The 72,089-nt window shown below is 45.5% G+C and overlaps 1 pseudogene; it reads right to left on the bottom strand.

Moving 5' to 3' along the window:
• Positions 1–61,322: 61,322 nt before the first annotated feature.
• On the bottom strand, positions 61,323–61,465 carry LOC144102893 (U2 spliceosomal RNA; annotated as a pseudogene).
• Between the last annotated feature and the right edge of the window lie 10,624 nt (positions 61,466–72,089).

The raw sequence follows: 72,089 nt of genomic DNA, 5'->3' as shown, positions 1-72,089 counted from the left end.
TGGTGTTCAACATCAACAATATTTTTCTCGTGTAAAAGTAAAATACTCCGGTAACAGAATGCGAGCGTAATAACGAGCCCATTAGCTATGAAATTAGCCAGGTTTTGTATTTTTACTTTGCGCACTGCAACACGGAATCATGTGTAGGAATTATGGAATGGCTCTACTCCAGTTCAGACAAATTTACCAAGCAGTTTATGTCCAAAGAAGCCAATGAAACGTTTTTATATTACTCACCAATGTCGCGTAAATTTTCTGAAAACAACACGTACCAGTGATACATTTAGTGCTTCTAAAGAACTAGAAATATATAAAACCTTTTTCTGCGGCCAGTTTATTCCTGGCTAATGCTAAAGCTCAATGCTTTTACTTTGTTGAGGAAAAATTCTGAGCGCCGAAAAAATAACCTTTAGAAAACTTGTTATCAGACCCCGTTTTGCACATGTGTGGGAAATTAAAAGGGCTGTCACGTGTTCAGATAACCTTTTTTACCAAACACTCTTGAGAAATTACTTTCGTTGTGCGACAAATTGGTATAAAATTTCTCGATGAAATCTGGGAGGGTAGAGCACAAACTCTGCTGCTCTCGACATGGAATGACCGCATAGCGTTATTCAGGTGTAGCACGGATTAGCCTGTAAATTTTTTATGCGTCAAGAAGAGAGTGGATGGCTACTTTAGGGGAGAAGAACAGTTTCATATACTAGGAATTCGCAGAATTTATCTTATTACAGTGGCGGTATTTTTTGCTGCATCTCATATTTATAACAGTTTCACCGCTAGTGAGAGAGAGAGAGCTCTTTAATTAAAAACAGAGATTTTAGCCGGCGTGAATATTCGCTGACATGCTACTCTGCGTAGAGGAGAGAATTGGAGAGTAAAGATGGAAGAAGGGTGCTGGAAAAGAGTGCTGTCATTAAAGAGGGTTGTAACACAATGGTTCACTGCAGGGTGGCTTCTTTGCATGAGATGGAGGTCAAGTTCAGTGCATATGCAGCGGGGTGATCAAATGTTCTTAAAACATGGCAATAAATTTCATTCAACGGCCCAAGCATAGCACTAAAACATGGAAACGAGCTTTCGTCGATCGGAAAGTCTATTTCGAGGCTATGACTTTTGTGCGTATTTACAAACTTGTTACTGCAATTTCCTATCGTTTAAGGTGTACTTGTCTAAATGTAAAACTACTCCAGTTACCGTAACAGCGGAAACAACGTTCTTCATGCAATGCTGCCAGTTATGTCATGCTTTGTCGCTTTGCATTTGTGTTCTTTATACTTTTTTTCTCTGGGGTAATTTGTGTTTCAATTTTATGCTGTTCTTCAACCATTGCACCCTTATTGATCTACTGTGTTCGCACTATCTGTCTGCTCATCTAGCGTACTTAGTTTCGGGCAGTTTATATGTCTTATTTTTTTCAATTAAAGCTACAAGCTAGCAATATTTGTTGAGCTTGTTGATATATAAACAGGTAAATAGAAGAAGGCAAACTACGCAAACCACTGTCGCCACTCCAGAGCTGGTGAACCGCCTCTCCACGCATGTTTTTCCTCCAATCTGCAAAGTCTTCACGATAGCTCACCGCTGAGAGCAAGGGTAGGCACCGTAGCGCACAGAACCATGCGGTCGGTGATGGAGAGGCCACGGTACATGACGCTTCGAGAGACGTTGATCCGACGTTCGCGTTCCCCCTTCCAAGCAGACTGGCACGAGATTTGTGAAAGGTGAGATAGAAAGAAGCAAAAGCCAACGGAAGGCTCACTCCTGGACACCCAAGAGCGGCAAGCCGAAACTTGTGTTTCTCAAATATTTTCTCTCTGCGCACCTGGCTTCCCGAAGCTCGGCACACCGTGCGGCTTTTATGTTCGTATTACTTCGTGCCTACGGGGCTTCCGTGCTGCCGCATTGAGCTTGAGGCAGAGCACATCTTCAGGTCGTCCGGAGTTCTCACGGCCTCCTGTCAGATGGAACAACTACAATGACACGCCACACCTACCCACTGCCTGCAGTCGGTTTCAGAAGTTGCTCGCAGCGTTGTAGGAAGGTGATGGCAGGCCTTTTGCACGAAATCTTGCACTTTGTTGCAGTTGGTACAAAAAAAGGGAACATATATATATGTGAACTACAGTTTAGAGCTCTATGTACATCTGTTTTTGTTTGTTTTTTTGAAAGGGGTAGATGCCTACTATAAGAAGGCTGGTGAGCTAGACTTAACCGAATGTCAGCGTGCAACAAATAATTTTTCCAACGATTCTAATTCTACGCAAATATTAAACGATGTCCAAATTACCATTCTGTTGATTCTGAGAAAATAGATGGTGTACTAGTTGCCTCTGTGACAACCTGTAAAGCTTGGTCTCTTCTTTGGAATTCGGGTCAGAGAGCAGAGTTAAACACAGGATTGCCCCTAAAGAACAATGGTTGCTTGGTAGTTCTCTGCCGCCGTGAGACCATATGAATTAGTTGCAATATGGCAGAAAACTGAGCTAGTTTGTATACGTTCATTATGATAAATCCAGGCACTCACAAACAACGACACCGAGGAGGCACAGCGTTGTGTCCCCTCTGTGTCGTTGTTTGTGAGCGCCTGGATTTATCACCATATGAATAGGTTGAACGAACCATGCGGACGTTTTTGTGAGAGTTAGGAACGTTAAAAAATTACGAACGCGATTCGTTCCACTTTTCCATTCTTCTCAGACTTTCACTCTTGAAACTGATAACCATACTAATTACATAAATATTCCTCAGCTTCCGAAAGTCATAGCCAAATTTCCTCTCAGCGCTAGATCAATCACACCTTATGCACTCTTTGCGGTGAGCAAGAAACAAATAAAATGAGTGTCCATCAATCACACCATATGGAGGCAACTTTATTTGTCGGTGTGTTTAATCTGCGCGAAGTGCACCCACCGGTAATACAATGGGTACAAGCTTTCCCCTGCCTGTTACTCGGCTTATTTAGGTGTTACTTTAGGGGGTTACTTTTGACATTAGCACACGTCAGAAAAACAATATTGTAGCAGAATGACTTACCTTACACTACCTTATGACTTACCTTACTAATGTAATGACACATTTCAGGCTATACGTTTTAAGGTCACAACCTGTGTTTTCTGTAAAAAAATTCACACATGATTCGAGAATCTGATGCGAGTCAACAACGCCTCTATGTTGCCGCTTTCGTGTTTTGTCTGCGCTGGTGCGCAGGTTCTTCGATGTCTCGTTGCCGCCGATAGCGAAGTCTGGGTCCGCACTGGCGTACTCACTTATGTCCTGGGTGAAGAAGAGGGCGGGGTGCAAGCGCACCACTACAAACCCGTGCGGCGCTCCTAGTGAGTACTGCGCCGCTTTCCTCCTTTATCGCTTTCGGTGCTGGTTTTTCCTCTCCCATTACCGCTCCCTTGGAGCCGCTGGAGCTGTGGGGGCTTCACGGCGCAAAGACTCTCATGCCGGCGTTTTGACCGACTGGCATTAGAACTGCTTCTAGAGTAAAACGTGATACAAGAAGTTCATTATTCGCTCAAGCGATTAGCCAATTATTGTCTGTATTTGGCTCAACTTTGTCGTATCAGTCAGCCATCTACAGTGAAGCCAGCGTGCTAAGGTTTCAGGCAGTTTTGAATTCCTTGTGAAATGTGCGGCCGGACAACTTGGCTGTAGAGGCACTTAGTGAAACAGGAGTTTCAATTCAATTCACTTCAATTCAATTCCAAACTTTTATTTTTAACGACGTGTTGGGGGTCATCAGGCGGAAAAGCTGCCATTGGCAGCTTGAGGGTGCCTGATGCCCGTAGAAGGCAGCAGCATACATGCAACAGAAATGCCGAACTCATATGCATACAGTTGCACTTTCGCACAAACGTATTGATTGAATGACATTGTCAATACACTTCAGGAAGAAAGCATACAGTACTGAGAACTGAAGGACAATGAAAATACAGTCAATACCATTTGCTGGACAAATATTGACATGACAAAAAAATATCACGCGTCTGTTCTCTATTAAATGTGCTGAAGTCATGATTTTCAGGCATAAGTTTGTTTGCAAACACAGCAAGTTGCGTGCGAGTGATTGCAGCATACAATTTTCTTCGACAGCAAGCGCATATAAAGTCATTTCCTTTAATTTCACCAAACGCATTAAGGTACTCTTTCCCGATTATGCTGCATTCCATACACGGTTGGGAATTGCTGTTTTCACAGAAGGGCACTCAACTTCAGTTTAGCACTTTGTCTGTGACACTTTGTCTGTGACTCATCCTTGCAAATTTCGCCCGCGCACGTTGCTATAACAAATCCCGCATGGAATCTCGCTTGCTTTACTCCCTCCTGAAAAAAAAAACAGTGCTAATCATGGTCGCCATCCTACCACGCCTCATCGCGCTTTGAAAAACAAGCGGACACTCACAACAGGCGTCAAAGACGAATCAGTTCTTTTATTGCTTTTTGTCTGTTATATGTTCCTTTGTTCTCATATCTGGGGCGGCCACAAAGCCGGGCTCAGGGTAGCGTATGGCAGCGTTGTACTCCCATTCAGACGAAATATCCAAAGCGCATGCGCAGTGTTATCTTCTTCTTTGGGCGTCTCCTCCCCATTTGTAGTTTAGCTATCAAACATCGTGGGGGAAAGAAGTTAACGAAAGTTGCGAAACGAATTCTTTCTCTTCTGAAAGCCTGAAGCAACCATTCTGCCATCTCAAAAACGGGTTCCTGCGTCATTTTTGTGACTTTTTTTCTGGGGTTTACATTTTTTTTAACAATATACGTGCAGCTCGAGCTCTCCTTTTCCTCTGCTAGGTGAGGACGCAGCAAAAACTAAAACAGCTTATCCTCCGCAAAATTTCCGGCGATGGATTCGGACGGTCTTTCTAAGCTTTACCTTTCTAAAACATTTCGAACTTCGATGGTAGCGCATTACTTTTGTCGTTCGCCGAAGGATCAGTTCCACATGGCTGTCGCGCACTCTGGATAGTGATAACAGAAGTCGAGAAAGTCAACTACACTCGGTCTGCGTTTCTTTTATACCACCGATTTGGTGGCAGCCGAGAAGTGGAAAGCCGATGATGAAACTTGGTGCTGACTAACGTTTTTGTTCAGACTCTTAAACAACAGGAAAAATTTAATAGCACTAATATCAGATGAAAATATAATTCGAGGTCGTGTCCGAAGTTAAAATGTCTTGCTTCATTTTGACAGAGTCAGGGAGAGTTTAAGCGCTTGAAACTTGTATTTTAAATTTATTTTATAAGAAAAACTTATAAACTTCGATGCAGTGGAGTGGCAAGGTGTGCTAGCTTGTGCTTTTGGGTCTCTGAAACATGTGCACCTAGATGTGGCAATGTTCGCCTGAAAAACGTTTATTCTAATGAAATATTCCCTCTTTGACTAGGTCTCAGTATCCGTAACCAATGAAACCTCGTAACGTCCGTATCGTATCTATTCTTCAGCCCTGTATTTGTGGAAATATTTTCAGGTTAATCTACTATTATGCGCGTATTGTGTTGACCAGAAAGCCTGCACGACACTCGATCTCCGTGAGTGTGTGGAACGGCAGCTCGCCCAAAGCCCGTCACAACATTCTGATGCTCATCAGAGCGCATGTAAGCGTTCATGCACATTAAAACGGTTCAAACCTGCGCATAACACCATACAAATAAAGCAGCATTTCTTCAGGCACGTGCTGAACATCACATTACTTACTGAAAGAAGACGTTCTCATCACTGGGTTTCTATTCCTTTGCGATGTTTAACTTTTGCCTTTATGCGGACACCACTTCACTCGGGATCACTGCAAGGATCGCTGGTTCAACGATCGCTGGCTGATAGACTCTTTTGTGGAAAAATGTAGAACACTTCCAAGACAATAATTACGGTACTCAGCACCGAACTTTACAGCTTCCGTTTCTACGTTTCAGTACTGAACTACCAACTTAATGAACGAACGAATTAATGAAGAAAGGAAAAAAAAAAAGCCGTCATGTCAAAGCGTGGAAGGAGCGCATGGGAAGCATGCGTGCATGGCTTGTCTGCAGCCTTTGGCATATCGCATATGTTTCGGTCCGCTACGCGCACCGCTCTAATGCGAAATTTGAAAAGCGTCTAGGAACTCTCTTTCCTAATCCCTTCAAAGTTCTTCGGTTAAGAATATTTTGTGCAATAATGAGTAAGAAAAACCTTCCTTAGGATTAACACAAACCGCACACACGCCCGTCATATGCCTAATAGGCATATCTCAGGCGTATTGCCGTTGTATGCTTCCTGCCCCCCTTGTTATCCTCGTAATTACTTATCAGACACAATAGAATAAAAAATCCCCGTTATCATGTGGCATATTTGGGCACAACTTTAACAGCGCCAACTTGGGCTTCAGCTTTTAATGTATTTCCGTGCAAGGGTGTAGCTTTTCCTACCTTGTTATTCGTAGTATGCGACTTTCTTTACTGTTACGCACTATTAACCCGTTCAAGTGGAACATTTCTCGCGACATGCAGCTGTGTGTGAGGCTTTCGGTGCCGTCGCCTCCGAGATCACAGCCTTGCGGAGAAGATTCCGCTTTGACGAGTGACGAAGTAAGAACGAGATGCCAATGTAAAAAAAAAATACGATGGGGGCACTTAAGCCCCGCCTTAAGGGTATGATGCGAGAGAGTTAATGAATGCTCATGTAAGCGGAAATATTCATTTTCAACTTTACCTTTATATGTCTCTAGGAGTCCTCATGCCATTCCTCGCGCAATGCTGATGCGGTTAAGGAATGCGCCACTGCCCTGCAAGGCAGGTGCTGGCACCGGGGTGTCTTGTACGACCCAAGTTGCTCTTCGGAGCAACGTCTAGCGGTCAACCATTAATTTGCCCACAATCCGGCGGGTAGGTTGTTACGACCCCGCAAGGCAAGGTAACCCTAGGTTGCCCCGCGAAGTTGCTTCTCCGGGGGTGGCTGCCTGAGCCGCCCTACGACACCCTATTTATCACTCACAACGCCGACAATGCCAACGCCGGATTTTTTTTACATAATGGGGCCTTTAGCGCTATCGTGTTAAAAAAGTGGCCCTACTCCCCTCCCTATACCAGATAGGGAGGGGAGTAGGGCCAGTTCGACACATCTGGCTTGCTACTCCACATCAAGTGGAAAGGAATGAAAACAAGGAGCAGAAACATTAGTTGGAAAGTAAAGATGTCATAACATAGAAAGCGACATGCAGTTTCCAGGACTTCCAGATGGGCGGGGCCGTATGACCCTTGGAGTGGTGATGTCATTGGGTGAATAAGAAATGGGAGAGGCACTGTAGAGGAACTACTGACATCTTTTAGCCTTCGGAAAAAGGAAAAGTCTTCAAGTTTTGTCCTCTATAAACTGCCCGGTCTTCTCTTGATAAGACGATGTGCAGAATACGCAAAATTGGCTTCTGGAAATCTCTGCAAATCGCTGGAAATTCTGGAAAACAGAGCTCTGCACAATGTCAAATCTCCAGATATACATTCTGTATATGCACAGCAGAGCGCTTAACAGCCGCGCACAGTAAGAAAATAGTCTGTCTCGTTGTCGGGAGGAGATGAACGGGGTGTAAAGCCTCGCGTTCGGGGCTGTAAATGAGAAAAGTGGTTTTTCTGTTGACTGTAATTGTGATGAAAATATTCGAAATATTTGCGATAAATTTGGCATCAGGTTCTTCATATGCTGAAGATGTTCGTCTGTTTGCCTAGAAGGAGAACTAGAAGCATTTCACGCCTAAAAAAAACATATAATGAGGACGCAGATAAAAAAAAAAGTGCTAGTTTCACTTGATGTTGCTGTATAACGCTTAGCTTGAGCTCGCAGTTCGGCAAGCTGGCACGGGAGATTCGTTGAGTCATCGTCTTAAACTAACCTGAACTCATATCCGTTTTCAAGTTCTATTGAGCATGTAAAATTAAACTAATTAGCTGGCGCCGCCCGTGCATACCCAGAGTCCTTCTGTACTTCCACTCCATCTGTGCGTTTATCTCTTTGGGGGCAATCAGCGAAGCGAGACCATCCGAGAATTGACACAAGGACAGCGCTGTATTCGTTGCGTCTTTTCTTTGACGCTCGTTTTTTGGGCTTGCTTTCTTGCCAAACAAGAAGCACAAAACAACTTACACTGACCTAGATTTGTATACGCGCTTTATTTTTGCTGAGTCTGCCACACCCGACTCCTTAATGAGTTCGCTGACACGTGATGGGCACACGGTCCCACTTCCGTCCCTCGCTGACGCGTCGCTCTTCTTGCGCGGCAGTGCGAGAGGTGAAAAAAATCTTGAGCGACACTCAAGGCGCCCGCTACGCAGGACATCCGCGTCTTCGCCTAATCGGTCTAAGGCGTGTACTCCCTTCTTCTTAGTACTTAGGCCAAAACCCTTCTCTCTCCTACTGACAGCGAGCACAGGACACCTAAGAAAAGCATCATAGATCGGCATTGATACCCGGATGCTTGCTACAGAAATTGGAAGGACGAACAAAAGCATGAAAACAAACTATTCTCGAAAACAGGGCAGAAAAAATTCTGAGGGCACAAGTCTGCTGACGTGCAGAAATGCGAAAAGATAGAACTTTCTAGAACCCGCGTTTTTTTCCACGCCGCCTGTAGGCATGGCATATCTTAAAAAAAAAATTTAGTGCAGGAATGCGAAAACATGAGACTTTCTAGAACGCGCGTTTTTTCCACGACGCCTGTAGGCGTGTTATTTTTTCTGTTGATTTTTAGTTTTGTTTAATATTTATTTTTATTTTTGCTTTTGCTTTTTTGTTTTATTTTGTGCTCTTTATTTTTCTTATTTTTATGTTGATGGTTTTTCCCGAATTTCCAAACAATGACTAATTAACTATTTACTAATCACTCATTACTTATGAATTGCTAAGAGTATATGCGTTATAGCAATTATACCATTGATGACGTCATAGTGTGACAGATTTCGCTGACGGACGGACGGACGGACAACGATGAGCCACTAAAGGCCTTCGCCTTAAGACTTGCCTCGACAAACTCAAATCACTTAGGGCGGCTCTCGTCTTCATCGTATGGTGAAACCAACACGTCGAAAGCGGCTATCAGTTTTAAGCGAGTACTAGGTACGGCCTTTATTCCTTGAGCGTACGTTTATAGAGACAACGGGCAGCTTGATACAGCAACGAAATTATATTCAATGTTTCTTTTCTTAATGGACAGGGCAAAGGTCGGGCGCCGCTGTCGCTTAAATTGATTTTTGTTTGCCAGCACAAGAAGTCAATGATTTGTTTTGTTTTACAAGGGTTTAACGCCCCAAAGTGAGTCAGGCTATGAGAGACGCCGTAGTGAAGGGCTCCGGAAATTTCGACCACTTGGCGTTCTTTAACGTGCACTGACATTGCACAGTACACGGGCCTCTAGAATTTTGCATCCATCGAAATTCGACTGCCGCGGCCGGGATCGAGCCCGCGTCTTTCGGGCCAGCAGCCGAGCGCCATAACCACTCAGCCACCACGGCGTCTCGGAAGTCAATGATTTAGAGAAACCAGGAGCGCGCTTGTGTACACAATAAGGCAAACAAAAGCTAGAAGCGTGAGGACTGCGCAAAACAACAAAGTGCACAAATATCAACCCGGACCTTCTTTCTTTCTGTGTCCTCGTTTTTGCAGCGCTGAAAAAAACTTCAAGAAAACCGATAAATTGCGCCTAAACCTGGCAAAAAATCATGATAGTCAAACAAAGAAAATTCTGGTGTGTATAGCGCTGTATTATGTTTTTTTTTTTTTTTTCACCGACGCACCGGGCCACGGCACCGCAGTTACGATGTCACGCTCACCGCTGATGTTCTTCCAGGTGCTGCTGCTATCATTCTTGGGCCAGCTGTCTCCTGTAACGCCGGCACCGCTATGGCTGGATATACCACAATTCCCTTGGTGTCCTGATGCCGCAAAGAATTGTGCGACCGGATCCTCAGCCGAGTACACCGCATCACCGTATCCACCACTGCCAGTTCTGGACGCTGCGGTGTACGCAGTCCGGCAACACGGAACAGCGTCAGCTGACCCAGCCGCACAAAAGCGCCCACCTTTCACCGACGCACCGGGCCACGGCACCGCAGTTACGATGTCACGCTCACCGCTGATGTTCTTCCAGGTTTGTCCGTACGAAACTTCCTGTTACCGAAATGATGATGTTTGCCTTTTCGCGGTGTCGTGGCCACCCAATTCTTTCAAAAGTGTTCGTGCTGCTTTGATGTACCTTTGGCGCGTCCTACTGCTCGGTGGCGATGTTAAGTCCAACCCTGGGCCCATGACTAAGGCACAAGAGGAAAAGCTAGACAATGTTGCTCTTGCGGTCCAGCGGCTGGAAACTAGCCATTCAACAGTTCTGGAATCATTGAATAAGATCCTTAACATTCATATCAGCCTAAAGAATGACTTGGGATGCACTAACAAAGCGTGTCGTTGAACTGGAATCTAAAATAGAATTGGCGCCAGCTGCTCAGTCCCAGTTCAGCCCGAATTTAGAATTCTCTAAAATGCAAGACAAAATTGACGATTTAGAAAACCGGTCTAGACGGTCGAATGTTCTTTTTTATGGCATCCAAGATACAGACGATGAAACCTGGGATACTTCGGAGCAGCTCGTGAATGAATTTTGCTCCACCAAACTTGATGTCTTATCAACCTCGATTGTGAGAGCGCATCGTCTGGGCCGTTTTTCGCCAAGTAAGAAGAGACCAATCATTGCAAAATTCTACAATGATAAAGATGTTGAATCTTTACTAAGCAACGGTTCAAAGCTCAAGGGTACAGATTTCAGCATCTCTCGCGATTATTCTGAGGCCGTCCGACAAAAGCGCCGTCATCTCTGGCAGTACGCCAAATCCGTGAAAAAGGAAGGCGACCGCATTCGTCTCGCATTTAATAGGCTTCACATTAATAACGATGCCTATGTATGGGACACTAAGGCTGATCGCGTGGTATGTGTTTCTCAGCACCCCTCGCAAGAAGACTGACGTTCTTCTGTCACTTACTCAAATCAGATCCCAGCTTTCCTTTTTTCTCAAAGTTCGTCATGTAATACTCCCAAAACCATTTCTTTCCTTTACACTAACATCAGAAGTGTTTTATCGAAAGATGTCGCAATATCTTCGCTAATCGACTCGTGCTCCGCATCATTAGTTGCGCTAACCGAAACATGGCTCAGTGATGTTATTCCTGATGATTCAATTTTTGTAAGCCAGACACATTTTAACATCTTTCGCTGCGACAGACCGTACCGGAGAGGAGGTGGTGTACTCTTGGCGATAAGGGATGATTTGGCAACTGTGCCTCTCATGATTAGTTCTTTTCTTGAGTGTACATGGGTTTCTTTTAAGTGTTGTTCTAAAGTTATAATTATTGGTGTTTTTTACCGTCCTCCTAACATGAATAATGGCTTTTCTTCTGAATTTAATCGAATTCTGTGTGAAATATGTACGCGTTTTCATAACTGTACTTTACTCATATTTGGAGACTTTAACTTTCCTAGTATCAACTGGTTCACACAATCCGTCACAGCGAGTGAAACTGAAGCTAACATGTTTCTTCAATCATGTCTTGACTTTTCACTATCGCAACTCATTACCAATCCCACGCGTCGCACATCGAGTACTGCCAACATTATAGACTTAATATTAACAAATAATCCCGATATTTGTTCAGACATTATTCATTTAGATGGCATTTCGGATCATGACGTAATAACAGGACGCATAACTGGTTCTTTTAACGAAAAGAAAACAACTGTTAAACAAATCAGATGTTACAACAGAGCTAACTATGAAAAAATAAATTCCGAATTCGAAATTTTTTCCACCCAGTTCATTATTCAATATTTATTGCGCACTGTTCAGCAAAACTGGGATTTATTCAAGAGTACTTTTAATAAACTTATCGATGATTTCGTTCCTCTAATGACCATTAGATGTAGCAGCAGTGCACCATGGTTTACCCAGAAGTTGCGACGTGCCAATAACAAGAAAAAGCGATTTTACCGACAGGCAGTGAAAAATGGTGTTCTAAGCGCGTAGGAAAAGTACAAGAAATGCGACAAGGACTACCAGTCACTACTGAAATCCACTCGACGTCACTTTTTCAATCACGACCTGTCATCTCTGCTAACCAACAACCCTCGTAAATTCTGGCGCATCATAAATCCTGGCTTTCAACCCGACATTTTGCTTTCCCACAGCGACGGCGTCATAATTAAAGAGTATGAATGTGCTCAGGTTTTCAACGACGCCTTCTCATCAGTATTCACCAAAGAAGACATTAGCGCATTCCCTGACTTAGATATAATCCAAGATATTTGCATGCCTGAAATAGTTATTAATGAAACTGGTATTTTAGCTTTATTAAACAATCTTAAAATAACTAATAGTTCGGATCACCTCGGTTTCAACAATAAGTTGCTGAAGAACACATCCCAAAGCATTAGCGCTGTGTTGTCCTGTTTGTTTTCGCAATCATTATCGCACGGATTAATTCCTAATGACTGGCGGATAGCCAACGTAATACCTATATTTAAATCAGGTGAGCGTTCCTCTCCATTAAACTATCGACCCATCTCGTTAACCAGCACTGTTTGCAAACTACTCGAACATATCATTCACAGCCAAGTCATCAGCTATCTCGAAGATCATAACATTATTTTCGATTATCAGCACGGTTTTCGCAAGGAATTTTCTTGTGATACTCAGTTAGCTGGCTTTATTAATGACTTACAATTATCACTTGACGCGGGCTTTCAGGTCGACGCAGTGTTCCTGGATTACTCAAAAGCTTTCGATCGGGTTCCTCATCAAAGACTTCTACTGAAACTAGCACAGCTTAATATACACCCTAACGTGCTCGCTTGGATTAAGGACTTTCTGTCATCTAGAACTCAGTTTACCTCCGTTAATAATTCTAACTCTTCCTCTGCTAATGTGACATCTGGGGTACCACAAGGAAGCGTGCTAGGGCCTTTGCTTTTTCTAATCTATATTAATGATTTACCTGCCTGTGTAACATCTAGACTTCGCCTTTTCGCTGATGACTGCGTAATTTACCGTAACATTACTACAGACAGTGACCGCCAATCTCTACAATCTGACCTGAACGCAGTAAGCTCTTCGTGCTCATCATGGTTAATGGCAATAAACGTTTCTAAAACTAAACTAATATCTTTCACTCGCCGTACAGCTCGCATTCCAACCACTTATATTCTAAATGACAATACTGTGGAACTAACATCAACATACAAGTACCTTGGGGTGCACCTTCAGTTTGACCTAACATGGCATCACCATATCGACCTCACCCTAGCATCTGCTAACCGCTCACTTGGTTTTCTTAAACGTAACCTCAGATACGCCCCTATACACGTTAAAAAGCTTGCTTATATAACTCTAATACGCCCTAAAATCGAATATGCTGCGGCCATTTGGGACCCTATTCAAGCCTACGTTATCACTAACATTGAATCCTTGCAAAACCGTGCTGTTCGTTTCATATTTTCAGACTACTCACCCTTCACAAGCCTTTCAGCATTAAAAAAACGTGCCGAACTGGAAGATTTGTCATATCGCCGTAAACTTGCTCGCTTAACCCTTTTCCATAAGCTTTATCACCACCCATCCCTTCGCCGTGATTTGTTTCAGTCACCTGATGCTCTCTTTCCACGCCGTAATCATTCTTTCAAAGTTAAACGCGTAAACTGTCATTCATCGTCTTATGCCAATTCATTTATTCCCCGTACTATCACTGAATGGAATAGTTTGCCATCAGTCATCGCCACAGAAACTGACAATAAAAAATTCCAAGAGCTTCTTCGCTGTGACGGAAATGTGTAAATGTTTGCTGTTTTTGTTAGTGTTCAATTTTTCTTTGTGTGATGCCTTATGTTTTAATTAGCGTTTTTTTTTGTTACACTTACTTGTTGAAATGTATCGCGATTACTTATGATTGTACCCCCCCCCCCCCCCCCCCCTATGTAATACCCTCTTCTGGAGGGCCTTTAGGGGTAACTTGAATAAATAAATAAATAAAATGCGAACTGGCACGAATGAACTGGGAATAAACATGACGGGACTAGCACCACATGGCGCTAGTCCTGTCGTGTTTTGCCGTAGTTTACTCGTGCCAGTTCTCATTTATGCAGGTAATTTTCAAGAGGACAAACTAGCTGCAATAAAATTCTTGCTGAATGAAGCCTTAAGACCATAAACTCTCAGCTAATGAGTTTTTTCCTGAGAAGCGGTCGTATTAAAATAATGCAGAATACGAATATAGTAAAAACGAGCTAGCTTAATTCTCAAAAATTTCAAGACAAATTCAGAAAATGGAGCGGGTTCCGCACAAGAGGGAAAAATAACAATAGCGACAAGCAGGTTTTACGTTTTGCTGCGCAAGGGGCGATTTGAAGATAAAAATTTGGGATTTGGAGCTTAAAATTTGATTGAATCCCGTTTTAGTTTTTTCTCAGAAATGATTTTTTCACCGGTGAGCATCCTCGCATAAATTTTCTGTCCATGTCCGAGTTCATTTTTTATTTGCTCTTTCTTCTCTTCGTTGCGAAATTATTTACGCCATGTACAATACAATAAAACAGCAAGCATGCACATCATTGAATATAGTGAACTGCGTTAGCATGCGCAGTCCATATGATGAGAAAATAAGTAGCACCCACAAACATTTTTCTCCGAATGTTATCGTAATAGGGAGAATTGTTTTAGCTGATGTGGAAAGGGATACACTCCCCCGCCAGCAAGGTCGCTGCTCTCTCCAGGAGGGTGAAAAGTAAGAGCGCTGCGCTCTCATAACTCCCGAGCAGATTTTATAATTACTTTCCTAAAGAAACTGAACGCTGTTCTTTGATTCGGATATAAGGGGTATGATCATGTTTAAGCATATTGCGTGCCGCTTTGCCATTTACCATTACCCACTGTACAAGAACAAAGCCAGGTAATTGGGAAAGCTCAGAGTGCGATTATCAGAACTCATGAAATCCAAAGAAGTCCCGTCCAAAATTAATAGTTTAATAAGGTTGCCCATCTACTCGATATATGCGCATGACGGCTGAGCAAATAAAAAAAGAACATCAGTTTTTTTTTTTTTCATTCCGTAGGAAGCTGCTTCCAGTGCGTCTTTGTACATGCATAATAAGCATAATCTATCTTCAGTGACTATTTACGGGATCCAGATTTGACACTTCTGTAAACAACAGCGCACTCGCAGGCATGCATACACAAGCAGATGATTCCGGCTTGCTAAGCCGTTCGCTTCAAAATGCTTCGTGTTTAGCGGAAAAAACACCGCACGTCAGGACAAATTGCCTCTCTTGAATAGCCCTTTAACATATATCGCGGAAACACAAAGAACTTTTTGCTTTATTTTAGTGCGTTTAATTGAAAAATTGCGAAAAGGGAACTCAGCTCGAGTGGAAAGCCACCCTTACCCTGTTTCTGTATTTTTGGGCCATCTATTTTGCGGTTGCGTCATATTTTCTAGCTAGCAAAAGTGTGTTATCCTTCGCTCGCCCTAAGTTTTTGTATGCGTTTCTCCGAGAGCCCACGGGAATCACCTGGATTCCCAGGCGCTTCCCTATGTTCTTTGCGTTTTCTTTTACGGTTAACTCATGTTCATAAGATCCGCTATTTTACCGCGCTATCCCCATCGTATAGACTCGAACCAGAACGCTCTCATATGCGAAGATCGCGTCTGCCACACATATTTCTTTCACACGTTGCTCGATTAAATGGTGCTGAAACAAGCCCAACTATTTAATTTTTTTGTCATTCCTGCCCTCCTAGTCCATTATAGCAATGCAAATAGCTCTTGTCGTTCGTTGTTCCTGAATGTCGTCATCTCCGTAGTCGTCCAAATAAATCCTTCCTCGAAGCCAGGCGCCCCTTTGCTTCAACTTGGCATGACCGGGGTAAAGATGGACCCTGTTCAATCAATCAATCAATCAATCAATCAATCAATCAATCAATCAATATTTTATTTCTTCCTCAGAAAAAGATTAACGGAGGACGACGAGGGCTCGAAGAAAAAGTGGGTTTCCACTTGACGATCTTCAAGCTGTTGTACAAGGCCTACAACCAGTTATTCTCGCCCCAGGTGATTAACCATCAGCATGCAGTACCAGAGGCCGGTGGGTCCGCTACAAAGACGAAAAAAACAAGGGAGCTCCCTCGAGAAGTGTATGCCAGAGAAAATGGCGTCATCTTGCAGTCGTACTTGCCACTGTCCTCCGCATCGCTCCAAACAGCGAAGGGAGAGGACTATGGGGAAGCACTCTGTGCTCGGGGTAATCGCCAGAGGTATGGGCAGCAACAACTAGGTGTCACTGGGGGAGGCGTTTGTCCTGTGGGAAACCCAGTTCCCCTGATGATTATCGTGGTGCCGTGCAGTTGTCCAAGGGACATGATAGCCGCCGTGGTGGCTCAGTGGTTGTGGCATTGGGCTGCTGACCCGAAAGACGTGGTTTCGATCCCGGCCGTGGCGGTCGAATTTCGATGGAGGCGAAATTATAGAGGACCACGTACTGTGTGATGTCAGTGCACAGGAAACGTAGCAGAACAACGCACGATCGACTAGCTTTTTACTTCTTAAGGTTCTCTCTGAACGCAAAATACAATACGCGCTTTCAAAACAATTCCGGATTCTGGATGGCCTGTTTGCTGGCACAGTGATCTGGACTTTGCGATGAGACTGCGTCACGCAGAAAAATCAACGAAACCCGACTCGGTTCGAATTGCTCTGGCTTCCGTTCGGTCCTAAACGCGGCGCACTTTCTTTCAGAGCCGTTGTGCAAGCCTTGTGGTACTTGGCACCGGCTCTTACTGTGCACCTGCGCATGCTTTCAGCGTGAAGCAAATACGCCACAGTTGCACAAGTGGCTCACAGTCAAGAGATCTTGGCTTGACCGGACCCACTTTCCACCACTTCTCGCGTTGCTATGCGTACTCACGCAAGTCGCACTAAACTCTAGAACCCGATTACGCGAAACATGTGAGCCCGTCATTCAGGGTTTTGGGAAACAGGGTGACTGGTGCATGTTTGGCTGCCAGGATGTTTCTTCATCAGCAATGCAACCATTGCGACGTTCACTAGCGGTAGCCTCACTGAAACCTTATGCAGTTTCAAGGTACCCCTTATTCAGCGCGGCGAAAATCTTATTGAGCTCGTTTTATTGACTCCCGACGAAGCTAAGAGAGGTTGTCCTCCATGTGGCAGCCTGGTAATTACCCACCTCTATTCTGAAGTGGACGCTGGCGGAAAATATCTTCAAAAAGGGGGTCGCTGTTAGTCCGGCTTCAATCTCAGGTACTTCATGATGACAGAATATATCCGGACACAAGCCAGATGTCAGTCCTCCAGCCTGTAATCCTCTTATCCATATGCCTGGTCTGCGACGAAGCCCACGGTTTGGTTTTGCTCGTAGTGTTCTCCATGACAGTTTTCTTTGCTTCCTGCCCTGCGCCTGCTATGACAACGAATCCTCCTCGGGATGGGGGTCATAGCTCGCTTGCACAGCAGCCCCTCTGCACGTCGCAATCTGCTTAGCCCGGTCACTTCTGCACTGGTGAAGAAACACGTGAGGAGCGCAGGTGCTGTGGAAGCGGAGGACGTGATATTCCTTCCTAATCCTATAAGACCCCGATCAAAGGAAAACCTGCCTGCGTTCAAGGACGGCGACTGGTCTCCAATAAAATTACGTCTCGTATGCCCCTGCTCTTTTAAGCTTTTTTAAGCTTGAAACTTTCATGCCTGCAAAGGCGACCAAAATGCAAAATGCAAAGGCAGCCATACAATTTGATTCAAGAAAGCTCCGTTAGCAGAGTTGGTTGCACATTTTGCTTTCCCAGTAATTGCCTTCCCATCGCGTCTCTGCATTTGATTTTACCGTTGTTTTTTCGTTGAGCTGCTGGGTTGGCTTCCTGGGGTAGCAAAGCTTGATCTTTCTACCCCCACAATCCAAAAAGAAGGAATCACGACGCTTTGCACGACCAAGAGTTGGTGCGCAATGTGTACGTACGTTACATCTCCGCCCTTCTTTCCAATGCGTACACCAAGATAAGCTTCATTGCTGTTTCTTAAGTTTTCGCAAGAAAAAGTAGAATAAATACCGATGAAAACATAGAAAAAAAACGCTCGTGAAAATTAACGCATAAACTGCAACAGCCAACAGAACAATAATGCGGGGAAGATTCTCAGCAGAAATAAAACGCACACAGAAGACCAGGAACAAACAAGACAGGACTGTGTGCGTTTTATTTACGCTGCGAATTTTCTCCACATTATGCATAGCAACCATCTGGCCCAAACCACAGTGCTACTGCAGAAGATCAAGAAGGCCGCACAGGCTCATTGTAGTGCATCTAAAAAAAAACAGTAATAGGAACAAGACGAACGACGAAGGGAAGGACAGACACAGGCGCTAACAACGGGTATTTTATTTCGGAGCAAGGCTTATATACGAATTGAATCAAGAGGTCGAGCCGGGGCGATGCTGCGTGATCATCGAAAAACAGTGTAGTTACGTCAGAAGAATAAAATGAATACAAGAGTTTAAAAAAGAAGGAAGCGCGATAAAACTAAAAGCGATAGAAGCCGACGGTGCAAAGGGCTGCTACTAAAGAAAAAATGTATGCTGTATTAACTTGCCAAATACCTTACTCTAGTGCCATTCTTGTCCATATATATTTATTTGTGTTATACAAATCAAGGATAGATGCATAATAACGTAATAGTAATGGATTACTATGTTTTAGTTCACATACTTTTCATCGGCGTAATTGACGACTGAAAAAGGTATGTTTGAGATTAAATAATTTTAATTGTAATTTGGTGGCTGCTTCTCAGTAAAGAGTATTAGACTGCACGAGAGGGAATACGTTACAACGGGCAACCAATGTTCGTTAACGAGCGTCGCGCCTTGGAGCCTGTCTGTCGCATTGCTAGGCCAGAAGTCAGCCCTCTCCGCTTCTGAAATTGCCCTCCGCACCCATCACTTCAAGATTCTTTGCGGGGAGCGACCGTCTCAGTCCCCGCGACACTTAATTTCCTACGGTGCCTACGTCTCGGCTGGCAAACAGCTACCCCCCACCCCCCACCCCGCTTTCCTGTATCCTGTTTCAGGCTAGTACCATTTTCTCACTGGTGCCCTGCACCATAAGCTTTGACGCGTCGACCAAGTGCTGCACTTTCGATTAAGGGTCTGTGTTTCGTCGCTTTGGATGGCACTGATGAAACTCAGGAAGACCACCAGCCAAGCACCCTGGTGGGACGGGAAAGCTCAACACGCACGCACGTGCACACAACTTCGGCGGGAAAGAAGGGAAGAAGAGAGAAAGGAAGTGCGGAACATCCGAGCCTTTTCGGCGGGCACAGTTGGTCCATGGTAATGAATGCTGCTTACCAGTCGAGAAGAGCTTCACAACGCTCTCATCGACGAGTCCACTGTCCGGTCTGATTTGCAGGGACCGAGAGGAAGTAGGTTGCTCCTGCAACGTTAAAGCCGTGGTCGGGATCTCTCGAGCACGGCTCCGGAGGCACAGTTTATTTAGTTTTTGCTACCTCCGAATGTGTCCGTAACCGAAAAACTACTGTACATCACAGACTGAAGCCCTCGGACCGAAAAGAGTCTTTGATGACTTGTCGTCAGCGTGCTCTTTACAAGCTTTTTTTTTTCTTTTTGATTATGCCTTTTGCATTTCCACTTGGATTTTTCTACATCACGCGGGATGATAAAGTATCGGAGCACCTTCTTGGAATGAAGTATACGAGGTCAGAAAATCATGAAGCGTATGTCATGTTCTAAATATCGTAGTCGAAAAGAACTGCAGAAGTGGCTTCGAAATACGATCAAAATTGAGTTTCTTTAATAACGAGAAAATTTGTCTATTATTGCGAAGTAAATCGCCTATCGTATCGAGGGAACCAGCTCTGTCTAAACTGCAGAGAAGTGCCTAATGCAACTGAAGACGCTATCGTTACAAGATGGTTTATGAGGGTTTAACGTCCCAAAGCGACTCGGGCTATGAGAGACGCCGTAGGGAAGAGCTCCGGAAATCTCTACCACCTGGGGTTATTTAACGTACACTGCCATCGCACAGCACACGGGCCTCTAGCATTTCGCCTACATCGAAATGCGACCGCCACCGGTGGGATCGAACCCGCATCTTTGGGCCATTATCCGAGCGCCGTAACTCGTGTGCTACAGCTGCGGCTCTGTCTTTACAACAGTTCCTGTACCTCTAAAAATGTGACATCCCAAAATACTGCAAGAACATCATTTCTGAAGACAGAAAATACTAATCTGCATGATAAAGGGAGCCAGCTTGAGGTATACAGAATGCGCAAAGGCACCTTATACTACCTTGTCTTGACCAAGTCGTTGCAGTACTTGTATAGAAAGCATTCGATTTATATTGTGGCTTGTGATGTCAACAGTAAGAAGCTGTTGCTCAACGTGTATATGGGCGGCAGGGGGCCAAGCGGAAGGGCCAAAGGTATGAGCTGTCGACAAATATAACGTTTCATCAGCACCAGAGTTTTGCTTAGACAGCCAAACGTGGAAAAGAATCATTTTACTTCTGTGGAAGCCTATTTACACAAAGTATGTCTTAATAATCCTGTTGAGTAAAACGAAGAAACACTTATCTCCGCTGCGCACAGCTCAGTTACGAGTGTTACGAGAGCACTCTCCAGAATCTAGTAATGCATTCCCTAGACTGTCTGATTCCACGGTGTCTTTATCTATTCGTCTTATAATCAAAATTCAATGCAAAACAAACCGCGACTGACGACATAAGCATAGAGAGAGATTGTCGACTGCAAGGTTTCTATTCATGATACCGTCACTGAACTCTATTGGCACCCATTCTAACAAGCGATGTTGTCTCTAGTAAGCCACACCCTCACACGCCTTATAGTGCCGATTTCACGCGCTAATGAGAAGAAAAATAAAATGAACGCGACCAAAAGATAAAAATGCTTTAGCAGATCCCCTTGAACCAGAGGCGCACTTGTGCCCACATGTGACCTTTGAGTGGGGTAAACTTTCTTTAACTTCTCGTTTTATTTTATCTGAAAAATAGACACGTTTTCATGTCGGCCATACGAAAGGCACTTCTGACCAAACGACTTACTTCGCTTCATGGCTCTCCAAGAAGGAGAGCTGTGAAGTTCAAAATGTCCCTAACTGGAACTTCATCCGAGGAACAGAGACACCGAAACGAACAAGCGCAGGTAACGAAGGCTTTTAAAAGCGCTGCGAAGAGCTTGCGCACAAATATTCGATCCGCATTAGGCGCTCAAATCCCCTGCAGCCTCTAAGCACTGAACTCGATATATTCCTACGAAGGCCTGCAGGCGTGCCCCATGGGTTTATAATGTTTCTTTTACAAGCAGGCGGATGCCCTCATCTTACAACGACACTAGGCGTCTCTGCGTGCATCGACAGAAGGAGACCCCTTCAGGGTCCCTGAGAGGGATTTTCATCCGAGCGAAGCCCTAATCTCGGCAAGCGGCGTGGCCTATTTATGCCGTCCTATTTTAAACTTTTCCTCCTTATGCTCTCTTTTTTTCCTCCTTCGCTTCAGCTTCACGTTTTACACATTGTTCTCGGGATTTTTCTCTAAAGTATCCTTCTCGAACTAAACTCTTCAGGTAGCGATGTAAAGCTCTTTCATGACATCGTGATTGCATAGGGTGAAGTACGGCCAGCCTTGTCATTATGGGCTCAGTTCCGCGCCTTTTAAAGCGACAGAAAGGACAACTCCGTGCAATTTTCGATTTCTGCAAAAATCGATCCTTAGCCCTTTGTGACCAGGTTGATTATTCTTCGGTGGCTAAGAACCTGTTCTTCTTTTAAATATTTCGAGTTTAAAAGCATTCTCCTTCCCCCACTCGACTCGAACCCTTGAAAACAGTTTCGAAAACGACATCCTGATTTCTGCGGCAAGCCAGTGACGCTGTAGTTTATGGTCAGAGATCGCATTAAATACGTCCGCACATTTTTTATCCGAGAAGGGCCATGGAGGAGACACTGTGTACTTATTTCATTTTTTGGCATTCCCTAGAGTCTAAAAGCTTCGTATTCACTGGGAGCAGCCTCTTTCTGATTAGAACCTAGTAAATTATTGACATGCACCAGTTTTACGACTTGACATCAGTGTTTCTGTATGTGTGTGGTGTACGATAGAAAATTAAGCGCATATATTGGTTTGCTGGCTGAGATTTGCTTTCGTACCTTTGCAGACGTTTACATGCGTTTAGATCTACTTATAAACGTCAAAGGGGCTACGGAAGGGTGCAGGGCTAAGAAGTGTGAGCACAGACGATGTGCAGAGAAAAACGTTCCTATTTGATAAATAACATAATAAATAAGCCCTTACATTTCATTCAGTCCTGATGCGAAGGTGCGCCCCACAATTTTCCGCACACAAAGCATTTCTACAATTGGACGTTTTTGCTCTAAATGGTTCGAATCTATTTCGCTAGTCCAGCTTGAACGCTCTGGTGTCTTCTGCCTGCTTATCTATGTCGTTCATTTCCCATCGTTTGAGCTGCAAGACACGAAAGTCAAACAGCCAAGAATATTTTTGACGATGGCTTCGTAATATAAAATACTGATATCTTATCATTATTGAGTGTGTGGATACCGTGGTCACATCCTCTAATTCCTTACTCTCTCAAGACCGGAAAATTGCTCCTATGGAGACCTGTAGCCAGAGGGACAGTCGCCTACTTAAGTAGACTGAGACATACAAATGAGGAGAAAGTGGTCTCATTGTTCGATAGCACAAAAGTGTATCTGTCTACTGCTGCAGTACTTGAAGTCAACAATCCGTAGAAGCTGGTTATAAATATTAAGTGCATGAATGTTAACACGCTTTAAGTGTGTTCGTCTCTTCTTTGTACGGAAACGTGTCATCTTTCTGCGATAAAGAGAAATCACTAGGAGAATAATAGTGGAGTGGGGTGCATCTGGAAAGTTTTTCTGAAATCATGAATGACAGTTTACCTTTATGCCCCAAAAAGAAAGCAAACAACAGCTGCATCCTACCAGTACTCACCTATGGGGCAGAAAGGTGGATACTGACGACGATGATGAGGGTTCAACTTATATTAAGATGGCAGCGAGCTGTGATAAAAGAAAATTATATGTGTACCGTCAGCAGAAGAGAAGATAAAAGAGTGGATGAAGGAGCAAGCGCAAGTTCGTCCCATTCCATCCCAGCTGATATCACGCAGAAGAAATAGACATCGGCAGAGCATGTCATGCGAAGACAAGATAACCGATGGCCGTAAATGGTAACAGTGATATTCAAGAGAGGGCAAATGTACTTGCGGACGACGGAAAGTCAGTTGGGCGGATCAGAATAGGAAGTTCGACATAGTGACCGCAGCTGGCACAGGGCTGGGTTAATTGGGGAGATTTTGGAGAGGCCTTCGTCCTGCAGCGGGAGCAGGCAAGCTGGCGATCTGTCATTATTATTACAGCGATAGCTGTTAGGCCGCCGTCCCTGGCTTTCTCGTCGCCGTCGGCGTGACCGGTGCGTACTAGCGCACCTACTGGTAGCCCCTGCGAACCTTCGTTGCAAAAGCCTACGGGTTGCTCGGTTTAGAACAGTCTCCTGCCAGTGCAGGGGTGCATCACGTGACCACTACACCAGTTCGTTAGCAAAATATCCCAAAACAAAACGCCTAAACAGCTATAGCTGCACTTCGCGTTACACAGTCGCAACCATCCTGTGAGTTTCTGTTTTATGTGGCAATTGAAGTCAACAGATTTTGAACATTTTAAAGCATTCGTGCTTGCAAAACAAGCAAATAAACAAAATGCATTTCGAGGAGCTTTCGTCAACGCGGATACGTACATCACGAAATGGATCTTCTGCATATACTAGGCATGCCCAACCACGAATTGTTCCACGCAGTTTGCCGTAAACTGTTAGCGTTATAAGCTGCAGCCTTTCACAGCGAGCAAGACAAACAAATATGGATGTAGAGTCTGCGTCACCCTTCTGTTGAGTGCTGGAGAAGTGTGTTACACGCAGTAAAAATTAAAATTAGAAAGCAGCTCATGGTTTCCGAGCGAAGTGCTCTTCATCTTCTTGCTTGCAAAGTTATGGAGCTCTACTTGCGCCCAAGCGCTGCTTCTAACTCGTAGAAGCTGTGACAAGATGTCGGTTTTTCTGCGGGAATGTGTGCAGCTCGAGCTCTACACTAGTGTGACGCGGACTGTACATGACAGGAGCCAACAGTCAGTGTTTAGGTGACTGTTGGCGCTTGACATATATGTCATAACGGGCACCTCTTTCAATTTCCTTGTCTTCTGAATTTGCATGTATATATAGATGCGGTGTGAAAGCTTGTATAGGTATCGCTGCTATGCAGGTCACATCAGACTATCATACAGAGTCGAGGTAATTGCAGGCAGTGCATGCACGACTTTTATTTCTAACTTGGAGTGCCCTTACGGTCGATCGTACAAGCCAGAAATAGTCGCCGAGATATCGCGTTTAGGTTAATAAACTCTTCAAAGAAACCAGGGGCGTTACACCATTGCTCCACAAGCGGCACCACCATAGCTGAAAGCGATATGTACTACTTGCAGCAGAATTTCGCAGAAGAGTGCTGGGAGCCGCTCTAATGTGGTGCCGCCGCTAATGTGGTAACCGTGATACGCCGCGCGTGCATCATTAGTGCACGACTGGCGGCAAAGCGAATAATTACGTTACCTCATAAGGTCATTAGCGAAATGTGGCCTCGTATTGTGGGAATCTTCATCTGAGATTGATTCCTTTCATAACTTTTTTTTTTGCCCGAGACAGCACGATATCGAGGCAACAAGGAAACAGTTTCATGCAAAAACGAAATAGTGTGAAAGTCGCCCGCTCATTTACGGAATCACGTGATACAAAGAAGCTGGTTGTATGCAAAGAGAAATGTTCTTCGCAATATAAAATCTGTTTGATATCGAGACGTGCATTCAAATTCTGTACCTGTTTGCTGCAACATAGTTATAGAAGGTAACTGAAGCATCACACAAATAACTCAAGCAACTACCATCTCCCCCCCCCCCCCCCCCCAGTCCTGCTTTAAATGTCACACCACTTGCGTCACTCACATGGATTGCCCAAAGCTGTTGAAAGCATAGATGCCAAGAAGAAAGATTTGCCAGGCGCTGCCGGCAGGCGGCGCTACAATCTGCTCCCACCAAAAACCGGCCACACGCTCTGGCCAGATCTTGAATTCGGAATTTCGTAACCCACGCAGGAAACCTCGCGGGCTCTGCCCACATATCACCAAATCACCACTGATTACAGAAACAGCTGTTTCACACTCCCTACACTTCACCGTACACTAGATTCAATGTACAGTGCTCTCTGGCAGCAACTGCATACAAACTGTTACATTTCACCCTACCTCCTTCATTGCTATCACCCTACCTTGCTCCTCCCACTCTGTTCAACATGTGGGGCGGCCAAGGCCACCGTCATAGAAGCCACCCTCATACACTACTACCCAGTAGGAATGCTCCCAACCCATAGCAGTTTCAGTTCCCGATGCAATATCTGCAGTCACTCTAAAGCAAACATCAGACACATGCTATTCGAGTGCCGAAGAGAACAACCCTCTCTGATCCTCCAAATCTGAAACCAAAGTCAGTGGGAGACTCCGTTTCTGAGCCCTCACCCTGAGGTTGAACTACGGATAGTGGGTTGGGCCCTGGAGATCGTCAGAAGCATGGACTGCAAGCCACCTAGCGCCTTCGTGGGGGCCCACGCGCCTGTCTAAACCTCGTCCCTAACCCCTACCCCTGCGCACTTTGTCATATGACAAATGTTTGTCCTCCTCTTCCTTCCACATACGCAGCCCATCCCCCTCCTCCTGGGAGGCCACTGTGTGAGTCGCTCAACCAGCTGGCCAAACATGGCTAGTGAACAAAGCAGTCCGTGAAAAAAAAAAAAAGCTTGAGAATTCTAGGACAAGCAGGAGCGCACCCTTGGGGGCCTTTGATTTTGTTTAGCTTGCAAATAAATTTGTTACCGCTTGCACCTAAGGCCTGGAGGAATCAGAGTGGGAACAATATTAGAGTATCCTGACCGAGGGAATGAATTATATTCAGTTAGCCTGCTTAATGGAAGAGCATATCTAAAATATCGGTTTTACCTCCAATAAAATTCTCTTTCTCGTAAATGGTGGAGTGAAATAACGTTTGATGTGATAAACTTTGCCTCTGAGCTCGAAAGTGTTCGATCGTTGAATGCAACGACTCCAGCTTCGGAAACAACGCAACATCGTTTTCTGCACAGAAGGTCCTTCAGGTACCCAAGGAAGTGGAAAAAAAAAACCTGACTAGAATTATTTGAAGGAGACAGCCGCACACGTGCCCTGTCTCCATCTAAAGCACGAGCTAAGATCAAAGGGAATTACAACAGCCCGCAGAGAAGCTCTTCTGCGCAGCAGGGATGTCAGGAGTCATGGATATTTGATGACCGCAGGCGGCGGGGGTGCACTGCCGCATGAGAAAATGCTCTTTCGGAATCTTGCGGAGCTTGGAAATGGGGGTGGGAGGGGAGAAGCGTAAAGGCATCAGTACAGTATACACCACGCACACTTCTGACGCTGCAAGCAGTTCTTCTGCTTTCTGATGCTGCTCTGGAACCGCAGGCGTGTGACATGTTAGTTTTCTTTACGGGACACAGCTTTATATGACAAGACTAATGGGGGATATAGAAAAGCTGCCTGGCGAAAGAGTGCAATTACTAACTCTCTCACCGCGATGACGCAGACACTCTTGGAGATGGATCGATTTAGCCCGCTTGAACGACGAAGCACTGTGGCATTGGTGAATGCGAAGTGTGGTATGCGCACTGATGTAGATTTAAAAGGGTGCGTTATCTGCACATTAGTCTCCCTCGCCGACTTTCTCTCATCACTGAGTAGGGGTTTTGCATTGAACCAAGGTAGAAAGCCCACCTCTAAACGTATGCCCTCTAAACAGGCTCCGAAACACCTTCCGAGGAGAGCACATCAACTCGCTAGGTCACTGCATTGTGTGGTCCTAAAAACATGAGCTAAATAATGAACTTCTACACGCAGCAGGGGACCCACAGTCACTTTAGGCAGCAACCGTGGCCGCGGCTAGTAAGCCGCGTAGCTCCGGCGGGTCAGGCAGATTCGCCCCCGGAGGTGGGGCCGGCGGAGGAGCGCCAACATTCCAGCGTGCAAAAAGTGACGAGAGGAGAGGGAACAGCGCGAAGACGCGGGAATTCAAATTATGACTACAGATAACTCAGCTTCTACAAAGCGCATTAAAAAAGTTTTGCTGGACAATATTCGGGAAGCAACGTATTTCAACATCCCAGGCACACCATAACTTTATTTGAGCCCATTTGAGAGCCCCTATAAAGCCAGGCTAAACAGACAGCTGCCCCGTCATATTTCAACGAGTGAATGCTTCATCAGCCCGTAAAAGAAGGATGGCCAGATAGCGAAATGCTTTCCTCAGATTGCGCGTAATCGAAAGTCTCAGCGAAAGGCTTATACTTTTAAACTAGCATTCCTTTTGCGTGACCAGACGGCTTGTTTTGCCTTCTTCCGTTTTTACCTTCACCTGTTTACACTTGCTTTCCTAGGAACTCAGGATGAAATCATTCGAGTTATAAGTGGCTGCTTTTACCAACATATTAAAGCGAGAGCTTTACTGGCCTAGTGAAGCTATGGTCACCCGCACCGCAAACTGACCTTGAAGTTGAGGAGCGGTGGAGGTATAGCATACACGTGACATACCTCGTCACTAGCTGCCGCCGTGTCGACCGCTGCGCTGACCGCAGCCTTGGCAGCTGTGACCACGTGACTAATCACGTTACTCGCCGTTTGCTGGGAAAAGGAGCCGGCGCCGCTCTCGCGGCATTCCTATTGCGGTTCTCGCTATGGACGGAGCCAGTCGGCCGGAGCCATGTACAGTCGAGGACAAAAGTCTGGAGACCACATGTTCCTCAAACGAAGCCAATAGCTCTGCTATTAGCCGGCGGCTGGAGACCACAGTGGAGGTGAATGTCAAAATTTTGTTTTTTCATCTCCATAAGTGCGGTCTCCAGCCGCCGGCTAATAATAGAACTATCGGCTTCGTTTCAGGAACACGTGGTCTCCAGACTTTTGTCCCCGACTGTACGTTGTCGGGACGATTTCGCTAAACCACGCTTAGCTGAGCTCAGTGCGTAAACACATATGGCCGCACTCCCGGGGTTTCGAGGGTCGGTCTGTGTGAAGCCCGACCAAGTGAAATCGTGGAAGAACACCAGCGCTGATAACAACAGCGAACGGAAGCGTGTGAGACGCACTGAAGAAACCGATGAACGCCACGCCGCGGTGGCTCAGTGGTGAGGGCATTCGTCTACTGATCAGGAATACCCGAGTATTCCTGAACCCGACCGCGGAAGCCGCGTTTCGATGGAGGCGAAACGCTAAGGCGCCCGTGTGCTGTGCGATGCCAGTGCACTTTAAAAATCCCCAGGTGGTCGAAATTATTCCGGAGCCCTCCACTACGGCACCTCTTCATTCCTTTATTCTTTTACTTCCTCCTTTATACATTTCCTTACTGCGTGACTCAGGTGTCCGCCGATATGTGACATAGATACTGCGGCATTTTCGTTCCCTAACAACCAATTTTCAATGCCAGCAGTGACCACCTCTTTCGCGCTGTGAGTAGGCGGTGGTTTCCATCTACAGGGGGCTTTTACCTTTCTGAAAACCAGCAGAAGGTATAGACCGTTGATTATCAGGAAAGGTAAGGCTCATAACTGGCTCCCTGGCTCAATGGACATCTGTCATGCTTTGAGGTGCGTGGCCGTGGTGTCCACCTGCTAGAAACAGTGCTTTCGCTCAATATTTCGTGTTTAGCAGTGCTAAAGCGCCACCATATTTTTTTTTAAATGCCTCTCTCTTATCGTTTTCTAATATGGATTCCTATGGTGACACTCCCTGTAGGAAGCCAAGTAGTTCAGAAGCTTATATAGTTTCAATCAAGTGAATTCGAAATTTGGTAGGAGAGAATCAAAGTTGTAGTGCATATTGAATTTCTTTTAAGTGCTCACAGCACAGCTGCGCATAAAACATGTCAGTGGCAGCAAATGATCCCAAAATAACGTGTAGGTTCAAACAAGGCACACAAACGAGGACGGACAGTTAGGAAGACGAACACAGCGCTGTGTTACCCTTTTTCACTGGCTATCATCGCCAATATGCACTGTTTGAACCCACACTATGAAATACCAACTAGCCAAAAAAAAAAAAGAATGTTCTCGGCGAAAATATTGGTTAGCTTAGTGGGCTCCTTTTCAAGGCCTGATTAAATCACGGCTATTTAGCACAAAACATGTCGCCTATCGTTTTTAAATCTAAAGTATTTGTCGAAAATATACAGCCCAAGGGGTTTGCTTCCAAACCGTTGAGCGGGGCTCTTTAGCACATTTGACAGTCCTAAGCTTGGGAGGGTTGAGAAACTTAAGTTCCTCTTGCCTTAGCGAGATTAGGGTTCCTGAGTGTGCAAGAGGACCCGCGCTACAGGGCTCAGAAGCAGACCCCTTGAGCTGTATACTTTTGACACAGAGTGTACTTGGTGTTCTGAAGGCGCAAGGTGTTTTCCGTCTAATCAAGTTGGGATCAAAGGCCTTTTCCCAAGCATTTCACTCGAAGGAAGTCGAGCATCAGGCCACGAGAAAAATTGTTCCCATTGTACCCCGGTGGGTATAGGCGGCACAGGGGATCGAACCGCGCACCTCTCGCTTGCGAGGCGGTTGCTAAAATCACTAGGCCATCGATACGATGTCTTTTCACTATATTTAAGAAGAGGTGAGAGAAATTTTTCGCTTTGCGCAAGAAGTCACGCAGTTAATAAGTTTAAATAAAGAGGAGGTAAACAGCCGTAGTAAAGGAAATACGGCAGAGGAAGGAGACCCATGTATCGTCTTTCCCTCCAAAGTTCGAGAAAAAAACAGTGCGTAGAGGGAAGAAGATGGCAGGCTGGCCTCTGTGGAGGGCAGCATAACTCCAGCCCCGGAATGGGCGGGGTGGAATCGGGAATGGCAGCATTCGCTTTCACTTCTAGCTGCCCGCCATTGAAGGCCTGGGCATCATCCTCGAGAGGGGCTGGCATATAACATTTGCACCGCACTGAGACAGCCACGATACTGCGCAGTAACATATATCGAACTATGCTTTTAGTTGACTGTTCGAAACAGGGTACGCCCCTGAACAGCATAGCGGAATCTACGAAACCTCCCAGAGGAGTGCACTCTATGAACAGACCGGTCGCCAGGTCGGGGCCATCTGTACCCATGTTATGGGTATCCGATGGTTATCCGATGGTAGGTTTCGAAGGTGCCACCTCCCACAGCCGAGGCGGACAACCAAACCACTAGGCCACGGCTGTAGCGGATCGACGTCTAACAACGCAGCCTTCTTCTCCTCTCTATTCTGTGAAATACTTTTGCTCCTCCTATGGCCTCTTTTTATCGTACGACTTCATTGCAGAGATTGGTTTGTTATTAATTTCTGTCGCCACGCTTCTCGCTTGTCTCCTCTGTGTTCATCTGTAAAAGCAGCGCGGAAAGCTGCTTTCTTTTTAGTTTCGTGAATTCCTTCACATAGATACAAGCGGCTCACGACCTCTTCCCTATATCCACAACCTGCTCCCGCTGCCATCGTCTACCCCTTTTACACTTTCGTCTTCTTGAATGCCCTCTCCCCATCTTTTTCCGGCTTTCCCCACCACTTCCGTGACTAGAGGCGCGTGCTTGCCTCTTTAATAATGCGCCGCAGAAGCTACGGAATGCAGGTCGCGGAGCCCCATAGGCGCAGTTAATGTACTCATAAGGTGCTTGATGAAAAAAAAGGAACAAAGATAAGCGTAGTCAAGCATTTCTTGGAGGCAGACAAGGAAGCATGAAAGTGTGATGAGCGCCCTTGGAGCACGTCGTGTCCTAGACGATGACAGTCTGCGCACGCACACGTGTATGTTTTTTGTGACGTGTGGACGAACATCCGCAAACTACGTTCTTGAATAACATAGGTAGGGGAATCACAAAGTTAACTAGGGAGGGGAAAGCCTGAGTGTGCTTGCCAACGTTTCGGCAGTGGGACTAGTCATCATCTGGGCAAAGCGTTCACCATTGGTGCGGTTTAAATAGGGCCTTCACTCTGAGTAGTAAATCCTCGTGAGGGGAGAAGGGTGCGAAGTGCCCTGAGGCTATTCCCTGCCTTGTTCAGTTTGTGAGTGTCAACAAATGATCTGCCTACCCTCCCTCTCTCGTAGGTAAGAGAAGGCACATTGGCCAGCTTGTAAGACGAAGGGCCGCATAGGAGGGCGAAAGTAGTTTGAGGGGCTTGTACACTGAAACACCACCGCTTGATATGCCACTGAACTTTATTCTTTAAAGAGGCACAAAAAAACTAAGTACGGTTGATCAACAGGTTATTGGCGTTCACTTGAAATTACGGGAGCACAAAAATGACGCATGGACAAAGGAACCTCCAAACACAGAGAATTCTACTGCCACCTGACAGAGTAACTGTTTTCTCAGAGCATCAGGCCACCTCAGAGTAACAACTTAATAAAGCGTGCTCTGAGCCGTCGGTCCGGAGTAGGAATACCGCACTTGCAGAAGCCGCTCTGATGACGAATACGAGCGCTCTTTGCACAGTGGCGTGGCCTAGTCAGGCTGCGGTTCAGAAGCGGCATGGGGTGCGAGGACCCAATTGACTTAACTCCCCAGCCCCAAGCTTTCAATCTTTCAAGCCCACTTCTCATCCAACGACTTCTAGGCAAACCTTCGGAGAAGTGAGCACTTTACTGCCCTGGCTGGCACGTGGCCCGCGTTCACGCTCGAGCACAGCATTGCGCAATGGTCTTCAGTACCACCAAGGCTGAAATCGATCCTTGATCCTTAAGTGCATCAGCTGCGAGGACCCTCCTCACTGCTGTCGTTTCGGCTTTGTTTGTTTTTTTCCTGCACTCAAGAACGATGACTTGGGCAGTTGTACTCAAGACCCGTCTCGTGCATTTTTAGACGCTACGTTTTCTCGCAGCCTGCCTCTGTTTACAGTTTCTTTATTTCGGCCCTGCTTTACGTATGCGTTACTTCCGCTTCTTATTTGGTGCATGGCGCCAATATTTCAATGAAAGGTTTCTGCAAAGATCATAACGAATGGCCCGTAGCAATCATGCTTCCTTGTTCTGTTGACAGTCGCGGGAGAGGGATAAATAAGAATTGCCGTCAGGAAGCGCATACCGTATTTATATTAACATGTTAGCTAGGTTTGTGCTTTATGCCCAGTTCATATATTCTGATTCGGACTCGTATTTTACGTATTCATTTGAGAAAAGTCATACATCGAAGCTGTTCAGTAGAATAAGGGCAGAAACGGATAGAGATCTTGATTAAGCAAGGTTACTCTTCCTGCTTGACATTACAGCTCCGCAGTGCCATCAGAAAGCCAGGAGAAAGGCATGTTTAAACGATTGCTATCCGCAGCGGGATCAATGTTTATAGCACCTTTTACTGCCCTGCACGAACGTGCCAATATGAACTGCCTATTCTGCTGACCCCCAAAGGGAATTTACGGCTATCGCTCATAAAGTCCCCCACCGAGGCTACACGAACGCGCAGGGGCACGGCTACCTCAAAAAGAAGGCAATCGATTTCCCGCGTTTTAAACCCAGAGGCAAACGATGTCACGTGTGGGTCATATACGGTGTCTTGAATGCGCGATGCATGTGTTGCTCACGAAAAAATTGAGACAACCAAAAGTTGCTCGACGGCAGCCGAGAACGGCCAGGACTCTTTCGAGGCCTGATTCCTTTCTCGTCTTTCCTAAGCCGCAACAGCCGTGCTTCAGGCACAGCCGGCAGAGCAGGAGAAGCTCGTTTGAATACGTGTTCTTTGCAGCCGGCAACGTCGTTCTTTATCTTTTTATTCGTGATGTGCGCTTCCTCCTTTTTCGGCATCTCCTAAGAACAGAAAGCATTCCCAGACGAAGTTTCGCATCAAGAATTCCTTACGCGTCCGTGTGCTCCGGCGTGGTGTGCTCTCGCATTTACGCTTCCACGCGTCCCAACAGCAAAGAGAGAGAATAGAAACGAAACAGAAACCAGCTAGGCTTGTCTTGGATAGGTGCCTCCTGTAAAGAAAAGGTAGCGACAAGAACAACTGACCCATAAACGAGGGTGCTGCAAGACTTGAAACAAAGCTTTGTTGTTATGGTGTGTTCTGTTCCTTCGTGTAGAATGTCATGACAAAGCCCGGCCTGGAATCAGCCTTGCCTCGCCCTGCTTTCTTTAGAACCAAAATTATAATTTGTTTTCTTTTTGCTTCCTGTCCCCATTATCGTATCTCACGTTGCCGCACAAACGGGTGGCGGCTGGAATATGAGTTACTAGCACATTTCCTCCTCTTCTCATGAGCTCTCTGACCGAAAACCCCTGTCAGCATTTTTCTTCTTTCCCTATTCGTTCTTTCTTTCTTTCCTTCCTTTCTTCTCTTTCTCTTTCGTCTTCGTTTGCATCGACTTCTTTCTGCACGTGGCCGCGGCACGCTCTAGAGCCGCTGTAAACCCCGGGCTCAAAAACCACTCAGCACGCGGGACAAAAGAGGCATGGGGCCATTCTGGTTGCCTAGGGAAGAGGCGGATGTGCCAGGCTGGGAGACATAACGTTTTTTTTATGCCGCGTTGAAAAAAGGTCGCATGCTCCAAAACGCTCTCAACACAAGTCTTCAGCGCTCACCTTCTTCATAGGCCGCCGTGGTGGCTCAGTACATATGATGATCAACTGCTAACCCGAACGATAAGGGTTCCATTCCAGCCACGGCGGTCGAATTTCGATGGAGGCGGAATTCTCGAGGCCCATGTACTGTGCGATGCCAGTGCATGTTAAACAACCCCAGGTGGCCGTAGTAGACGTCGAAGAGATGTCGTAGTAGAGGTCTCCGGAATAATCCCGACCACCTGGCAATCTTTTAACTCTCACTGACATCGCAAAGCACACGGGCGCTTTGTGTATTTCGCCTCCATCGAAACGCGGCCGCCGCGGCCGGGATCGAATCCGGGTACTCCGGATCAGCAGATGAGCGCCTTAATCACTGAGCCACCACGGCGGTTAAAAGGTATTTGGTGTCCATGCAGGTCTTCTGGGTGGAGTCAAGGACGGCGAATTTAACTGGAAAACCAGAAACGCTATTTGAATTTGTCGGTGAAGTACTCGATCCCCCCTATAACTGACAGCACAGATAAATGGGTGCTATAAATACCAGCACAATATTCAATCGACTGACGCGGTCCTATCTCTTCAATGGTAATGCAGCCTATTCCTGTGCTGTAGAGACGCTATCATCTCATATTAGCGTGGTACCATTAAGGGTCCTGTTCAGCAGAAAACTCGGCGCCATTGGCATGTCGAGAAAAACCGGATTAGTCGACAGGGTTCTGACGTCACAATCACATTACCTCAAGTGGGTAATTCAAATAACCCAAAACGAACACACATCAAACTGTGACGACGTAAGTACACAATTTGCTACTGGTCTACAGGGTGGTGACATCATTGCACTCCATTGTGTAGTGCCTCTAAAGAAAAAAAAACGCAATTCATTCTAAAGAAAAATGGTTGCCGCGACTTCAGGCCCTTTAGGAAATTCCTAAAGAGCAGTCAACGACTTAGCTTACCGACGTTGGAGAGATGTGCTATACCCTGAAAATTGGCCGCGAAAGACGCCTTAGCTTCCAATTAAAGTTTCAAAGCAGACAAGGCTGAACAACTTTCGAGCTTCCTACCCGTCATCTATGGCTCTGCAGCAGCACCGGATTTGTGCAGCTTATTGTGCTGCGCCGGTCTTGTATCTCCAGGAACCATGTGAGTGGTAGCGGCCGCAACAGAGTGCATGGTAGCAACTATTCGCAGATGACGCATGTGTCACGTAGCTTTTATAAATGCGGCATGAAAGTTCGGGAAGCGCTCCTACAATTCGCTTTATCCCCTGAGGGGCCCAACGCTGGCATAGCGGCCTGTAGAAGCTGCGCCGTCTGCAACAGCACACAGACGACCACAAGCTGACGAGCGCCGCCGTCAGCGTTGCGCCGTCCGGGGCATTGTAGAAAGCAGTAACACACCATGGGGCCGGCGGTTAATTTACATTTGTAACGAGCGGAGAAGCATTGCGTTCCATGCACTTTACGCTAACGGAAATGCCACGTTCGAGGCCAATTACGAATTCAAGGATGCGTTGCGGAACATTCAGCGCTGGCTTTAAACAGAGTCCCAGTTCAGGTCACGTGGACTGACTTTCGAGCGACGCAATTTAAGCCTGGGTTGAGAGCGCTTGTTTATTGCAAACCGTTGCATGTTTTTTGGGTCGGGCAGGAGTGCGCAAATCTCAGACGACAATTTTTTAGAATATATTCAGTAAGACAGCTTTAATGAAGGCCAGCAGGAATCGTCTTCACATAAGACGAGCAATGTATCTGCATTTAAATTTCCCGAATTACGGGTGTGTTGGGGTGAAGTCTTTCCTTTTACGGTAAAGTTTTAAACCAATCTTTAGCCTTCTAGAATTTTCATCAATCAGAGCATCAGCTGCAAAGCTTAGGATAATTATCAGCCCACGCAAGCAGCATGTGCTGTGGTTTCTGTTCTTGGAAGTCTGCTGAATGTACGTAAGATATGGGTATCAAATGCGCACACCTGGTGCGCACTGCCTTGATTAAGGCACCGATAATATCTCCCAGGCTACGGGTAGCTCACCAGATGGTCTCTGGCTGCTTGCTTTGAAAATAACCGGTCTAAGGAGAAGGCCAAAGAATAGAAGTGGCGTTTTTCAGCTCTAACGTTTGCTGACAATGCTGATTTGGTCTACAATTTTCTGTGGTTACTATAGAAATGTCATTTTTCGGTAATACTCCACACATTCTCTACTGTTTCTTTCGAAACGCTAGATAACTGGAGCGTCGCCTATAATCTTTACTATCAGCCATTTCAGTGGCTAAAAGCCCTGAATCAGTCCAGTGGAGTTTGCACTGCCATAACAGCTAACGCGTCAGCTGCGATGACCATGCAAACTGTACTGTTTGATGATCATCGTGAGTATAAAATCATTATGATTACGACGATTACATTGTAACTCAAGGACAAGTGAAGACCGCAGGGATAGGTCATAAGCCTATAAAGATGATAGTGGGTTTGACGATCATGGTGAAGGTCAAATCACAATGATTACGACGATTACATTCAACACTGACAATTACCTTAATCTGAGGTCTCATCAGGAAATTTAAACTTCTCTGCCTTCCGCCTGAAGAGTAAGGGAAGTGGTTATGGTTAGCGAAGTTTAAGGGATGTCTGTCTCGCGTGATAATTGAGCCACCTATTCCTACTCGTTTTTTTCTCCGGAAAATATTTTGAGCTAAGGCTTAGATTGAGGAAGCAAACTATTTTAAATATAGTTGAAGACGCAAGACAGCACCGATGGTTTAATACCACTTGCCTTTTTCGTTTTTTGTCTTTGTTGTCAACCGAATTCAGCAGTGGGGAACAAAAATCACCTCTTCGTTCTATAAACGGAACTTCCGAGAATTCTCTACCCCGCCGCGGTGGCTCAGTGGTTAGGGCGCTCGACTACTGATCCAGAGTTCCCGGGTTCGAACCCGACCGCGGCGGCTGCGTTTTTATGGAGTAAAAACGCTAAGGCGCCCGTGTGCTGTGCGATGTCAGTGCACGTTAAAGATCCCCAGGTGGTCGAAATTACTCCGGAGCCCTCCACTACGGCACCTCTCTCTTCCTTTCTTCTTTCACTTCCTCCCTTACCCTTCCCTTACGGCGCGATTCAGGTGTCCAACGATATATGATACAGATACTGCGCCATTTCCTTTCCCCCTAAAAACCAATTATTATTATTATTATTAGAATTCTCTATCTGGCCTATGTGCAGAAGCAAACAACTGATGAGGAAACTTCGCCCCTCTGTGGCCATGAATCGCTTCATTGGGATTAAGGCGAAAAACAAAGAACTAAAGGCGAGCGTCAGTGTGATAATTTACACACAACAAGCAGCAAAGCACCGCGTATGATGTGATAAAAAACAAAGAAGCTGTGGAACGAAAGAAAGCTGCAAACGACACCATTAAGAAAGAGGCTGTGATAAAGCCAGACAGAACGAGAATTTCAGCGCGGCATGTCCGTATAAGCAGGAAAGTTTGAACGCGAGAGACGAGCCAGCAATAAGAAACTAGGTGTGCGACGAGGACAGAGAATGGAATGGGAAGGAACAAACTGCCGTCGGAGCCAACCTAGCCCTTTAAGCCCTGGCTGCGCCTGCGATGCGAGCGAGCCAACAGCCAACTTGCGACACGGCCACTGTGTGTTTCTGTCTCCGGCAGCGCGCCCAGCTATGGGAATAAAACCCTCCCGAGATTTATGGCGGCAATCGGGGCATCGCGTTATGCTCTCAACTGCATCTATTGTTGGTGTTCTAGGTTTCCTCGAAGTCTATCCCGAGTTCACCGAAGCTGCCTAACTTGGCTCGTTTTCTTGCCTCGCTTAACTGAAAGCGCTCCGCCTCTCCACCATTCCCTACAGCTGACAAATACTCTTCCAGGTGGTTCATGCTTTCGTAGTTTTCGCATTCTTCCGCAATGCTAGGCCATGTTTTCGCAGTGTTAATAGAATGGGTTATGAAGGAATCTGGGCTTCAAAACAGAACTGCATGGCGTAGAGGATCACCGACACAAAAATGCAACTCTTATATGTATTACGAAAATCTTTTAAAAGCGATTTTATGTTCCCTCATCAATTATGAAACCATTTGCCTGAAAACAAGTTCTGTTGACGTATCTTCACTGCGGTAATTAGCGCAGCTGTCTTTGTCCTGATAACTTTTAACTCAAGGCTCTTACTTCCTGCAGTTGGCCAAGAAAAATGTTCTGAAGCTGTCCGTGAGACATAAAAGAATGTAATAAATATGAAGTGGTTGCGATAGGGGAACGTTTTTCTGTAGCGAATACGCCACCCGGCGTCATGTAATGGAGGCGAACCTTATAATGAAATCTCTTTATTGTGGATAGAAAGGCACATGGTATTTGGCTGAACTATCACTGCCACTTTTTCCTACTCAAGGATACGAAATGTGTGGAATGGTACTTCGGCACGTGCTACTAGATTTAGTTCTATCGAAAGTCCAATTTAGTTCAGCAAGAAAATACAGTATGGCCCAAGTGCTTGCGCAAATGTGCATGCCGAGCGTGAAAGGAATACTTCCTGCTGAACGCGTTAATCATGTTGTAGTTAAAATTAGGAAGAAACGGGGACGACCAGGGTCCATTAGGCGAAAGGAAGATAACCGATGGTCACTTCGACTCCAGGATTGGATTCCAGAAAAAAAGGAAACAAGCGTAACAGGGGTGGCGAGAACCATCTGGAGTAGGGCATGATGACAGCGGAGGTATGCGTAACTGGAGGGTGGTTTACACCACAACCATCCAGAGGGCGGTTACCGGGGATGGAGGAGGAGGGTTACTGTGGAAATAAGGGGATATGGGGGAGCGAGTGTGAAGAATTCTTAAATGGTGGGTGGTTGCCGAGAGATCGTGATGAGGAGTACTGGTCACTGGTCAGGGTCAACAAAGATTTAAATTTGGACGTTTCAGGAGCACCAAGGCTCCCTTGTTCACTATGAAGCAACTGGCGCACGAATCCGTTCTTTTATTGCACCCAGAAGCGCTTTAATGATTTAGCATAGATGAAATGCAGAGTCCCGTCGTTTCTGCTTAGTGTATTAGACGTTGTCTCGATGATAAGGGACTCAAGATTCTGACGTGCTGATGTATTCGTTTCTTATGTCAATATTTTTACTTCGTCCCAGTTAATCTCGTGGCCGGTTTCTTGCACATGCTCGGCGATGCGTTAGTTGTTAGTTTTTGGTTTCGGACGTCGTTCGGATGCTCTCTCAGCCGTCTCCTGAAGTCCTTTGTTTTACCTATGCATACTGATGAGCAATCGGTGCAGTCAATTTCGTAGACAATGCCTCGAAATCATTCATGAGGTAGCTTTCCCTGCTGCGTCAAAAGGGGTCCGATCTTGCCATGAGTCCTCATCTTTGAGACGTTGCCGGCATGCTTCGACTGCCACTATGACCAGTGCACCGGCAAACAGCGAGCAAACATCGAAAGAATCAAGCATGTCGTTGTCTTCAGGGACAGTGGGTTTACCTTGTTGATAAAATGGGATGACTTCTTGAGGTTTGTTTCTGTCTTTCCAACCAGTGGACCTAAAACACCGTGAAGCTACTGCGACAGCGAGTGCACAAAAGACCTCCTGAAGTCTACTTTTGATCGTAGACTTCTTTATGAACCTTTGGAGCAACCCTTTGTGGCAACCGTTGTTGGAGGAGGGTATGTTAAGACCACGATCACGCAACCGGACAGGCACTGCCGCAGGAACAACCCGGAGGGTCAGTACCATAAAAAAGGCTGGTGTGGTGACAGCGGATGAATAGGCCAGCGCAGGGTGGGTGCTACGGGAAGAACTCAGAGAGTGGTTATCTTGGAATGAGAAGGTGAGTAATGCCTCGGCAGCTCTCGCAATATCGCCTTATACGTCCTACCTTTTCTCTGACATTTTTTGTTTTCTTTATCTCTCTCTTTGTCTTATATAGTCTGTCGTTTCTGCCGATTTCCCGCGTTGTTCGACTACAAGCTCCAATTTATTTTTCAAATTTCTGTCTAGAGTGTGCCGTTAGATTTTTAATTAAGGTTTTCTCTTTCGGTTTTGTTTAACTTTAGCGTTTTGCTTTTATTTTTTAATGCCTGTCTTTTAATGTGTGTCCCAAATTCTGCTGTGTACAACACACTCCCGTTATTGTACATTGCCATCCATAACTAGTAAAGGCTTTGCGTGAACTCTTTTCTGCCGCTTCATTTATCCATTTACTAAGCTTCGTTCGCTGCTTTCACTTGGCATCTCCGCTCGCGCTTAGATTACTGTGAACTTCTCGCATGGTTTTCGAAATTAAAACATGTGGAATCGAAGCACTCTCCTGCAGCGTTAGTTAACGAACGCTTTTCCCTTTTAGCGCTACTAAGGAGACGCGACGCGGCAGATATGAAATCCTGGTATTAGATTTGCTCCTTGGGTCACTGTGTACTCCGAAATATTGTTTGCTTAAATAATTTTGTGCTGTCGCTCGTTGTTTTGAATTTATATTCTTTTCTCTCTGAATATGCTTCGCTACTATCATATGTCTAGTGGCTCAAACACAATGTACGTGATTCCCTAAATTAAGAAACGTTCTGTATATTTTTGGCACTCGAGGATCACAGCCGCTGTCTAAAACAAAGACCATCCTTGATGTACAAAAAAAAAATAACTTCTACACCCTTGGGACGGTGAATGACTTTTTTCGTAAGAATTCACCTCGAATATTTAGCATCGGTCAGAGTCGATCATACCTAAACACAGGCTCTTTCATTCAGTGCCTCTAAGGAACGTTAGTTCTGAGATGGAATACTAAATTTTAAGATTCTGGATAGAAGGAGCGAAGTGCTGGTGGTGTCTAGATTAATTTCGAATGCCAGAGGTTCGTCACCGTGAACGAATACCGCACACTGCACGGGAGCTTTTGAAATCCAGACTCGTCAAGATTCGGCCGCCGCGGCTGGTATTCTATCCCGCTGCCTCGTGCTATCCTAAAGAACGTGTTAAGCACTGTGCCACCACGGCATGTCGCAACGATAGGTTTTGAAGACTAACTGTTGGGCACATAGGACGCTTGAAGGTAACAACGCGAAGAACAGAGGACAAGCAATTACAGAGCGTCTTTTTACATTCAACTCAATCTCAGTAAAATATAGCTGAAATTTTTCCAACAGTGTTTTAAAACAACCTTCGTAAGGACTAGCACTGCCTTTGTCAACATTTTTTTCAAACAGCCTATTTTAACATATATGAACAGCCACTTGAAAATATATATCGCATTAAGCGTACATGTGAACGCTTCTCGTGGACTGCTTTGCAAAAAAAAAATATTCGATTGAGATATCATTCCAACATTGGGAACCGACCACCTAGGGTCGATCTGGGGATCTTTAACGTGCACTGACACCGCACAACACACGGGCGCCTTTGCGTTTCGATGGCGGTGGTGGGGAAAAGCATTTATTTAGCTATATATACAGAGAGGTGCTCAAGGAGAGGCCCTAGTGGGTCTCACCCCTTACAATACAAGGCGGAGTCCCTCATTCCGGGACCCCGCTGGTCGTGACCGCTGCGCAGGTCCGCCGAACCAGGGCCTGTTGGGCCGATAGTTCCTCGCAGCCGAGCAGAGCCACCTCCCAGTCCTCTCGGGTAGTGGAAGGGGTGATGGGGGGGAGAGAATGATTTTGCCTGCATGCCAAAACCATGTGAAACGTGTCGGGCACCTCCCCGCAGAATGTCAGGGCACGTTAAAGATCCCCAGGTGGTCGAAATTTTTCCGGAGCCCTCCACTACGGCACCTCTTTCTTCCTTTCTTATTTCAGTTCCTCCTTTATCTCTTCTCTTATGGCGTGGTTCGGCTCTCCGCCGAGACGTGAGACAGATACTGCACCATTTATTTTCCCCCAAAACAATTTTTTTTTTATCTAGAGCTGCTTCTACAATTTTCCTCTAGTCTAGGTTATACGTCAGTACTAAAATCACCTTTCCATAAAAGACGCTCCAAACGCCGATACCTGGCTAACTAGAACACTAAGGAGCATTATGCATTAAATAAAAGCCGGCTTCCGGGCCACTGAAATAATTGTAAAAAGAGGAAACAGATTTATTTTGTGGCGTAACAAAAATTTGCCGGCGATTATGCTTCTCGGTAATGTGATTTTCGAGCTCAGCTTCTGTGGTAATCAAACCGTAGGCGACCACAAAAGAAACACGCAGTACCGAACGGAGGCGGCTTTGGGCTTCGACCACTGGTCCCCACTAGGGGTCTGGATGGAGCATTGGACGCCTGAAAGTGAAGCCACCGGAAGTGGCCTCCTCGCGGAAGTCAGCCTTTGGCAGTGCACGAATGGGACATCAGTACGGTTTCGAAGCGAAAACCTTCACTACGCTAGGTAAAGCAGTCATCGTGTAGGCTGGAGAATGAACTTGAACGACCTTCAGCCCAACCACGTTAGCCGTGTACTACCATATGTGGTACAGTTATGGTGTCGAACTCTTTTCCTATGACCTTTGGTTTACCTATAACCTCTGACCTTGAGTTTACGTCTGTTCTGAAGAACATTCGATGGGGTGATGTGAAGCCACGTGAAGACATCCGATGAGGGTGTTGTAAGAAAATGTGGCACCACGCCATAGTAGTGTGGGCATACTCTATGCAGAACGACTGTCGCGAGCGTGTAGCGGTGCTGCCATGGACGAGCCTCCGACGCTTAGCAAGCGTACTTGCTTTTTTTCCGGATTCCAGGGTTAATTAGCCAAGTTAAGCCACTGCCCATTTTTTCAGTTTCAATTTGTGCTTGCCTCGTGGAATTTTGTCTTTTCGTCGTTCTTGTCTTTCTTTGCTAAAGCGCTCCAACGTTGACGAACACCGATCCAGAATATTGTCCGATCTTTGTGCCGATACCTGGCAACAGCGACACGCTGTTAAGTTAAGAAAAGCATGACATACAATACCCTAAATTTGACCGGGACAACCCCGAATTTCATAATAGCCAACACGATGGTGACCTTCAAGTTTGGCCGTGCCTATTTTTAAAAATTTTCCTGGGCCATTCTCGAAATTTTACCTTCGCCGATTTGCACAAAAATTGATGTTCAGTCAAAATTTACCATGCTCAACACGACGGTGACCTCTAAATTTCACCCTGACCATTTCTAAAATTAGGCTCGAGCCACCTCCGAAATTTCACCTTCACCGATTTGGACCAAAATTAATGTCCAACCATATCTGACCGTGCGTAACAGGATGCAAGGATGCCAGGAATCAAGTATGCCAAAAAGAGAAATAGAGATTATTTTTCCTTTACCCGCCGCGGTGGCTCAGTGGTTACGGCGCTCGACTACTGATCCGGTGTTCCCGGGTTCGAACCCGACCGCGGCGGCTGCGTTTTTATGGAGGAAAAACGCTAAGGCGCCCGTGTGCTGTGCGATGTCGGTGCACGTTAAAGATCCCCAGGTGGTCGAAATTATTCCGGAGCCCTGCACTACGGCACCTCTTTCTTCCTTTCTTCTTTCACTCACTCCTTTATCCCTTCTCTTACGGTGTGGTTCAGGTGTCCAACGATATAAGAGACAGATACTGCGTCATTTCCTTTCCCCAAAAACCAATTAAAGATTATTTTTACGCTTGTCTGCAATCCGTCTTCATAAACTTAGCGATCTTTGTCGTTTTTCGGGAGCCACTTTGGCTGTCTTCGTAGGGTATCGGAACGGCACAGTACTGCTGATGCTGTTTGCCGGTGTTAAAGAGGCTTTAATCTTAAATGGACATACGGCGGTTTTTCTGCACACACCTTCCTTGTCGAAATTCACTTTCCTTTAAATCAGTCGCAATTTAGGCCACTTTCCAGCGCCGCTCCCGCTTGGCGTTCCCATAATTTCTCTCCAAGCCTATGTAATTGACATCGGTGGACGATATGGTATGCCAAGAATACACCGATGTTTTGAAGAACCAAAAGCTTGGGCTGCAAATATAGTAAAAAGGGCAAGTGCGGACACCATACAGAATCGAAAAACATATTCTCTAGTGTACCCAGGAATAACGCGGTGGATGCATCGCAAGCACAGATAGGACAGATATATTGAAAGCCAGAGCAATTAACCTATGGTCGATGCAAGATAAGATAAAATAAAATGTAACAATAAAAGTGCCCCCCATTCCCACAAAATTGAGTGCCTTGAAACCAGAGCACACCGGAAAAGCATTTATTCATTATACAGTTGGGCGTTACTCACCGGCCTTCGGAAAACCCGGAGCAACACTGGTGTACAGACTCTACATAATGCAAGGCTTCACGAAAGCAAATAGAATTATCTCAAAACAATCTGCAAAAGCGCCGTTAATTTTAGTTCCGTATGGGGGCGAACTAAGAATTCAAGTGCACAGTGAAACTCTAACCGCGGTAGCAGTCATGAATGCTTTCTAGTTTCTCGATAGACACTTGACTCTTCGTTTCCAAATGGCCATCAAAAGCTTTCAGTGAGTGAATCGAACATCTCCTTGAGCATGAAATATAAACACAAAACGACCCTTCATCATGTAGGTGGAGGTATCGTGGTGCTGTCGGATATGTTTGGCAACAAAGGTATACGAAGCTGATTTAAATTACATGATCTTCCCCTGAAAAAGAAAAGAAAAGTGACACAGAGACCGCATTCCTGCAAACAACGGTTGGACTCGGAATAGAAACCAAGCTTTTTCCTCATATCGTATTCACTAGCGCATTGGGTAATACATATGTGATATAGGTAGACGTTCTTTAGGTGAAGTGTCGTTCAGGTCGGCCAACGGAAGCACTGAGCTTGTGTAATTCAACTTGCCTACCGGCGCAGCGCATCACATATCAGAAGTGCTGTGGTTCTGTGAGAAACAGTTTAAACTGGCGCACTTGTGCACTGCACACAACTTTGACACTTTGTTACGAGGAACGCGTGATGTTCTAATAAAGGTTGGCAGCAGACATCCTCAGCATCTACAGCGCCACCAACGTCGTACGTTCACATGCACTAATCCTCCATGGTGCAGGAAAACGTCGCCGCTATTATTGCAGATATAAAAGTGCTTTCGCTGCTTTTCCGGTACTTCTTTCGGGCGACAGCGAACTGTCGGGCTCTCGTGCACTTTTCTGATGACTCCGAGCCCGAGATGACGGCTCGCTTTGATGTTGCTGAAAACGGTCAAAATTTTCAGGAGACACGACTTTCCACACCATGGTGTGACTGGAAAGTTTCGTCTTACGATAAAGCCGCCATCATTGAGATGATTGCGTGGAGCAGCCCTGTGCTTTGGTTAATTCGTATCAGCTTTATTTCAGAATGTACAGCGAGGCTCGCTTGAAAAAAAAAAAAGGCGCGTGAAACACCCGCCCAGTAACGGTGGTAGTACCTGCCATACTTGGTGAAGACTTCGAAGTATAAAGCAAGGAAGGTTTTCTGCAGTAGAGTTTTTGGTTTCGTTCGCTCCCATATTATTGTGCGTTTGTATACAGGTTTTCCGCCCTGACTTCACCATGATTCATATGTGGGTGGACCCCTAAATTAGCTGCAGTTTTTTTTTTATGAGAAAAGCAAGTAGCTGGCCGGCGACCACAAAAAGTGAATGACGCGGCGTCCTCGCACCAACAAGCGCGTGCGGCGATCGTCAAACAGAACACTTACCGATCTCGGCTGCGCTTAATATAAAGCTGCAAGCGAGAGATGGTGTAAACTTTATGTGCTCTAAAAAATCTTGCAGTGCTCTTATGGTTGGGTCCTCATTCCAGGACTCCAGTTGCCTTTGTTGCCTGTCTATCCCGTTCAACAAGCCAAAGCTGGTCTTCTGATTTCCAGCTGGACAGCGGCAGCTTGTCACTGTTCCGGCGTGGCGAGGTGCATAACGGGTACTGCATGTATATACTGACAGAAGCATCAGGCGTGCTAAAGTGTGCGTATCTTTCCGCGTCATGGCCACGTGTCGCTTTATACGGTCGGGTGTACCTCGTATAGAAAAAGACATGGATATGAGTTTGTTTGTAGCTGCCGTCATGACGCTGATTGCTCCCTGTTTAACACCTTGTGTGACCGGAGATACTGGCCTCTGGTTCTTCGAAAGCGAACCAAAATGCCTCATAGGTACGGGTCACCACCTCGCTCTCTTCGGCCTCTTACCTCGCTTGGCTAGTGTAACCTCGTGCTATGATATCGGCCTAGTGATTCTTGGTGATGTCGTCGTAAGCGAGCGCCCAATGATTGTGCTGTATTTATTCGTTTTCGCCATCGGCCTTCAAGATCCCGCCTGCTTTTTTGCCGATCTTGCCGTTTCTGAACCCCCGGCAAACGTCTTGAGAATCTGCAAGAATTACTAGCGAACGCCCGAACCTCTTGGCCTTGACGACCGCTAAACCAACGGCGGCCTGCCCATTGTCAGAGACGGTGCAATTCCTAAGCGATGCGCTGGCCTTGTATTTTAGCTGGGAGTCAATCACCGTCACCATCGCATATCTTTCGTTTTCGGACATTGGTGCATATACGTAGACGATGTTCTCTTTCGGGTGGTCTTGCTTAAGGCTTCCGTCCTGACCCTGCGCCTGTCATAGGATGCATCTTCTTTTGTATACTCGCTACCGTAAACGTAGACGTGATTTCGTCCGGTATGCCAGCTGTCCGTTCGATTTCTTCTATTCTGTCGTGCTGTCAAGAAACCATTGGGATAAAGCGCCAACACAACTACAACAACCTGGAGCGAAGTCGAAGCAGTTGGGCATGGCTGCGATCATTCGAGATTAATCTGGTCGCATCTAGCGTCGCAAGCATATGATAAAATCCAGTGCCGGTACCTTTGAGCGTGAATAAACAGTAAAAAGATCCTTGGGAATACTACAGACCACTTGAATCATATAAAAGCTTATTCCTTGGTTAACGTATTGATGAATTAAATGAGTGATTGGCAGAGACATTGAACAAATGATTTATTCTTTGTATAGGGTTTTGGTTCACGGGCGTTTAACGTCCCAAAGCGACTCAGGCTATGAGGGACGCCGTAGTGAAGGGCTCCGGAAAGTTTTACCATCTGGGCTTCTTTAACGTGTGCAGTGACATGGCACAGTACAGGAGCCTCTAGTGTTTCACTTCCACAGAAATGTTACCGCCAAGGCGAGTATTCCTTGAATAATTTCATGGATAATTGCACAAAGGAAAAATATGTGAGTGATTATTTCACTAACTGACAAGCCGATTAATTTGTTCATTGACTGAATCATCGCTTACGCTGCGACCAAGTATGCTATAAACCGATAAACCGCATAAAGCAACAAAGAGAACGTAAATTTCCATCACTCCAAGCGACAGACACTTCTTTTACCTTTCTGTTCGTTCGAAAAGCAGTCGATTTACCTTAAGTATGAGTTCCAAATACCACCTCCAGCACTCCTTCTCATCGGTCGATTGATAGTAGTAATCGATTCTGCAGTGGAAGGTTGTATAAAAAGAAGCAGAGAGAGGAGCGCCGCGTAATTATACAATTAATTTAATCAGGCACACGCACAGCGCGCTACATTACCGCTCTCGCGGATTTGGGAAACAGTCTTCGCTGGTGGCCGATAAGATAAGGGCTGCGCTCGAATGCGGTACCGCTGCTGGTTGCCGTGGTTGTGCAAAGACAAAGGCCGGCTTCTGGAAAAAAATGAGGCAAGATAAGCGCCCCGTCAGGGCTCGTTTGTTCCTTCCTGATTAGCGCTCTCACCGCAAGCTAAGCGACGCCGCAAGTATAAATGGCAATGTGACCCTCATCCTTTCTTTCTGATGAAAAATTAAGGCTTCTTTCCGTCGATCAGGAAAATTAATTGAGCTCACAATGCTCCAGCGTTATGTCTTCGTGCTTAAGCTGATTTTTGTTCTCTCTAACGTGTCGACTGATTTTTTTTTTTCTTGCTGAAAAAAAAATAGGAACAACCATCGTAAGGTATTTAATGGGACACTGAGGACAAAAAAGAGTCAGTCTTTATAAACAGATTACCGCGTTGGAATGAATAAAGGCAAATTAAGGCAAACATGCAGCTTATTTAAGCTAGAATCAGTCAAAAAATACAATACAGGAGTGACCACCACCGGCTATGTCCACAAGAAAAGTGCAGTGATGGAAATACAGATTTCCGGGCGCTGATCTGTGAGGATAGACTACACCACCATTTAATTATAAGTGCTAATCACGGAGTACTATTGTGGTCTTCACTTGGAGTCTTTAAACTTAAAGAGTCTTATTAACCTTTCTGTTCTTAGCAAAGAATGTGTCTTTCGAAGCCGGAGCAGCATCAGCGTATTGAAAAGGAGACATACAACTTATTTTGGTGTGAAGCACTACTGACTAGTGTTAACACCAAGAATTTTGCTTAAAGCTTGATCTTGACGGTGACATTACTTAACACGGTTACAGCCAAGAATCCTGGGTGAAGCAACAGGATGACCTTACTTAACGCGGTTCCAGCTAAGAATCTTGTGTAAAACTAGACCTTGAGGGTGACCTTGGCCAACGATTGGGTTTCGTAGCTGCGGCGGCGCGAACAGGTCAGCTTCGCTGGCCACTGCGCGAGAGCACTAGGCTATCGCCGCAGCCGAACACGCCCCGTGTTAAACTAAATACAAGATAAACACAAAGCAAAACCATCAGCCAGACCGGCTAAACGCATGCTTTCGCGCGTCTACCAGGAACAACTCCGTTAAAACCCTGTCACTCTTTCGATAAGAGTGATAATGCGAATTTTTATGATGCGTAATGCGGACCCCATGCTTAGCCTGCAACGGGAGCCCCGCGTTGCACCGATGGTACCTTCGACATCGCCTTCTTTAAAATAAAAGCACCTCCTTTTGTATTTAACTTGTTTTCAGAAGTAGTTCCCTATTGTCATCGATGAAATACGCCTAATAAAACATCGCTGTAGATATTTGCGGACATGTCGGCCTCGAAGGCCACACTTATCACAGTGTCACACGCTTACAAAGAAGTGCGACTGTGGTTTTCTAAATCAAATACCGTAAAAAAAGACATCCTGTGGGAAAGAAGAAAAACTGCTGACCTTGCAACATCTGAACAAAGTCAAAAGTAATGCGTAGAGGCGAGAAATTACCGATTAAAGACCATGCTGCCTAGCGCGAGTTAGGTGAGAGGCCTTAGAGTGGGAACATTTTATTAACCAAATCAGGTAGTATCGCACAAGGCACGTTGATGAACCTAAATCTCGGAACTAGAGGACTCGAGGGACATCTTGGCTCTCATTTTACCACCGCCTGATCTGACTCCTCTCAGCGCATTCGCATTAGCCACTTGAAATCACAGATGCGTTCACACATGAGCAGTTCAAATTCAGACTTGTGCAGAACAGGTTCTCTTAGAGCAAGGTGCCGAAACAAATCATTCAATCTCCTTTTGTATGTAAAGGAAACTATGACGTAACAGGTTTCGTTATCACAAAAGTAGTATCCGGTTCCATTGTCTCCCGCTACGTTGTAAGTGTATTAAGTTTGGGAAAACATGCGAGACATGCCAGCATTCTACACTCACCTGCTTTTCTGAGCACTTCAATGCACTTTTCATACAGGTTCTGTTTTCGAGTTTAGAGACTTTTAAATTTGTTGATTCTTGCAACAAGCGGCAACCGAACTCCTCAACTCGCATTAGTCTCGAATCGGGGAGACCGGTACTAGGAGGCGCTTCATCCTCTCGTCTGCCTGTGTGTGGTAAATCTGTAGAAACAATAGAATCATACTCAAATGTGATGGTATTTATCCCGATGTCGATGCAGGCCCAGTCACTCTTCCTGAGGCTCTAGGGATTAGAGATAACAACTGGCACGTAAATAAATCTGCTGTGGAAGTTAGCAAAAAGAGATTGGAAGATTGGTGGCTCAAAAGCAGAGAGGTGACACAAGGTTAGACGTGCAGGAAAATGTATTTAAAGAAAATGGCTAGTTTTAGCAACAACTTACAACAGGGTTATACAAAAATAAAGGAAGAAAAAGCTGAACATGGTGGCAACTGCCATCACCCAGTCTGAAAGTGGACGCTCCATCCATCCATCCATCCATCCATCCATCCATCCATCCATCCATCCATCCATCCATCCATCCATCCATCCATCCATACATACATACATACGTACATACGTACGTACATACGTACGTACGTACATACATACATACATACATACATACATACATACATACATACATACATACATACATACATACATACATACATACATACATACATACATACATACATACATACATACATACATACATACATACATACATACATACATACATACATACATACATACATACATACATACATACATACATACATACATACATACATACATACATACATACATACATACATACATACATACATACATACATACATACATACATACATACATACATACATACATACATACATACATACATACATACATACATACATACATACATGCATGCATACATGCATACATGCATACATGCATACATGCATACATGCATACATACATATATACATACATACATACATACATGCGTACATACATGCGTACATACGTACATCCCTCCCTCCCTCCGGGTTGCTTCCTACACGTGGTGTCTTTAAAATCAACAATGAATTAAAACAACTAGACCAACCGCAAGTTGTCGTACTAGTGAGTACTAATTTTGCCTTCCATTCTATCTTGCATTTGTTTTATTTGTCCATTTTCTATCCACTCCTTCTTTCCATTCCCACTGTCTCGTAGGTGAAGAACAAAGAGAAATTACAGCACCCTTCATCCGTTAACCGAGCAGGTGCAGTTTCTGCCCGTTAAGCGGTATGAATTCTCTTTTTGGTTCAACCCCCTATTTCTTCAGTCTTTGGTTCATATTCCTCTCACCTTTCTTATCTAAGCCGCCGCGGTGGCTCAGTGGTTATGGCGTTTGGCCACTGAACCGAAAGATTCGGGTTCGATGCCGGCCGCGGCGGTCAGATTTCTGTGGAGGCGAAATTCTGGAGGCCCGTGCGCTCTGCGATGTCAGTGCACGTAAAAGAACCCCAGGTGGTCAAAATGTCTATAGCCCTTCACTACGGAGTTCCTCATAGTCTGAGTCACTTTGGGACGTTAAACCCCCATAAACCATACACCTTTCTTATCAAAGGAAGGTCTCGTTACATAGTAAGCAAACTGTAACATCTGCTCAAGCTGACAAAGCTGCCTTTCGACACCGTCCTTGATTAACCGGGCCGCGCCGAACAAAAGAGAAAGGACGGATATATCGCAGGGAGCACTCTCTCTTCGTTAGCTCATGCAACAAGAATACGAGTCAGCAGAAGAGAAGAAAAAACTAAGAAAAGAAGGAAATCTTTTTTGTGGGCAGGTAAAGGTAGCGAGAAGTCAACAAAGAGGCAGGCCAGGCCACATATTTCTTGATTTTTCTTTGGCTTGCTGTCAACCCCGGGCTTATAGGGGGCAGAAAGCAGTCACAGTGCATCTTGGACGTCATATTCTCAGAAGGCTGAGAAGCGAGGAGGTCATAAGGAAAGGCTTACTCTTTGTTGTTTTTTTCTTTTTCGCATTTCACGGTTACCAGTACTGCTTGCGTTGTAATGTCCCTCTGACGTGGAGAAATAAGTGGATCCATTGTGGTTGCGCGTGCTTTCTTTTGGGCTATTGTTTTAAGCTGTTTTTTTACACTTTCCGTGAACTACACTAGATAATCAGGAGATTGTCGTATGCGTGGGCTTCTCTTGGCTCTTCATGGAGGTAACTACTACAAAAAAGTAAATTATTCTTGTCACGTGCCGTGTTGCAGGCGAAGCAACACCGTACATCCCTGGAGATGTGAACATATTCGGGACCGGTCAGCCATACTCGGCAATAAACGCCGCAGAAAACAGGGGCCTGCGGCAGCCAGATAAGCAATCTTCCAGTAGGGCCTCCACTTTTTCTAAGAAACTGGCGGAGGTTTGCAGCAGCGCAAAATAGGCTGCTTACCAACACATCCTCTCTCTTCGCTTCCTACTCATTTCTTCCTTTCTCCTCTTCGCGGCGTTAATCTTTCATTTCGAAATAGGCTTTCTTAGTGTTCTTAGTGATTTACTACTATCGCTCTATTTGCAGTCCTTTTTGAGCGACGTGTTCATAATGTGGCATCATGGACAAGGCGTGGCTTCCAGAAAGTATGCCATCACGAAATTAAAAAAAAAGCGTGTTAAGCTCAGTGTGATGAAATGGTTCTTCCTAGAGATTTTGCTGTGCCAAGTTTTTCAGTTTTTTCTTTTGCTTTTTATTGCTTTTTATTCGAGATTCTTCAATTCTCGTTCCGCTGAAGATTCTGAATCAAGCGCTGTATTCATAGCTTCAATTCTTTTAACTCCCGAGTTTGTTTGTTTTTGTGACGGGTTTCCCGCCGGAAGACATACTGTTCAGAAAACTGAATCCCCTGTCAGTCTTGCTTTTTTTTTTCTTTTGGACTACGTTGCTCTTTTGTAATTATTATTCGGCGACTTCTGATCGCGCCGCCTGAGTCCAATCCCAGCGTTTAGTTTTATTTTCCCGCCTTTATCTATGTTTTCTCTTGTTTTGTCTTTACTATTTTTACGCTTCATAGCGATTTTCCGTACGTGTGCATGCACCTATGTGTGCATTTCTTACAAATAAAAATGGTGGGTGGAGCGCGATCTATCTTTACGGAAGTTGGGATTTCTGACGAGCAGCAAAAGAAACGAGAATTTGAAAAGGTAATCTCCGTAGAAAAGATTGAATTCGAAAAAAAAAGCGTTTCAGTTTTCCACGATGTAACGCTTATATCTTATGTGCAGTATGAACATGTACGCACATTTTAGTACTTTTTATTTTATTTCAGTACCATTTTATAAGTGTGAAATAAAGTTAGTACCCCTGAACTTTTCCTGACGATATCATGGTGCGGTCAATGAAAATATTCTTTGGGAATTACTTCAGCAATAATAAAAAGTATTGCTTGTTTGCATCGCTACAAAGCAGCTGCCATTCGTTCCAGCGAATGCAGCACTGAATTTTTTGTTATCATTCGAGGATTTTCAAAAACCGGATTGGCTGACCACGCCTGAATAATTTCCTTTCCACAAGCCGGCATTTTTCATATTGTGTCCATTACTGTGCCGCCGACATCTGTTGAAAAGTTGCTTTGTTCAGTGACAGGCGGTTTTTGTGGTTCCTAAAAGGTTGCTGCTTTTCGACGGATGTTGTCGCACACGTCTTGGCGCTACACGGAATCGATTGCCTCGAATAACACCTTTTGAAACTAGCTAACTAGTGCAACCACACGAGAACAAAGAAAATAAAGGCCCTAAGGAGAAACGTGCACCAATGCCCTTTGTATACTATCCAACTGAAACGCACTGTTGACGACGTAGGTCTCCCTTGAGCCTTTTTTGCGCATTTTTTCCGCCAAGCCTGGTCTCTTACGGCGCTGTGTAAATCACATGACAGATCGAGCCTATCGTAAGCCTTAAAGTGGGCCACGCGCCCTAAAAGGATTCGCTTGTACCAATTTCTCACGCGATATTCGTTCCCCACTTCCTTTGTTGTTCTGTTTCGAGGAAGAAAGAGTAATGGCTGCGCACATCGGAAACCCGTGATCCAGTGCTAAAGAGCAGGAAGATGAATGGTAGGAGCGTTTCACAGAAGGTTCCGGCGCTTTTGTATTCGCTGAAACGGCCTCATTGTTGTTCTTTTCCTTGTTTCTTTCCCTCTTTCTTTTCTCAACCTTCTCGGCATACTGCAGGAAGAGCAGTTTCCTCCCAGCTCTTTAAGTACTGCGTTGCTACATGTTAATAATGCTGAGTCTGAAAGGTCGCCCGCTAATGGCCACACGTGGAAACAGAACGAATTTCTGATCGAAAGTTGAAATCAACCGCTATAACATTTAGTACCTAAACATTGCTGTTGCCGTCGTCAGCAATCATCTGATTTTTTTCCTTTCAGCATTGTTCTCTTTTTTTAATCAGAGATTTTTACTTTGTTATGCCCTCTTTTTTGTCGTCACCGTAAAGTGAACACTCTGTTCTATTCACTGCACGCAAGTCAAGTGGAGGAGTTTTTATTTTATTTTCTGGCATCCTGAGTATAAAACCGCGGTACTATATCGCGTAGTTTAGGAATGATGCACGTTGTGTGGAAGTGTTTCAAAGGTGCCGTGAAACACACAGTGCCGTTTTTAGCTAAAACGAATAAATCAGTGATGAGTAATCCTGATGAAACTGAGAAGAACAGACGGTCATACGAGCGCACTCGCGCGATTATGTGGTAACTGAACAAAAAAAGTTTAACCTTTACTGAAAATTATTAGTTTTCGGACCAGCCGACAATATTGCATGTAATAGTGCAAAGCGTGCGGCAATATATAGAACGCTATAGCTTACAGCAAACAATGCACCACAGTTTATGTTGTCACTCTTCATTAGAACGGTGGCGAGAAATGAGATGCTTTACAATGATGGGAGCATTTTCATTACGCAGAGGTGAGCTACGTCATCAGACGAGAAATGACGTCGCGAGACCGGTAGTGCCGTCAATTCTGGTAAATTCATCGAAATCTGCTAGTGATATTGCATTGCCAACACGCAATATCACGCCGGTGTCCCTGCAATTTTTTTTTCTGTTAACTCATCATTCCATATCATGACTCTCGTTTCTCAGTTCTACCCATGAACTGAGAAACGCAGTTGGCCGTTCAAAGAGCACTCTCTCGGCTCAAAATTTACGGTATCCCAAATTTAACAGCCTATTCAACAATCTTCTTGATCGTCGAATACCCTTGTTCTCTCTCTGTTTCCTGGTTGCAGATAGACGGAATATGAAGGTTCAGAAACAGTGAGAATGATGGTGGTTATGCTTTCTGGCAACTTTTTTAATTGCTCTGCTTTGTGTTTGCAAGCGCTATCGAAGCCGTTTTGCGAACTACTTGTACAAGTTTTTCTTTTTCGTTTACTCTAACAATACACTATAAACCACCAACATCATTGCTTCTTCCTTTCTTCTTTTTCTTTTTCTTTTCGTTACTGTTTCTTTTTTCAGTTTCTTTCTTTCTTCCTTTTTTCCTTCTTTCTTTACTTATTTTCTTCTCTCTTTTTTCTGCCTTGTGGATTCTATCGTTTGTTTTTTATTAGCTTCCATCCTTTTTCTCTCGTTTATTTTTCCGCAGACCTTCCCTTCTGTCACTTTTCTGTCCGTTTTTTTTTCTTCGTGTTCACCGCAGTGCTGCCTATCAATCTCATCTTTCTGCACCGGAAGGCCGACTGCGTCCAATCCCAACACAAGGGCGACCGCAATTGTGGACCTCAATAGCCGCACTCTTGTATCTTCCACACACACCGCCTGCCGATTTCCCCCATTTTCATTACGGACGCAAATATAGAACAGGATGCCAGATGGCAGCCTCCCCGTGGCTCTGTGTGATTCCCTCTGTTTTTTTTTTTCCTGTGTCGGAAACGCTGACCAACAGAGCGCCCTTTCTATCAGCGCCTCTTTTTGCCATTTCGGCAGTGACCGTTCTGTCTTCTAGACGAAGTCCAATGGGCGCCTTCGACCGTCGGGTCCGTGGCACTGCAATGCTTATTTCCGTCCACGAATTTGCTGGAGGGTCTGCGTGCCCTTTCACTTTTCATGGTTCATTAGTTACGGTCCCCTTCAGATCTGTGTGGCATTTCTTCGCTTTTCTTTTTTCCCGAACAGCAGGAACGCAAACAAAACCTGGACACAACTAGCAAGAAGATCGATGTTCTTCCGAATATCTGTTTTGATCCGGAGAACAAAGAGAGGCCCTATCGCACTTCGATTTAACTGAGACCATTTCGTGCTTATGCTTTTGACGCCAGCAGGAATCCAGCCGCCGCGGTGGCTGATTGGTTATGGCGCTCGGCTGCTTCCCCGGAAGACGTGGGTTCGATCCCTGCCGCGGCGGTCGAAGTTTGATGGAGGCGAAATGCTAGAGGCCCGTGTGCTGTGCGATGTCAGTGCACGTTAAAGAACCCCAGGTGGTCGAAATTTCCGGAGCCCTTCACTACGGCGTCTCTCATTGCCTCAGTCGCTTTGGAACGTTAAACCCCCATATACCTAAACCTGCCAACAGGAATACCAGCTTCAAGTGCTTCCTTTCTTTTCCTGCCTTACCCTTGCTTAAAAACACTAACTCAAAATATTTGGTCACAAAGAAACGGTGATGTCCTTTTTCTATTTAATGAACAGAAAGAGGAGGGAACTTGCTTCGAGGGAGCCTCCGCCCATGTGGCCCCAGAAGCATTTCGCGCATTCGGTACTAAAAATTTTACTAGTCTCCCCGGTTTGCTGCCAGCCGCCATTTTGCGCTTTTATTTCCTTGCGCTCTTCTATCTTCTGCTGCTCAGATTCCTTTGGTTTTTCGCGGTGCATCTCGACCACCCATCGGGCGAGTAGGCAAAGTGGAACGCTTTTTTTCTAAGCCAACTGGAGGAGGCGTCCAACAGGGATGACTGTGAGCCCTCCCTGGAGGCCCATTTGCTCGTTATCGAGAGGCGCCAACCTAACTCTGGAGTGATGACAAGAGCGTACGAATCATCTCCTCCTAGCTGCCAAAGCCAGTTTACCCAGACTGTTACTTCTTTTTTCTAATGTGCAAAGCAGCCAGTAAAATCGGTGTTTGCGCTTCTCAGACAAACAAAATACTGAAAGGGCGTTCACGAAATGTGTAACAAGTTACGTTTCCGCTTGGAAGCGAGTCATGGCCTTGTGTATAAGGATAATTGGTCCTGCAGTGTCATCGATGGCAATAGGTTATATGACCGTGCACTAATACTTTCTTCTATAAGCTACATACGGAAACATTGCCCGTGAAGACATTGCTTCAGAAAAAGTGAACCTTTATGTGGTCTTTAATCTACCGCTTCGGTGGTGTCCCTGAAGCAAATTAACGTTGCTTGATCAATTGTAAAGACTCAGTTCTGATCTGGGATATCTTGCAATGGACACTAGAATAAAATTATTCTACTTCTCATATCAGATGACACGATGCTTTTTTTTTTGTTTATTAGACCACACAGCTTATGGAAAACTAGAATGATGGGCCGGCGCTGTGAATCAGTTTTTTCGAAGAAATTTCATTTCATCGATTTTTTTTTCATCTGAGGGAAGTGTATGATCGTACCGACTTTAAACAATAGTGGCACTCCGTCTTGATTTGCTCAACCTTACCTCTCGTCTAGTGCTCTCTTGCTCTTTTTGAGATGTCTGTCGTGAAATTCCCTAAAAGCTTTCCAAATAGCTCTTGCAAATAGAACATAATTTTCGTGTAATAATCATCATATTCTTAAAAAAGCTAGTTTCTGGACTGTCGGTTGCGTGCATGCCTCGCGGTCTGAAACCCGCGTGTTCAATTTCCCATACCTTCAAAAGAAATTGTATTTTTATTAACACGATGACGTCATGCGGGATTTTTCACGGCCACTTTTGCGCTTAACAATGACGCGTTTTATTGTCGTTCAGTCGTATAATGCTTTCGCAATACAATTAACAAGCTCAGAAAGGGAAACAGCGTTCCTACTTCGGCTGAGACCACATAGAATTATACAGGTCGGATTCTTCTTGATCACAATGTAAAATTTGGGGTCTTCACTTTTACAGGCATTGGAATTTGTGCGCATTCGAATGAGCTACAAATTGATGCACCCTTACCCTCACGTTTATTTCTACCTGCTAGAAATGATGTGGCCAACAAAGAAGGGGATGTTTCCATGGCTCGGAAGGAACTACCCTCTTTTTGTCTGGTATTTTTACCACCACAATCTTGCCCATGCGCCATCTTCTTCCTGAAGGAGACAAAAGGGATCGAGTAATCATTCTGTTCTACACAAGAGAATGCAACGCAATGTAGTAAAACAATGCAAGACGGCAGCCATGAGGAAAAACGTGGCACCTTATGCACTTGAAACTGAAGCCTGTGCGACTATTACAGCAGCTTGTACGTCAAATCAATGCCGCTGAAAAAAAAGTTGGTCTCTTCCAGTTGCTTCATTGCCATACCAATCACAACAAAGTACAGTGAGGGTCATCAAACTGGTGAAATATGCAAGCAGAAAAAAAAGGAAAACAAATCGAAGCTGACCAGCGCTTATTCTTCCTCCAGTGGTTGTGATCCGAGGCCTAAATAATCCCTTCGGGAATGATTGACATCATTCACGGATGCCTCGATCCTGGCAGTAAACTTTCTGAGGGCACTGACTAATGGACGCGTCAAATAATGACCGAACGTTTGGACGATAAAAACGGCTGGATGGAAGGATGGAAGCAAGGTTGAAGGTCGATGCGACTGATATAAATTTTCATGCGTTGGGCAGTTATCGCCCCTAATTTCTTTGAGCAATGCTCGAAGATGGTGAAGAGTCAACTGTCGTATTTCAGCGTATTTCGCTTCATCGCTGTGCAGGACACTCAAGTTTCGTCTTGTAGGTAGAAAAGGTGTCCATCGCGTTCATTAAAGCACTGTCACTTCACCTTGTCGCAATTTTGTTTTCTTTTCCTCTTCTGTGGTGCATGTAGAAAATGTTACATCACGTCTGGTTTTAGAGTGAATATTTGAATGTGCCAGAACATTACCTCTGTGAGCAATGAGAAAAGCTTCCTAATGAGCCAGTAAGATAGTATTTGCATCTTAAGCTGATAGTCGAAATACAAACCCTTAATATTAAAGAATACCTGACGTGGAGTAGTCCAAGGCCTCAAGAAATAAAACACGTTTGAATCATTTTATTTTATATCCAGAATATTGCACGCCTTCTATACCCCAGTTGAAGAGAGATTGAAAGTAATACAAAGACAAAAAGCACTGAAAAATATTTAAAACGCCAAGCCGAAAAATTATTCACATCAATCACTTAATTTAACAGCAGAGTTTGTATTTCCTAGCGATACCGTTATTTAGTATACTTTTCATTTACGGTGTGTGCGAACAAGAAATATTTAATTACATTAGACCGGGTGACGAATGGGCTTAGCGAATCGGAGTAACAAGGTCTCATCGCTCTTGTCTCGGAAAATGGCTTAACATAAGGATCCACCGTAAGGTAGGAACCTCTATCGTTCTTAAGCCCTACAGCAGCGCTCCATCCCAGGAATGGTCGAAACACACTTTTACTACTTATATGACTTGACCCATGGCTTTGGGCTAAATGCCTTGGATTAGCGGAACCTGCTTTGAGTAACTGCGGGATGCTGCACCTACAAAAATCATTTTCACTCATCACCCGCATCCTAAATTCCCGATCCGGTATATTTAAAATTTCTCCATCTCTCTTGCAAGCGGACTTTTGCAGTCGCTAAGAGCAGAGTGCTTCCGAGCTTGCGAAGGACCAATGAACGACGCCTAGTGCCCCACTGCAGGTGGCACTTAAGGCTGTCCTATGCTCAGCCACCCCCACCCCTTTCCAACCCAATGGACCCCACACGACAACCCGTCATACACCCTTCATTCGATCGCCAGCCACCAACATCGCCAAAACTTGCCGCTACTAGCCACCACAGCAACTTTGTGACGCTACAGGGGACACCACCCCCATGGCGCCCGACCAACAAACCTGACGAGCCAAGGTCTCTGACTCAACATTTGACCTTGTCAAATGTACCTCTCGTTGCCTCCAGAACTAACGAACATTCGGTCATCAGCACTCGATTCTTGTCTCCTCCTCTTGTCTCCTCCTTCCACTGCAGTGATATACAGTTTGATATAAAACACTCTTTTCGCTTTCGCCTACTGCTCGACCTCTAAACTTGAACTCCTGCGTTTCGTAAATTGCTATAATCACAGTACCGAACGCCGTCTCTCCGAAGTCCTCTTCACCTTCGCTGCGGAGCTGCCCCCCACATACAAGTTCATCCTAGAGACAGATTTTCACGCTCGTCACTTCAAGTGAGGCTATCCGCGAACACTGCACCACGGCTCACGGCTGCGTCCTCCAAACCAACATCTCGCAGCATCACTTCTCTCTCTTCTACACCCATATATAACTTCACAGGGGGATACCTCTCCCCAACATCCTTGAGTGCTAGATATATATGTTTTCCTTGGTCCTATTCAGACCACTTGGCATAACATTGAATGCCTTCTCCTCAGTAGCCGAGCGCCCTAAGCACTGAACCACCGCGGCGGGTTCACATGAAACTTTATTAGGCATGTCAAAAGAATGAAGGCTGCTTTCGTGGTGGGATGACACTGAGGGCGCCACTACTTTGAGCACGATGCAACAATGTCACAATGGCAGAAAAGCAGCGCTGAGGAACAAGAAACGAAGCCAAAACGTTCGAAGCGAAATGATAGCAGGATGGCGAGAGCTTGCATGTGGTGTCTCATGCAGGTAGTGCAGATATTTGGCCGCAGCAGAAGCGTGGCCTGTTGACAAGGCTACAAGCGGAACGAAACGAGTGTATTAAGGCTTGTTTGAACGCAGCCTGTCTGGAGCATCCGCACATCAGTCTGGACATTGTTTGGCGATGTGTGGTGTCTATGCATGAAAACAAGTGTAGTTCACCGGGTGTGCATCCCTGCGTATATGAGCCACAATAGAACATTCGGCAATTCTCTTGTGAAAGCAGTTCCAGCTCTATTTTCCGGATTTAGGCGGTGAGAGCGAGAGAGAAGGAAATAAATTTAATTATAATGACCAGTGGATTTGGGACACGTAGGTTAGTGGGTTCCTGCACGATCCAACTGCACTATACATTCATCATCAACCTCATGAAAAATCTATTAACAAACAGAGGAGTTTGGAGTACGCAGGCTCCCGGGCCCTCGGACGGCTCCACTGCGCGCAAGCGTTTGCGTACCTGCGGTCTACAACGCTAGCAGCGCGGTCGGTAGCGAAGGTCTGCACGACCGGGTCCTCAGAGCGCAGCAGAGTTACCCAGGCCTCTCAGGTATTAAGAAGCGTTAGTCCCCACGGGGGAAGGTCCGACGGGCAATGAGAAAGGAAATGGAAAACAGAAGTGAGGTTTGGGACCCAGAATACAGGATGAAGTGATAAAATGGGGTGATAATGAGAGAGAGTGAGAGGAGAGGCGGGAGTGTGTGTGATTGAAATTTGCGCCAAAGAATTGCCTGTCGATTCCTGAGGGACTTGTGCGGTAGGGGGTATAGCTGACGCGAGACCTTGGAGGCCTGGGTCAGGGCGGCCCGGTCAGTGGCGATCTTCTGTGTTACTGTGTATGAGTATGCAGCCTCTCTTCTCAGGGTACGGTGTAACTGGCTCACTGGACAGCTCAATGAATATTTGAGGTACGTACGCGGCGATGGAGTCCTGCTAAACGGGCAGCCATTTTTAGCAATAATAGTAGCGTACACTTCCGAGAAGAACATTATAATAGCGATGCTGCTTGGGAAAACTCGCAACCGCGGCTAGAAAGCTGGTATTGGTGTAAATCCACTAGATAGATAGCTGTCAGGAAGAAAAGGAAAGTGCACAGGCCTGCTCACTGGCTCAAGACAAGCCACAATCGCTACCACGTGCAAATAGCAGGAGAGTTGAAAGATCGCATAGAAAGACAGGATAGTAAAGACGCGCTAAAGACAAGGCCGATCCCGGAGGTAGTGCAATACCGGGCCAACCGGTGGCGGGAGTGAAGCATCCTTCAAACTCTCCGCCACATTTTCAAAAATAAGTCCAATTGGACCCGTAACAGATACTCTACGGGATCCGGACATTTATTCACTAGACCGCGGTGCAGCTGCTCATTGATATTTTACGATACACGCTTAGTAGCATTGCTTTCGTGGCTGTATATTCCGCAAATACGTTTAGTAATACTTTTTTGCCTTGCATAAATATGAAACAGTAATTTTATTTCGGGGGCAACTGGCAAAAAAGTGTTAAACAAGGGCTCACGTTCAGCAAGTATTCCCACATTGACATCTAAGCAAAGTGCAAAGTTGCCAGTGTACTGGCATGTTGTTAACTTTTACTTGATTGCAGAACCAGCTCTTCCATCGACTACCCCACTGCTGTACAACACTACAGCCACAGCCGTACCATGTATCCTCCTCAAACTCCACATTAGACCGCATACAAACCACACATTGGCGACAACTTCCGTGTGCTGTGCATTGTCAGTGCTCGTTAAAAGATCTAGAGGTGGCCAACAATATCCCCGAGCCCACCGCTGCGGCACATCTTTCACCCGCTGCGCGGGCTCACTGGTTAGTTGCATCTCCAGACTCAATGGAAATGCAGCGTCCGGGATCGAACCCGCGAACTCGCGTTCAGCATGCCACCATTCAAATTCAAGGCTGGGTGGCCGCACTGGCGACTGCCACTGGCAGTTTTTCATGACGTTTGCTCGATCGCCGCAGTGGCCCTCGTGCTCGCGTCCGAAAAACAAGCCTTAGCTATATATATATATATATATAAGAGTGCTCGGATACTGATCCGGAGTACCCGGGTTCGAACCCGACTGCGGCGGCTGCGTTTCGATGGAGGCGAAACGCAAAGGCGCCCGTCTGCTTTGCGATGTCAGTGCACGTTAAAGATATCCGGGTGGTCGAGATTATTCCGGAGCCCTTCACTACGGCACCCGTTTCTTCCTTTCTTCTCTTAGTCCCTCCTTTATCCCTTCTCCCATGGCGCGGTTCAAGTGTCCACCGAGATATATGTGAGACAGCAGCAAATTTAGTAAATTTTTTGCACTTTTAGGAAAGGAAATGACAATAATTGTCTCACATCTCGGTGGACACCTGAAGCGCGAAAAAAAGGAAAGGAATAAGGGAAGTGGTGAAACAAGAAAGGCGGAAAGAGATGCTGTATTAGAGGATTCTGAAAAGACGTTAGATCACTGTGACTACCCGCATTGGAGGAATGCGAAAGCATTGACGCGTCTTCAACACTCATCGCCTCTCTTTGCTCCTCTTTCAGTCGATTGACGTTTCCTTCCAACTAATTAGCTAATGATTCTATGGCACACAAACTTTTTGTTTGATTAAATATTTTTCATCAAACACATTTCAATCAATTTCCAACTTTATTTTCACTTCTTTGTCTATTTTTCTACTATTTGCTCTCCGCGGCTTTTTTCCCCTCAACTTAGTATATCGACGTCTGGGCTATTTCGATGTTTTGTAGCGAGAGCTACACTACGCTGCCCAGTCGAGCATTTCGCAATAAGCCTGGGAGACTCATAGGGCCCATGCGCGAAACCAGAGAGGAGCAGCACATGCGCAGCGCATGACTTCACTCTCCTTCGCTTACGGCGCCGTTCGGGTGTCCACCGAGATATGCGCCTACATCGAAACGCAGCCGCCGCGGACGGGTTCGAGTCCGGGAACTCCAGGTCAGTAGCCGAGCGCCCTAACAACTGATCCACCGCGGCAGAACCGACCTTCATGACCTGCGCATGCGGTGCCACAGTGACCTCTGCGAGGCATGTGTAATTTCCTTTCTTTAAAACAAATTTCCAATTCAATTTGCTTCCTTTATGGCCGCGGTTCGGGTGTCGGTCTCCACAGCAGGCGTCGCATGGATCACACCTACCATGGATTACCACATTAATCTTAAATCTTTCCTCACACATCTCTCTCAATTCTCCTACTGTCTGCATGTGGCAGCGATTGTGGCTCAGTTTGAAGCAGTGGGCCGGGTCGTGCTCTTTCATTTTCATTCTTCCTGCAGTCGCAACAACATGTTTAACGCGCACTGGTAGCGCACAACACATGGGTGCTTTCTGTCTTCCGACGGAGGCGAAATGCAATTCAAGTATTCAACTGCCACCTGCCAGGGTGGCAGGGTGGGTGCTCTGTCTATCCAGTGTGTGGAACGCACTCAACGTTACAGACGTCAAACGGTGTCTCCTTGCCCGATACAGCACAACTTTCGCTCTCTCTAATGCTAACCGACCTCCCGGCGCCGTTCAGGTGTCCACCGAGAGGTGGTAGGGCCTTTTCGCATAAATTATATTTTCACGTTGCTGCAATATGAACGGGCTTGTCTAGATCCACTATTTCCATTCGATGGCAGATGCCGGGGCTAACAAAAATCTTTTCCTTCCTTTTTACTATTAATTTAATAAAAACCACCACCACTCACCAAATTCTAATTCAGTGTAGTCATGAATTGTGCTTCATATGCTCTTGTGCGAATATTCGTTGAATGTGAGACATGCTTAATGCTCCATCGCAAATTGCTGCGTAAACAAAATTTCTCCTCACCGTTTTCTGTACAGCAAATATTTTTGCGAGTTTTTTCTATAACAATGCGGCACAAAATCAGTACTAATAAGCGTGTTTCATAGAATATCAACCAGCTGAAGCAGCATTGTCGTCGGTTCTACAGCAGTCGCTCTGGTAATTCGCTTGTAGTGAGCGCACAAAGTGCCATGACAAAGGCTGTTTAGGGAAAAATTTTGTGGGCACTTTACGTGTAGGAATGTGAAGCATGTGTTTGGAGTGTTTTGAGGAAAACGAAGGTTTTTTCAAAGGTTTTCGACTCTCACCTCTCGACATGTCTGTGGACACCTCAACCACGCCTTAAAGCATGCAACTGAAGGTGTATATGTCATCGGTCCGAACCTCTGGCTCAAGTTTCACAAAGCATGCGATTGAAGGTCAATAAGTCATCGATCCGAACCCCTGTCGCAAGCTAGCTTCCAGCTTGACTAAAACGTAAGCTAAATGCAAAGAGGAACGCTATGACACCATCCGGGATGCTTTACGACGAACGACTGCTCAAAATTTTGATGAATGTATTGCGGACGAGATTTGCTGAGATGTTCTGCGGACACAACTGAATCATATAATGCTTTCGCATAAACAAATCAATTAGGAAATGTCTTTTTACAGCGAAACAACTACATTAAGGAGCCAAAGCCAACCAAGAACCTTAAAGCGTCCTTGACCTTGAGGGTGCGGAAATTAATTTTTCATGACTACGTTTCGAAACCGCGGCGAGACGAACAGATTAGCTTCGCTGGCCACTGCAAAAGAGCGCTATACTTTTGCCGCAGCCTAACACGCCTCGTGTTTAACTGCAACACACTCTCGCACTGTGCATTGCACATTGTAGTCTTCATCAACTTCCATCTGCGGCGCGAAAGATCAGTGCTGTTTTACCTTGATGAGAGCTAAACCCGAGTCTAACATTGCCTCCAGACGTGCCGACAACCAAGCAAATCAAAACCATGAGCCAGCCAGGGTGAACGCATGCTGTAGCACTTTCTACTCGTTTTACCTACGTTAAATCACGACCAAATTTTTTACACGTGAGAACAGAACTCATAAGTGACTGAGGGGCCAGGAATTGGTGCGGACTCAACGCTGATCAAGGAGATGGCATCAACATGTATGTGAGCACGTTCACCTCCCTTGAGTACAGTGGGGAAGTGCGTGGACCCAGGGGCCACCGTGCCTCGAATTCCTTCGTTAGAATCAAGTTTTAAAGCTGGTCTAGACAGACCAAGGTCATCGGCACCGCAAATTGACCTTGAAGTGAAGTTGCGGTGGAGGTGTGGCAGCAACATGACATACCACGTAACTCGCCGCCGCCTTGTCGACCGCTGCTCCGACCGCCGCTCATCACCGCTTTTGCGGTTCCGCGAAATTTTGCGACATTATTGCGACAGCCACCACCCCTACCCGGCCCCTGACAAGGGGCTGAGTAAGGGGGAGAAGCGAACTCTGCGGCGCCTGCAGACAGGAAATCTCTCCTGCCGTTGTGAAACACTTTGATCGAATACAGATGGGCGATGTCCGCACTGTGGAGAGATCTGCGACATCTTTCACATGATGTGGGCATGTAATCATAATCCTCACCTTCCCCCTTCTCCTACGAAACCTCACCTTCCCACTTACCCTGTCCCTACCCAAGAGGTCTGGGAGACTGCCCTCCTCAACTGCTCCTCACTCGAGTCCAAAAGGGCTCAGATAAGAGGGGCGCGAGACGAGTCCTCGTAGTGCGGTGTCCCGGACTATGGATACCGATCATTCACCGGGGTCTTCTGACTCTCGAACTCTTTTTTTAATTCATATTTGAACAGCGCAATAAAACAACGGGACACAACGAAGAAAGGACACCACAAGCGCTTCGTTGTGTCCCGTTGTTTTATTGCGCTGTTCAAATATGAATCAATACCAACTCGCCCAGTTTGCAGCTTTAATGAATCTTTTTTTAAGCAATAAAAAAAGTTTTTCACCACCACCACCTCCTTGGTAGCCATGGCCACGTGACTAACCACGTGGTGCCGTTTGCTGCAAAAAAAAATAATGTGGATTAGCCAAGCTAATTCAGGATATACAAAGCGGAAACGAGATTGAGGTCTCCACTGATCCACGCAGCCGGTTGTGCGCCTTTCCTTTCGTGAAAATGAACGGTCTTTGCAAAGTAGTCAACGCCAATGAACTCTATGAAAGCCGTAAGCTCACTTGTTTTGTCTGGTTTTTGAGGAAAGGAAATGGCACAGTAACCGTCTCACTTATCTCGGTGGACACCCGAACCGCGCTGTAAATGAAGGGGTAAAGGAGGAAGGGAAAGAAGAAAGAGAAAACTGAAAATTTAAAGTTGGATTTTGAGTAAAGGCGCGGCGCTGCGCAGCGGCGGAACACCTGTGGCTCGTGCTACTAGTGGCGCCTACGCAGTTGTGACTAGAGAGCGAGAGAGAGAAATGCGCCGGGTGTCGTCACTACTCCTTCGCATGCGCAGCACGGCTGGAATCACGCGAAACTGCTCAACCTGCGGCCAGTAAGCTTTCGCTTTAAAAGGCGCCCGTGCGATGTCAGTGCACGTATAGGATCCCCAGGTGGCATAAATTATTCTGGAGCCCTCCACTACGGCACCTCTTTCTTCCTTTCATCTCTCAGTCTCTCCTTTATCCCTTCCCTTACGGCGGGGTTCGGGTGTCCGCCGAGATGTGAGACAAATACTGCGCGATTTCCTTCCCACAAAACCAACTTTCATGTTTATTTTCTCCTGTGCTGTGTGGTGTCAGTGCTCGTTAAATATCTCCAGGTGGTTGTTGCTGTTGCGACTGAAGCAAGTATGAAAAGGAAAGTGCACGGGCCTTCCCACTGGCTCAAGCAGAGCCACAATCGCTGCCACGTCTTGAAGGAACGAAAGTTAAAAAAGATATGAGAGGAAAGATTGTAAGGACGCGCGTCGCAGCAACCGTGCCATCTGAAGAAATGAAGACGGTTTAGAAACAAGCGAAACTGCCAGTTAGTTGAAATGAATAGATTTAAAAAATTTTATAAATGTTACTGCGCGTATTCAAAGTTAGGCATCAACTTTGTTAGACGTTTTTGTTACATTGATAAAGCAGATCTTCTTTCTGCAAGAAGTCCACATAGCAGTGGTCAATAATCTATACATCCTCTCACCGAAAATGGCACATAATTCTCCGATAACTTTACGCAACATTATTGCATCCACAATGGAATCATTTTCTCAAGAAATTTTACTTGCTAACTGGGCGGAAGTTTTGTCTGTCACAGAACCGGAAACAGCATAAGATTGCTTCCATGCCAAGTTCAAATCTGTTTATAATATGTTTCATTTTCCTGACATTCAAGACTACATGAAATAGGAAAAAAACCTTTCATAACTAAACTTGTTTAAAGAAATACTCAAAAATAACTTATTATATCAACAGTTTCTTATGCACAAAGATGATAATATTCTACGAAAGTTTAGAACACGAAGAAGGAAGCTGACTGCCTTACAGTTTATGAAAGAAAGAAGCTATTTGCAAAAGCTGTTCCACGTCAGTGTTATGAAGAAATCAATGCTTGGAAGCGATGAATAGGACTCCAGGAACGCTCCCCTCCGCGTACGTTAGTGGACTGCGCCACGTGCTAAAAAAGGGAGGGCGAAGGCAGCAACCCGCTGCTGCTGGTGGCACACTTTAGTCACCCCTGATGAAGGGACCGAGTTGGTCCAGAAACGTTGGGTAAAGTGAAAAATATTGATTGGCGTCAGTTTTCTCTCAAATATCTCAAGAACCCAACCAGACGGACTTCCGTCGAAGATGTTTTCGTTCCTCTCAAATACATTTTGGGTGATGCCCTAAATAACCCGTCTCGAAAAAATGAACTCGCAGTGCCTGGAAAAATTATATCTAATAAAAAACTATCGAACTGCTTCAACGATCACTTTGTATCTGAGATCATTAGCACCCATGATCACAACTCCATGAGCTCTTAAAAACTGGAAGGAAACGCCGCAGTGCACTTTGTTCTGTTACCACAGCAGATGAAATGTACAGCATTTTTACATCTATAAAAAATACCAACTACTCTGATGCAAGCAGATTGCAGATGAGACCTGTAAAACACGTCTTAGACAGAAATCCATCTGTGCTAGAACAAGTGTTTAATCTGATTATCAGTAATGGAACCTTCCCAATGAAACCTAAGGCTGCAAGCGTTGCAATTTTGCACAAAGATGCAGAGAGAAACGATCGTGCTAACTACACGCTTACCTGGATACTACCTGTCTTCTCAGAAGGCCTGGAAAATCTCATACGCTGCCGTGTCATTTCTTTCGCAACAAAACATAAAATTATTACTAGTGCTCAGTTCGGTGTTGTGAAAAGTGTGTCGACTGAAACCACTCTTCTAAGACTAAAGGAAATTATTCTCGAGCGTTTCGAACGCCAGTTGTGCCCATTAGCAATATGAATAGATTACTTGAAAACCTTTGATCATAATAGTCACACGCCTATATTGGAAAAATTCAGCCACTATGGCTTTCGTGGCATTTTCTTTCAACTATACAAACCCTACCTCCAGTCCCGTCAGCAGATGTTCGTCATTGATACTAAATATTCCGGCATGAAGCCAATTTACTATGTACCGCAAGGAAGTATCTTTGGGCCGCCTTTGTTCTGCCTTTGCAATAATGACCTCGTTAACATTAGTAGTAAAGTTCGTCATGTATTCCGACGACACCACTGTGCTTCTTACCAGCTCAAACCAAATCCGATATAATTAAATACGACAACCAAGTACTTCACTGATTGTAATTCACTTATTGTATACACAAACAGAAAAGGCTATTTTCTTCAGGTAAAACAAAAAACGGAGAGTGGGCCGGCTACCTCTTTTAAAACTGTTCAGTTCAGAAACTATCAAAGTACTTGGTCCCCACCTGAATCGCCTTGCGCGGAAAGCGAGGAAGGAGGGGGTCAAAGAAATAAGGGGGAAGCGGAGCAATAGTGGAGGACCACGGATTAATTTCCACCATACGAGGCTATTTACGTTAAACTGACATTGCTCCGCTCACGAAAGCGTTTCCCATTTTCCTTCCAGCGAAACAGGGCCGCTATGACCAGGCAGGAGAAAGATTGAAGAAAGTAGCAATAAATCAAGGAAGGGGGAAGGAGAGAATGACGGGTAAAAAAAGAGAAAATGGAATGAAAAAGAGCAACAAAATGAGAGTAAGAAAAGGTAGAAGGACGCACAAATGACGGTAGGAAAAAGATAAGACTGAGGGATCATCTCTGACATACAAGCTATGGCGCACGAGTAGGTTTTTAACACTTCCGGGACAAATGAGCCAAGAGAAGGCAACCAAGAAATAGGAATACTTGCAGCCAAAGTTCAAAGCGCCCCGACAAGAAGAGTTGGTGAGAGAGACGAGTGCAAAGAGTAGCGAAAAAGTCTCGCTGTCAAGAGGGAAGGCAGCCCCGGCGTTGAATCTCACACCCCGTAGTGAATGCTCCCATTCTTCACATTCCATGGCTCACATTCCAGCGCTGGAGGCACGTGTCAGATTTTTGGGAAGAGCCTTCCGGCTCCTTTTTTTTCGCACTCCCTTTTTCTCACCAAACGGGGATAGGAAAGAAGGGTCCTGTGGCTCCGTGCTCTCCGGCATTCCCTGAAAGCCTGCCGGCCATCCCCTCGCCTTCTCTCGGATGCCTGAACCTTTTTTCTATTATGGCCACTTTCGAGCTCAAAGCGAAATTTCCACTCCCCAGCTCTCGTGTAATGAAAAGTGTGCGGCAGCAGTCTTCGAGGCGCGTTAGCAGGGCAATTAAATGCAGGACCGGGTTTCCCAACCGACCACTTTTTCGTGTCGCTACCCGCTAGAGGCGCGTATTTTGGGCGAACCGCACGCGGTGAATGCTTCGTTTAGAAAAGAAGCGAGAGGTCAGTGCGCTTTGTGGACGCATTATTTTAATTTATCTCTCTAGTTTTTTGACATAGCCTTGTAACAGATGTGTATAGTAGTTCCTGGTTTGATCGTACTCTGGCAATGTAACTCATTTATACCAAATCGAGGAAAACAGTGTAGGCACCTGTGATGGCATGAGCAGTTATGCTTGTAAGCCTTCCTTAAAACAAGGTAGGCAAATGAATACTTAAATAGGTTATGATTCAAATTAGAACGGGGTACCATTGTTTATGTGCAGAAGCTATACAAGAGCAACGTTAGACTTTGGTGCGCCGGAGCTCTTGTGTGCGACCAGAAATGGCTGCGAAGGAATCTTGATATTTCATCTCTCGTCTCTGACTTTGACGAGAACGTAGTATTTGCTTTTTTTTACCGCGAAAAGCTGGCATAGGGAGGCTGATGTTCCCTATGGTTTTTAGGCTGGTGCTTCGCTTAAAGCCGTCCGCAGCGCACAGCAGACGTCATAGCTGGGCAGATCCACTCGCTGCTGGTGACTGGGACGATGAGCTCTCTTTAGATGAATGGCTGAAAGGTGGGCCTGTCTGTATTGCATGTTCGAAAGGGTTACAACCAGCCAAAAAATAGGCGCACACGACAGAGAATACCACATTACACAGTACACAGAGCCACAAATAAGGTCATGCCTTGCCCCCCAAGTACCATGACAGTTCCCCTGCAACAGCAATAGCCGTCAGGTAAGTCTGCTCGCCTCCGAAACCACCCTATATTTGCCGCCGCATGACACCGTATCGTATCACACGCCCCGAACGCTGTGCGACCATCCAATAGTTATTTCAGGCGCTATCAGGTCAATGGATAAGCAGATCCGTGTGAACACCTTTGTCACGAATATTTTGCTAGCGCACTACAGAAAAAAACGAGAAGACGATTGACATGTATGCGAGAATAAATAAAACTAGAACAGAAATGCGGGACCCTATAATGGGTTTTTATAAATCACCCTTCAAAACCGGATCTTTTTAAGTTTTCTTAACAACATTTATAGTGCTCAGCCATGAAGCGATTTATACAAATTTTTTCTTCTATTTTTAGCGGTACCAAGCCCAGCGTCAGCTAATTATGCGATTTTGTGGGAGCCGGCAGAAGAAGAGGACTGAATTTCTTCGTTAGTGCCGGTTCATTGAACCGCGAGCTCTTTTCGCGCTTTGAGCGCCCTCTCTCCTCATTTACGCAGTACGTTTTTTTTTTTCCAAAGAGAAGAAAATCCTCGGTGGTCCCCCTTAACTTTTAAGCAAAAATTTCGAATTGGGTGGTTTATGATACGGAACGTTATATGCGCCGAAGGTGCGCATGCGCGATGACACTGATACAAAAAACGTGGACAAACGTATCATGATTTGCTATTAGAAAACAGAAATGAATGATGGTTTAATCCTTGAACCTTTCTGAAAAGCAGTTACATTAGAGATAAGCGATTCATTTCCTGGAAGGAGGCACAGTAGAAAACAAAAACATTAAACGTACATTACGTCAATTAGAGTCGACTGGCAAAAGTCCTGCTAGGAAAGCAGCTTTGGGGAAGATGCAAGCGTCCATTCCGCTACTAATTTTTCTGCCCGCGACCGCTTCAGTTTGATGCAGGCGAACTGGAAAATATTCTCGTGTGCTGCGCCATTTCAGTGCACGTTAAAGAACCGGAGGTGGTCAAAATTAATTCCACTGTTCTCCACTGCGGAGTCTCTAATTGCCCATAAGCATCACTGGACGTTAAACTTCACATACCTTAGCCGCATTCTATATAAAATAAAGTACCAATACTGCTGGGAAAAGGGATCTCGAAATCTTTTCAATTAACCTTGTTCTGCGCAAGCTTCGGGCACCTTATTCTCGCACATTTCCTAACCTATTTCAACCACCTGAATTTCTGCCTCTCGCGCTATACTCGGCAGCTTTTCGAATTCAGTTTGTTGCAGACACGCGCATAAGAGGATCAGACAAAAGAAGTCAAGCTGGATGAACGGCTGATTTGCGCTAAACGCGTTCTGGCGATGTTTATTTAATTTTATCAGAAACATAGCTCACGGGTGGAACGGCCGTTGTTTAAGTAATGAAGCTATCCCCGGTTTCTTCTAAAGCCGTGCTATAAATTAATTGGCAGAACTATCGTTCAGTCTCATGCTCTAAATGTCATAAACAGTGGGAGCGTTTGTGTAGCAGAGAA

Source organism: Amblyomma americanum, chromosome 8 (genome assembly GCF_052857255.1).
Source record: "Amblyomma americanum isolate KBUSLIRL-KWMA chromosome 8, ASM5285725v1, whole genome shotgun sequence".
In the NCBI taxonomy this organism is placed as follows: domain Eukaryota; kingdom Metazoa; phylum Arthropoda; class Arachnida; order Ixodida; family Ixodidae; genus Amblyomma; species Amblyomma americanum.
This window is presented reverse-complemented; position numbering and strand designations above follow the sequence as displayed.